The sequence below is a fragment of the Medicago truncatula genome, chromosome 7, assembly GCF_003473485.1.
Source record: "Medicago truncatula cultivar Jemalong A17 chromosome 7, MtrunA17r5.0-ANR, whole genome shotgun sequence".
NCBI classification, from domain to species: domain Eukaryota; kingdom Viridiplantae; phylum Streptophyta; class Magnoliopsida; order Fabales; family Fabaceae; genus Medicago; species Medicago truncatula.
The window spans coordinates 11,149,132-11,209,100 of record NC_053048.1 but is presented as its reverse complement, the minus strand read 5'-3'; the positions used below and the strand labels follow the sequence as shown (position 1 = coordinate 11,209,100).

Genomic DNA, 59,969 nt, shown 5'->3' with positions numbered 1-59,969 from the left:
GATTTAGAAAAATCTCTCATGGACATGAATTCAGAACCATTATCAACTCTAATTGCTTTAACAGTTGCTTGAAATTGGGTATTGGCAAAATTAATGAAGGATTTCAAAATGTTTTGTGAATCTTATTTGTATTGCATTTGAAACAACCATGTGCATCTTGTAAAATCATCAACAATAGTTAAAAAAAATCGAGCCCCTGAATGTGTGGGAACTTTATGAGGACCCCAAATATCACAATGTAATAAATCAAATGGAGCATGAGTTGATATAGAAATTATAGGAAAAGGAAGTCTAGTCTGTTTGGCCATGGGGAAAACATTACAATTATTTTCAAAAGAAATGTTATTTGTAGGCAATAAAGGAGAAAGTAATTTGAGACGAGATTGGGATGGGTGTCGAAGGCGCATATGCCATATGTTTAAGGGCTGAGAAACTTGATGAGAAACAAGAGTTCTTTGTAATGGAGACATGTAATAGAGACCACCACATTGTTCACCCGAGCCAATCATCTTCCCCGTAGCCAAGTCCTGCAATACACAAAAGTCAGGAAATAAAACCACACAACAATTTAGAGATGTGGTGAGTTTGCTAGCAGACATCATGTTTAACCGGAATGAAGGAATATATTGGAATTGAATGTCATATCCCCAATAGATGTGATTAGAGCAGAAGATCCAGTGGGCAAATTGACAAAAGGAATAGATGAAGACTTTGTTTTAGATAGAATGTTGTGATCAGATGTGATATGATTACTGGCTCCACTGTCCAAAATTCAAGGCTTAGTGAATACATAATTAATAGAGGCATTAGAGAAGAGAGACAGTCCTGCTTCATTTGCATGAGTGTTGTTATTACCAGCAACATTGTTTGAAGAAATTAGTCAGTGCACGAGCAAGTTGTTGAATTTGCTCTGTCGACAATTCAAGTGTAGATTGTGAAGATTATGCTACATTTGCAGTAGGGAAAGATCTAGCTGCAGCGTTTTGAGGTCCATGTTGCCGCTGTTGTGATTAGTTAGCGTTGTTTCTTTGATTCCCTATGTTGTTGGAACCCCATGTTCCGGTTTTAAACCTGCATCGATCGTCTGTGTGCCTTTTCTTATTGTAGAAATTGCAATGAAACTTTAGAGTTTAACAATTGTCAATTGTGTGACCCTCTCTATTGCCTTCAACAATTGCCTTCACAATGCTTGCCTTTAACAAGCTTATTAGAGAAGTTGGTTGGATGGATTTGGATTGCAGAAGCAATGGAGAAATTCTTTGTTGTTTCAGAACACATTTGGTGTTGCGTCTCTTCTTGAATGACTAGAGAGTAGGCTTGTCGTACGTTGGGTAAAGGTGACATCATGAGAATATTGCTGCGAACGGTGCTGTAAGAATCATTAAGGTCCATGAGAAACTGCATCAAGCGATCTTCTTCCCTTTGATCATCATGTGCCTTCATCTGGTTGCACGTAGGAAGAGTGCGGTATGTTTCTAATTCATCACAAAGACCTTTGATTTTTGTAAAATAGGTTGAGGCTAACATGGTGTCTTGGGATAAGCAGGTCAATAACTTTTGAATCTGATATATTGCTGGAATATTTTTCTGTGAAAACTAATCTTTAAAATCTTCCCAAACCTGACAAGCAGTCTTGGCATGAATGACTCCCTTGGCCAAATCTGGTTCTACAAAATGTGTGAGCCATGATAAAATCATGTTGTTGCACTGATTCCATAGAGCGTATTCTGATGGTTGATCTTCTTTTGATGGTGCTTTGAAGGATCCATTGATAAAACCCTTTTTTTTTTTTTTTGCTGTGAGAGCATGGACCATTGATCTGCTCCACGATCAGTAATTGGTTCCATTCAATTTTGTTGGGACAAGCAAGTGACAAGGATGATCTGAAGGGTGAAGGTAATATGGATTTGAAGAATCCATATCAGAATTGTTGTTTTTATTTGGTTTGTCATTGTTGTTGTTGTTTGATTCTTTCTGATGTGAACTTTCTGTTGGTTTCAGTTCCCCGATCGTGCTCTGATACCATCTTAAGATAGCAGCATGAACATGAAATATTGAATATGAAAATGACAAGACAATTTAGAATATAATTTTGTTTGTTATGTATTATTCCATAGACCTGTAGGTCATATATATATCAAACTTACATAGGTGCACTAAGCTAATTCTAAGGCATGACAGCAATGATACTCAATCAGTGGGATCTGATTTATTATACATTGAAAGGAAAATAAATATAGCATCAAACTATCACGAAAGGTAAATATATACACATTAATTCTGCAATTATGCAGAAGATATTTCCTACAATCATTACTTCCTTCGTTGATTTCCTCTTCATTTGAAGATACGGATACTTCTTCCACTAATGCCATAAGTTAAAAAAAATAAAAAAAAATAAATAAAAAATAAAAACTTATATTGATCAACTAAAAATAGATCGTGACATAGGAAGACATAATAAATTATACAAATCTAGGCTAATCATATCAGTTTCAAAATCTCAATTGATTTAATTATAAAGGTAGTTTGATCATTTGATATGAATGATGAACCAATTTATAGGAGTGAACTTACTTGATTTTTTCCTGATCCGTTCCGTTCCTATCACACTTCAGGGGAGCTCCGCTTTTTTCCGATTGCAGCTTTACTACGGATTGAAAGAAAGGAATAACAGCTGACACAAGGAGTGGCTCTGTGTTAGGGATTAGAGGGTAAAAATCATAATTTAGCGGCAAGTGGGGCAACTTTATTTCTTTTGTTTAATTTTCTGTTTTTTATTTGATAAAAAAACATTTCTACGATCCGGAAGTCTTAGCTCAACTGACAAAATATCAAAATTGTTAGGTCAGAACCATGATCGGAGTTCGAAATCCGGTACCTTCACTTATGTATGTGAGTTTATAATGGCTTTGCCATTTCGTCTATTTATAAAAATAAAAAAAAATAAAAAACATTTCCACGTCACTTTTCGTGAATTGATCAGGATGGTTTTGTCGCTGCATATAGCAACACTCAAATAAGAATCCAAATCGACACAAGTAGGTCAAACAAGCCAAATACATATGAACTATTTTTGTTTTCTCCATGATCAAATATGATTGGCTCTATACCACTTGTTATAACAAAACTTGATTTTAAAATCTAGAATTAATCATGTTAACCATCAGGTATAACATATTAATACGCGGAAGCATATCTCAATTCAAAATCGATTATTATTGATGTGGTATGACCTTTGAGATCAAAAAACACTTTCACTTAAAAACCGTTGTTATTTTCCTTGTCATCATGTAATGATGGGATATCAACAAGAATGGCGGCATGATGTGTGACTTAGCGTCAACTATTAATATTTCTATTTTAATCCATCATAAAAATAAAACTACCCATTATTCTCTACATATTAAAGACCCAAACCTTATTAGATACTCATTAGCTCACTTTAACAAAATCTTATTAATTAAATCATTTTAACTCGCCTAAGTAACAGTCCTGAATACATAATTATTCACAAATCACACATAAGATCAATGTTGGATTAATGATCCAACACTTAAAACAAACTTCGGAATTCAAGTAAACTTGATTAAAAGATTAGTTCAAGTACGACAAAGGATATATATAATTCATCTTGTTGTAACACAATAGTAGAAATTGGAAGTTGGAAGAATAAACACAAAGTCCTACTACATTAGATGGAACTAGTGTTGTGTGAATTGAAAAAAGTGAAAATTCCATATTGGATAGAACACATATTAATTGTATTTATATATGAGGGGATTCATTCCCAATGGGTGCCCTTGAGATACCCACATTTGTGAATGGAGCGAGAGCACTCACACACACATGCATAATTAATACTGGGTTTCTTTCATTAAATCCAAAATCCAAATTTTTGGATTTGGTAAACTTAGGGTTTATGAAATTTGAGAATTTTGAAATGTGTTTAGAAGAAAATGGAAGTGAAAAAATTTAAGGAATTTGAAGGTATATTTGGATGGACAATTTTTTGATTTAAGGAAGAAGATGAAGATGATGATGATGAGGATGAAGATGTTCATATGGTTTCTGAATTTATTTATTTTTATTAAAAAATATTTTATAAGTTATTAATAAAATAATATTTTCATTTTTTTTAATAGAAAAATGAACAAAAGGATTTACCTGTGAACATTTTAATAGATACAGGACCTAAATGAGACAAAAAAAAAAAAAAAAAAAGATAAAAGACCAATATCTTACAAATAAATAAGATAGAGAACTTTTAGTGTAATTTTGCCAAGATATTTTAAACCAAAGGTAGTGCAAAGCACACTACCAAACTTCATTCAAATAAATATATTTGTATTATTTCAACTCATGAACCATGAGAAAAATTACAATTTGGATGTACTATTTGCATCCATTATTTCAATACTTTTCCAAGGATACCACTTCCCCCATTTAGATCCACCAGTTCTATTCATTTTCCACTGAAGATCATCGCAGCCATCTCGTTTTTGACTGTAAATATCAATATAATGACGATATGGACTTCCCTGCCATGTAAAGCTGCAGAAAAATAAGGTGTTTATCCAAAATACATATGATGGCCGGAATGTAAATTCATACTGTTGTGAATATGAAATTGAGTGAAATCCAAGATCATCATCTTTTGATTTGCAATGTAATGTGAATTCTGTGGGAACTGACCCTGGGTCTGGGTATATATCATTGATAATTGTCACATGTAAAGGATAATTATCACAATTGATAAATGGTTTTGGCTCTATATTGCTAGCTGCAAATGCAAGTATTAAAACTAGAAGAATAAAAAACTTAAAGGTAATTGGATATGAATCTGCCATAACTAGATGTTAAATAAGTAGAAAGCTTAAATCAAACTTAATTTATAGACTCTAAGTAGCATATAAAGCCTATCTCTTTTGAATTTTTAAAATGCAAATATTTACTTTTATTTATGATGTTTTGACCTACAATAAATTGAGCTTGACCTGACCAAAAAAAAAAAATTACCTTGAATTTGGGAAGATATTCGGTTTTTTTTATATTTTTTTTTTTTAAGATATTCGTTTCTCAACTTTGTTGAAACTATAGAGATCTATTTAGTAGGTTATTTATGTTTTTCTTAAGATGAAGAAATAAATACAGGTTTACTAATATTAAATGGTTATTCCAATTTGAATCCTAATTAACGATTTTTTATTATTATTAAGTAATTATAATTTAGATAACTATATTGTGAAGATGGAATTATACATATCTAGGGTTTAAATAAAAGAAGACTTAATTAAATTAGTTATTGTAATAAGTACATTAAAGCATAATTATAGGGGCATTTTTTCAACATAAATGTGAAACATTTTATGTCATTCGTTTACAATCGACTAAAATAATGTGCGGAAAAATAGACTCTACGTCATTTTCACAAATATGTTGAAAACTATGAAATATAAACACTCTTCAGATTAGGTGTATTCCGGTGTTGGTCATGTATCGTGTCAGATACCGACACGACACCGACACATAATTATATTGAATTATATATTTTTTTCAAATTATTATCGGTGTCGGCGTGTCTGTGTTCGTGTCCGTATCCATGCTTCATAGGTTGAAAAATCTTTCTTTCTAAAGCTTGTCCGGTCAAGCAATCCCTAACCCTAATTTTAACCTAGCTTTTTCCCTCCCATTTCAACGCAATAAATTCGTAGATTTGACATCCTCATCCATTTGCCACGCAATAATTGTCATTCATTTCAAATTCAATTGTTTGAATTTCTAATTTAAATGTCCTTAAAAGCATTTCGAATTCTCACATTTGACCTTCTCACTCATTTGTCATTCATTAAATGCAATTTTGCCATTCATATCAAATCCGAAAATTCTCTCCTCATTTAAATGCAATTCTTTAACCTTCTTCTTTAAGATCAATCTTCTAAATGCTCCTTTACCACACAATAAATTCTAACATTTGACCTTCTCACCTCTTTGTCACACAATGAATTTCATTCATATCAAATACGAAAATTTCTCCTCATTTAAATGCAATTGTTTGACCTTCTTCTTTAAGATCAATCTTTTAAATGCTCATTTACCACACAATAAATTCTAACATTTGACTTTCCCACCCGTTTGACACGCAATGAATGTCATTCATATCAAATACGAAAATTTCTCCTCATTTAAATGCAATTGTTTGACCTTCTTCTTTAAGATCAATCTTTTTTAAATGCTCCTTTACCACACAATAAATTCTAACATTTGATCTTCTCACCTCTTTGTCACGCAATGAATATCATTCATATGCTCACTTAATTATGATTTTAATGTTTGATTCATTTTTAAATTGTTGATTAATGATTAATGATCAATAGTAATTCATCTAGTAATGTTTGCAACATCTTGGACTTACAGGTATTATTTTATCGTTGTCTTTAACATGCGAACAAAGTTGATGATATTATGTGATAATCTTAAGTGTTACACTTTGTGGGGTATTACACTTAAAACAAGGTAGGATAAAATTAGATTAAGCGTAGTGTTGTTAATCTGATGAATTGATGATACTATGAGAACTGAACTTTTGATGTCACTGTACAAACAGTGGAGTGTTACTCGCTATATTTTTGATGATATAGTACTAACTTTACCAAAAAAATCATTTTCATGACTTCACCATAGAATTTTGCATTACTATTCGTCGCTTTTCTTCGTTGGTTGGACCCGTGCATCGCACAGGTCGATGTTCTAGTGATATTAAATCTCACTTAAACAAAATTTCATTCATCCATTACCCTACTCTCTCTCCCCATAGAAACGAAGCATCTGTTTCTATGCTTGTAGTTTAATGAGTGGGAAATGGAAAATGGTAGGAATAGAAAAGACTTCAAAACAAGGAGAAAAGAAAGAAAGAAATCAAGGATCAAATGTTTGATTTAACACATAATGAGAGAATTGAACCAAAATCAGATCTCTTTTCCTCTTTTTGATCTCCTCTCAACTAGTTATGCAATTTGAATGGTAAATGTGTGATAAAGACAATTTCATTCTCTTTTTTACCTTGCTTTAAGAAAAATCCATTGTTGGTAACCAATTATCAATGAAGTTATTTGTATATCTCCCTATTATTACTTCATTTACTGAACTTTATCTCACAATATGTTCAATGTCCTCACTATCCTTGACCAACAAAATAAACTATTCCTAACCCGAAGAAAAAATGACTAGCATATCGTTTTGAACTTTTAAAGCTGATATTGGATAATAATTATTATTATTACATGTCGAAAGAATTTCATTATTTATAAAGAATTTAAAACAATCTTCATAATTCAAATAAACTTCACTAAAAGATTAGTTCAAGTACACCAATGGAGATACGTAACACAGTCTGTTGGAATACTATAGTCTAAATTGAAAGTTGAAAGAATAAACATCAAGTTTCACATTAGATAGAAGAGTAGTGATATTTTGACAATCATTTTGGTAGAATCTTTGAGACAACTTTGTTCTTCTCTCTTTTCATTGGTCAAAAACAATAGAGAGAGAAAAAGGTAGAGAGAGAATAAGAACATAATGTGAGTATGATAGAGAAAGTTGTACAAAAGTTATACTAAAATGGTTGTACAAATATCATTTCTCTAGTTAGAATTAGTGTTCTGAGCACCGAAAGAAGTAGAGGCCCCACATTGTATGTATAGACATATTAATTGTGTGTATTTTTTTTTTTTTTTTATAAGGCAAGAAGCTGGGAACACATTAAGGAGTCCAGAAACATCCCAACTAGGTTGGCATCCAACTGAAACTCTCATCTTCTACCGTCTACTCCATATATATTATTAAAAAAGGGGAAAAATATGTACATGAGGAAGGACTAGGCCAAAACTCTCAGAAAAATAAATGGCAGAAAAATAAAACAGAAATCCTAGGGAAATCGATAGTTAGGCAAGCTGATTCTATCCTTAAAGAAGTCTAAAGACAAATCAGATGGCAAGGAGTCAAACCACACTAAGCCCACTAAACCATGACCGTGAGAGGCTAGCAAATCTGCACAACAATTGTCTTCGCGATAAATATGAGAACAAACAACAGTAATACCAAGTTGAAAGCAATTGTGCCATCGGTGCCGAAGACGATAACGAATCATGTATGCATTCTTGATGTCTAGCACTGCGCTAGTGGAATCACTTTCTATAGCAAAAATCAGACTTGTAACCTCCGTCTCAAAGACTGATACGTCACCCAAATTACAAGCAAAACATCCAAAAAAGTGCCACGATGATCTCAAAAGATGCCCCTACAAGCCGCAAGGGCATTCCGGCTTGAACCATCTAAATTAAGCTTAACCCATTGAGCCGCAGGAGGTTTCCAAGCAACTGGGACAATTTTCCATAATCGCTGATAAGAGGGGGGAACATGGAAATTGTCAAGCAAAGAGTTGACTAAAGAAATACAATTACCTTTCGAGAAAGAGTTACTCATGGAAACTGCAGCATTAATAATATTCTTAGCCGTATTGTGCCGTATCTAATAACATTTTTTGCCATCCAAATAGTTTGCACAGTGTGAACAATAGCCGCCACAAACACATCACGGACCTGAGAGCTGCAGTGAGTAGGAATGCAATTCAAAACCGCGGCAACAGAGTTCAACTGAAAGGAATAGTTCAACGAGGACCCAAGCCAACTCCAAAGTCCAACAGCAAAGGTACAAGAAAGAAACCGATGGGAAGAAGTCTCATCAGTGTTGGTACAAAGCACGCAGACAGAGACCAGAGTGCACCTTGTAACGCCCTATTTTAATATTTATTTATTTTATTGAGTTTAGAGTCTATTTTTATGACTTAGGTGATTTATATGATTTTTGTGAGGTGTTGTTGATTTATTAAGTGGCTTATTTTATTATTTAATAGAATAAGATTTGAAAATAAAATAAAGATTAAGTTGTGGGGGCTGTTTTGGAAATTAGAAGAGTTTAGTGGAATAAGTGGAAATATATGTTATTTGTTGTAGAAATATATGTTATTTGGTGAAGAAATATTATGTTATTTGTTGTAGAAATATATGTTATTTGTTGAAGAAAATATATATGTTATCTGGTGTAGAAATATATTTGTTATTTGGTGTAGAAATATATATGTTGTAGAAATATATTTGTTAGAGAGATATATTTGTTATTTCTTATATATATATATATATATATATATATATATATATATATATATATATATATATATATTAGAATAGAATATTGAGACTTGGAGGGCAGATTTGAAAATAAGAGAAAATAAGTAGGTTAAGGATTTATATAAAAGGGGAGAGTTAGAATTAGAAAACAAGGATTACCTGAAACCTGTTTTTGGAGAAAAAGGGAGAAAACCAAGAGAAGAGAGAAGTCAGAGAAGAGAAGAATATTGTGAGAAGAGGAGCAATCTTATAGAGTCCGATCATCTAATTTAAGGTAAGGGTGAGACTAACTTTCTCTAATTCTAAGTTGTATAATTCTGAAATTGAGTTTAGCATGTTGTAGGTTGTAGTTATGGGAATTTGGGAATTAGGTTTTGATGTAGTAATTGGTTGTTAATAGAGTAGAAAATTCGTTGAATTTGTGGAGAAGTGATGTTCAGATCATGGGTTATTTTTAGTGCAATGTTTTATATGGTTTTGAGTGCCTTAACATGTATAGAAATGGTTAGACAAGTTTTTGGATCAAATTTGGGCATAGGTAAGTTAAAATTGGGATTTTGGGGTGAAAAGTGGGTTTTTCCCGAGTTGCTCTCTGACAGCACGTCCTGTTTCATGTTCTTGCGTATTTTTCACATGTTTCTGTTTTGATTTGGCTTTTGGTGTAAACATGAAAGTTGTAGATAATTGAGTTAGCTTTCCAGTGGCTTTGATTTGACGTGAAAATGATTTTTGGTTCTTGAGATATGATGAAAATACTCCATGGAGGTCTTAGTGAAATCTTATGAAAATTCAGCATAACCGTTTCTAAGTTAATCCAAAACTTAAGGAATAATTGCAAACCTCAAAACTAGAAGTACTATGATTTCAACTAGGGTGTTTAAGAGTATTTAACTTATGTTGTGATGGATCTAATTTGGTTTGACGTGAATATCTTTGTTGGATAATTTGAAGTACATATATTATGTGAATGTTGTCGTTGAATAATTTGAGTTACATATATTTATGTGGAAAATGTATGATATGGAAAATAATGTTGTTATACCATTCAAGTTGTTATTATTAATGATGCTATGTTGTGAAAGATGTTGATATGAAGTTGTAATAGTTATATTGGATGATCATTGTTGTTGTTGACTTGCTGCATATTATTTAATGGTGCTGCCTTGCTGTCGTGATTAGGATGCTAATGTTGGTCTAAGTTGTTTAAGTTGTAAGATGTTGATCCAAATTATTGGAGTCATATGAGATGTCTAAGTTGTTTAAGTTGTAAGACGTTGAGTCCATGCATACTCTTTTAAGTTGAGGGTTTGATGCCCTGTAATGTATATTTATACATATTATGTTGAGGGTTTGATGCCTTGTAAGTTGAGGGCTTGATGCCCTGTGAGCCTATTTACGCTCAATACATTAAGGGCTTGATGCCCTGTGAGCCTATTTACGCTCAATACGTTGGGGGCTTGATGCCCTGGTTGGTACCACATGCATGATTAAGAAGTTGAAGTTGCATTTGTCGAGTTTAAGTTGTTAAAGTCGCATTGTTGTTTTCGTTAAGTTGTAGTTTATCAATGAGTTGTTAATGAAGAACTATGTGAAGTATTAATATTTATTAATCGTTGTTGTTTATGTTGTTATATGATGATGTTTATGATATGATGTCATAAGATGATGTTTATGATGTGATGATTATGCTGTTACATGATAATGTTATGATGTGATGATTATGTTGTTATATGATGAATGTCTATGAGGTGATGAATATGATATTAATGATGACTAGAAGTTGATCGATGATTTAATGAAGTATTATATGAAGAGTTAATGTTATTAATTGATGAAGCTTAAGTTGTTAAATGCATTTGATGAATTATATGCTTATTATTATTGAATGTGAAATCTCACCCCTTCTGCTTGGAAATGTTGCCTTTACAATTGGGTAACTTGCAGGAAATCAAGAATATATAGCTGTTGAAGTGAGATGACTCTCTCACGTGTCGTCGTCTTAGGGTCGCTCTGATACATAACGGGATGAGGATTTGCTTGTTTTCCATGTGTTACGTATTTATCATGATTTTATGTTGAAGTTTTGTTTAAACTGGATTTTAATTAACTTGTTTAAGTTGAGGCCGTTGTGCCAACATGATGTTGAACTTAGTTGTTTTCCGCTGCAATGAGATTTAATTTGATGACATATGATGATTGAAATAAATAGTAATTTTACTATATTCATATTTGAAACAACTGTAGCATCCTGTTTAGTTGTTTTACTCTGATTTATGCAAAAAAAAAAATAAGTTGAGAAAACGGGGTGTTACACACCCACGCGCTTTAAGATGTTCGTCTGTGGATAATCTATCATGCATCGAACGCCAAAAACCAAGGGAGTGCGAGGGAGGAAGGCAATGCCTCCAAATAAGGGAGGCCTAATCAAGCAGCAGAGAAGGAAGAAGCAAAAATCGGAAAGCTTGATTGGCCGAGAGAGCACCATCTGGAGTGTGACGCCAAACTAGCTTGTCAAGCAAAGGCATAACCGTGACGGTGATATTAAAAATGCTGGATACAACCACCGAGTTAGCTAACAGAAGGGGAGGTAACCGCCACTAACCATCAACAATAAAAGAGGAGAGTCTTGTCGATAAAGTGTTAAAGGAGGCCGGATTGATGTTGAAAATAGAAGCAAGAGGGGATCCCAACAAATTGTCCAACCACAAATTAATATGTTCCCCATTGCCTATCAACCAAATTGAATTCTCCAAAATCGTATTCATATGCAACTTGACCCCAGACTAGACTGAGGATTTAAAATAACGACTGCGGGGAACCCCATCACAAAAAATATGTGCCTAAATAGTGCACCATACTAGGATTCTTGATTGAAAAGTTTCCAACTCATATGCAATAACAAGGAGTCATTAATAACTCTAGTAGGTTTGAGATCAAAACCTACAGAGTCCCAAATGAAGACAAACCACATCCCATTTCACCGTAAAATTTTCCGAGTATATATATCCCCACTCCAAATTTTTTTTTTGATCCAACCATCAAGAGAGACTTAAGTAAATTTTGAGGTCAACGATAAATGTGAAAAGAGTAAGCAAACATACCATGGATAATAGATTTTACCAACTGAACCCGACCCATAATAGTGTTAGCCTGCAATTTCGACAGACTCATTTAATATGGTCAACATTTAGTTGAATTTTATCTTTGCATGAATCGAAGGCCGCCTCATTCCAAATTGAGGGTTTCAAAGAGAGACAGGACTAGCATGAAGAAGTCACAGTTCCACAAGAGAAGGCCAAAGGCGCGATGCCGTTGAAGTCAAGCAAAGGCAATCAAAGCGGGAAGATTCAAAAACAAGCCAAAGACGGTTTCCTCAAGTGGGAACGTGGGGACAAACGGTTGTCCAAGATGGAGGAAGTGCTGATCATGGGATTAGGCTTTTGCCAGTTATTTTCTTTATTTATAAATAAGTGTTTCCTAGTCGGAAAACGCGTCGCAAATCATTTATAGAAATTCTACAACACTCAAACTACCGACGCATAGGGAAACGAGTTATACATAATGTATGTAAATTGATTTGTCGGACCACTTTACTTTTATGAAATTCATTTTACCTTTCATTTAAGTTTATGCGTTTAAACTTTTACCTTTATGCAAATCTTTTCAAATCTGTCGAAAATATAGACTAACAAATTGCCCCCCAAAAATGTCTTTTTCGTTTGTATCTTCAAATAGAAGTAGAAAAAGACGTTTTTGAACTTCGCCGAACGTATCTTTCCGTCGAAACAGATGACATCACTATCATGAGCATATAAAAGCAGTTGAAAAACCTTTTTATGATGTCATCAAATCCCACTTAGTGGGCAACGTCCTGATTTTTGGAACTAACACTTTATTCATTTTTTAATAATTGTCAATTTGAGGTATTGACACTTGTTGACTACTTCGGACTAATATAAACCTTTTCAATTCAGCTTATACTTGTTCACTTTTTTCTTCTTCTTCTTCTTCTTCTCTCTCATGAAATTTCATCGTGTTTGCCAATTAACCCCGACGTTCCTTATAATCTCAACTATTTAGAAACTAGGGTTTTTAGAGCAGCTCCCAGAGTTGAGAATGTCGAAGGTTATATAAGCTGGCTCAATAAAATTGAGAAAAAGAAAGGAGATTTTTGGAAAGAAATAAGGATCTTTGATTTGATTCAATTATCAAGGTATGACCCTATGTAAAAAAAACCCATGTTATTAGCTGCGCTTCATTTTTGGAACACTTAAACCAACAACTTGCATCTAAAATGTGGCATGCTTATGACTACATTGTTAGATGTTGCAGCCATTACATGCTTAAAACCTACTGGTGAGATTTTCGACCCTGGCACTTGTGAGTCAGACTTCTTTTTTGATTTCGACACAGATAGGGCCACTTTTGGTAATTATATTGAAGACCAACACTTTCAGGACGAAGAAGAAGTCTCTGATGAAGAGCATATAGCTTTTCTAACCTTCTGGCTATCTTTATATGTCCTTTGCACTAGATCCATCCAAGTGGTCAAACAATATAGAACGTCAGCCTACCAATTGCATGAAGGGAAATCAGTTTGTCTAAGAAAACTAATCTTGGGTTGTCTATACGAAAGCCTCATTTAAAGTATAGCTGACATGAGAAACCAAGTCAAAAGTTTGATTATCCCTGGTCGAAACTAAACGCCTCTCTTCCCGAGGAATTCGAGGAAGCATATAACAAAAGACACACTGAGGGGACTGCTCTTGCATTGTTCCGATATAACGAAAATGAAACAAGCCAAGTTCTTTTGTCAGAAGCTTTCAAAGTTTTCATGGGTTGTGATGTTTTCACACCTTCTTTAGCTCCTTTTTCGAAAAGGACATGTGGCCCGAAATGGTTTGTTAGAGAATTTCCTTCTGAAGATATCAAAGACCAAGAAGAGATTAATGCCTATTTAAATCCCATCCCAATTTCTAGTAGGTCAAGCACTAATACCACTTCATATTCTTATGGTGTATTTGGCTATCAGCCAAATTTAGTGGCGAGGCAATTTGGTTTGATCCGAACTCGTTCTAGTTCATTTTTCAAAACTAAAGAGGACATTAGGAGGCAAAAAAAAAAAGAGTAGCAATGGCAAACTTATCTTCATGAGTTTGAGGGAATAGTACCTTCAAACCTCTCCATTTTTTAACTCTCCTATGAATGCACTAGGTCATTCTTTAACTGGTGGCGAGGATATTTCAATGATAGGAGACAAGAAGTGGGCTTAGACACTTTGCTTCCAGAGCTAATATCTGCTTTTGAATCTCTTCAAAAGAAAACGACCTAGAGAAAGGTACGCATATCTGCAAAGGTATTTTATTGCAAAGCTTACTTGTTATTCTTGATCATTTTAGCCGCCTCTTTGTGGTCAGGGCAACATACTGTATTTGGGCAAGAAGAGACGTTGAAAACTGATGCCACTTCGAAGAAAGGAGAATCTCGAGAACTAAGAAGGAGAAATGTAATAAACTTTTAATCTCCTTTTACTCCACTTTTCTTTTTGAATTATCATTCACTGACCATGTGATTTTTGACAGGATCGAAAAAAGAGAGGAATTGATACTCCTGAACACTCTTCGAAGAAGATGTGACAAAGTGGAATAAAGTAAGTCCCTTTCGAAGTCAAAATTGATTTAATCTTTTCCCCTCTTTAGTCCGACACCACAATCAAAGTCATCGAAGTTGCTGAGAAAAAGATTGATTCTAGCATCTGAATTGAGAGGGAAAGGAAGATGAAACATGGTTATGAAAAACGCAAAGTTCCCAGCGAACAAGCTTCTCTTGATCATTCTCAGAGAAACTCAAGTGTCAACAAAACTGCAACTGATAAAGAAACAATGTTGAAAATTAGCAAAAAGCGTCGAGAGCACATGAAGATCAAGTCTGCAAGCGCACATTCCCATATAGGGGATGATGTGTCAAAGGTAAATCCCTTACGACTATTCCTTTTTCTTGTGTCATCTCACCATTCCTTTTATCAGCTTCTGTCCTAATTTTCAGGGTACTGAAGACAGTAATGCTGACTTTGGGAAACAACCGACACCTTCATCAACTTTCAGACCATCAATGACAACTATCTCTGAGGATCAAATAGCAGTCCACCCTCGTCTTGAAAAAGATAATGTCAATCATGAAGAAGATGATGCAGAAAAAGACGAAGTCTCGTCTCCGTTCGAAGGTGAGAAAGGTCAGGTGCCTCATTAATCTTGTTATGAAAACAATTCAGAACATAATGAAATCGATGGGAATATTCGCAAGTAGATTGTTGATGAGTCTGAAAATGAGTTTCAACATGATTCACCTAGAACTAACACTTTTGCCCTAGTAACAAAATCTATCAGTGCAACGATGAGCAAAGGCACAAAGAGAGCGAGATCCAATTGGAGCCCTAAACTTTGTCATGAAACTTGACATTTTCCCTTCCAAGACTAATACAGAATCCTTAGTTGGTAATGTGAATGAGCATCCTGATAGTTCTAAGGCTAGTTTGCTTTCTGAACTTTGAACTCAAGTCTTAGAAGTTGACTTATTCCAAAAAATTGAGCAAAATGAAGCACGGATACGGACACGGACATCGGATACGACACGGACACTGACACACCGACACAGCTAATAATTTGAAAAAATCACATAATTTAGTATAATTACAAGTGTCGGTGTCAGACACGTATCGTGTCCGTGCTTCGTAGACTTGCAAATTCTCCCCTTGAGGACAAATACATCGACTTCGCTGTTGAATTGGAGTCTACTTTGGATCAAACAAGCCAGATACATATAAACTATTTTTTTTCTTTCTCCATGATCAAATATGATTCGCTTTATACCACGTGTTAGAACCAAACTTCATTTTCAAACCTAGAATTAATCATGTTAATCATCAGAATATCAATATTCATAAGAGTAGTTGAATTCATAATGGATATTGTTGATATGGTATGGCCTTCCAGATCAACATACACTCTCACTTAGAAACGTTTGTTATTCTCCTTGTCTCCTTGTTATGATGGGATGTCAACAAGAACAGCGGTTTGGTATGTGAAATGGGGGCCGTGACCTCTTTATTTATACCACCGGACTAACGGTAACTATTAATATTTCTATTTTAGCCTATCATAAAAATAAAATTATCCATTAGTCTCTATAAATTAAAGACCTACATCCAATTAGATACTCATTCACTCACTTTAACAAAATCTTATTAGATCACTTTAATTGGGCCTAAATTAAGTGACAATCCACAATACATAATTATTTACACATAAGGTCAATGTTGGATTAATGATCCAACACTTAAAACAAACTTCGGAATTCAAATAAACTTGATTAAATGATTAGTTCAAGTACACCAAAGGAGATACATAATTCAGCTTGTTGTAACACAATAGTAGAAATTGAAAGTTGGAAAAATAAATACAAAGTCCCACATTAGATAGAACTAGTGTTGTGTGAATTGAAAATAGTGGAAGTTTCACATTGGATATAACATTCATATTAATGGTGTTTATATATGAGGGGATTCATTCCCAATGGGTGCTTTTGGGGTATCCACTTTCGCTAACTTACTCCTTCATGTTTTTAGGTGGAAGAAAGCTAACAACCCCTATATATATTACGCGCAACGACGTCAAACAGATATGTTTCTTATATTAACCTAAAATTTAAATTAATTAATTAATTTTAACATTATATGTTGTGACAAGTGTGGAAGTTGGAACTTGAAAGACCAAACACAAAGTCTCACATTAGATGAATCACACACATTACTAGTGTTTATATAATAGAGGGTTGTACCTAGAATAGATTAAGCACTATAAGGATATATATATATATATATATATATATATATATATATATATATATAAAAGAAAAGTTATAGATTTAATTTGTATTATTTCAAGTCATGAACCATGAGAAAGTTACAACTTCGATGTACTATTTACATCCATTATTTCAATACTTTTCCAAGGATACCACTGGCCCCATTTAGATCCACCAGTTCTATTCATTTTCCACTGGAGGCTATTGCAGCCATCTCGTTTTTGACTGTAAATATCAATATAATGACGATATGGACTTCCTTGCCATGTAAAGCTGCAGAAAAATAATGTGTTTATCCAAAATACATATGATGGCTGGAATGAAAATACATACTGTTGTGAATATGAGATTGAGTGAAATCCAATATCATCATCTTTTGATTTGCAATGTAATGTGAATTCTGTGGGAACTGACTGTGGGTCTGGGTATATATCATTGATAATAGTAATATCTATGGGATAATTAGGACAATTGATAAATGGTTTTGGCTCTATATTGCTAGCTCCAAATGCTAGTGTTAAAACTAGAAGAATAAAAAACTTAAAGGTAATTGGATATGAATCTGCCATAACTAGATGTTAAATACGTAGAAAGCTTAAATCAAACTTAATTTATAGAACTCTAAATAACATAGCCTATATCTTTTGAATTTTTAAAATGCTAATATTTATTTTTATTTATGATGTTTTGACCTACAATAAATTGAGTTTGACCTGACCAAAAAAAATAATTGACCTTGAATTTGGGAAGATATTCGTTTTTTTTTTTTTTAAAGTATAGAGATCTATTTGGTAGGTTATTTATGTTTTTCTTAAGATGAAGAAATAAATACAGGTTGACTAATTTTAAATGGGTTTCCCTTAGTATTTGTCACCAAGAACAATCATATGGTGGTTACCTATGAAGCCCGGATATAAGATACGATACGGCATTGATACGGAAAAATTTCAAAAATTAAGATACGATACTGCTGGGATACATTAATAAAAAAATTATATAATTAAATATACAATATAATTAAAAAACAATTTTCTAATATGCAAATATATTAACAAACACAAGAAACTAGTCATAGTCTGGTAGCACATCAACATAAATATAAGTAATATTGACGATTAAGAGAATGATGATTTGTCAATTACATATATAATATATCCCAAAAAGAGCACCATCAGTGTTACATTATATCGATCCAAAAAAAGAACTATATCCAAAAAAGAACACATCAGTACACAAGAGTTAAGTTATTTTAGTTAACATTAATTGTCTCAATCTTCTCTCCTTCATTCCCATCATCAAGATACAAATCAGCTTCCAAATCCGGTTCATCCAAAGACAACTCTGCTAACTCAATTCCAACACCATCAAGCGATTCAAGCGTATTCTTGCGTATCAGACCACACAGACGTATCCTTCGCGTATCCGGAAAGTATCAGATACTTATTTTTTTTAAATAAAATTTAATAATCTGATACTCTCCCAATACGTATCTGAAAGTATCAGACAGATATCGGTGCAGGATACGCAGGGGATACGGTACGTCATCCATTTTGAAGTACCTGGACTTCACAGATGATTACTAGTGGAAAATCGGGTTTAAAAGATCCCTTATTTAAATTAGTTATTGTAATAAGTGCATTAAGGCATAACTATAGTGGCATTTTTGCAAGATAAAATTAAAATTTTTAGGGTTACTAGAGTTTTACCCCCCCTGTAATATAGGGTACTTTTGGTTTTGCCTCCTGTAAAAAAAAAATTAGATTCTGTTCTTGTAAAATAAAAATTCTTCATGATTGCCCCCTCACACTTATGACTCAGCAGAATCTCTTACGTGGCACTGAGTGGATATTTCTTTTTTTATTTTTCATTATTTTTTCAATGGCCACATGTATAATTCATTTAAACTTCATATTTAATTAAAAAAAATCAAAAAAAAAAAAACCACAAAAAAAAATCTGAAAATGAATTTTTGAAAATTTTAAAAAATCGAAAAAAATAATTTTCAAAATAAAAAGTTCAGATTTTTTTTTCTCGAAAAATAAAAAAATCTGGAACTTAATTTTCAAAATAAAAAAAAATAGAAAATATATTTGAAATTAAAAAAGTTCAGATTTCTTTTCAATATAAAAATTATGGAATAAAAAGTCTAAACAACCTTTTTCAAAATAATTTTTTTTTCCAGAATTTTTCTTTTTAAATTTTTTTTTTTCAGAAAAATATATATTATTTTCTAGAATATTAATTTTTTTGAAAAAAAACTGAAATTAAGATTTTGATTTTGATTTAAATTTTGGAACATTATTTCAAGATAATTTTGATTTTGAAAATTAAGTTCCATAATTTTTATTAAAAATTCCTAATTCCGAAAACATTTGAGATAATTTTAAGATTTTGATTTTGATTTAAATTCTGGAACAATATTTCAAGATAATTTTGATTTTGAAAATTAAGTTCCATATTTTTTTTAAATATTCCTGATGCCGAAAATAATTTGATTTTTTTTATTTTCGAAATTTTTTTCATAAAAATTCAGAAATAAAACTGTCGAAAAAAATCTGAATTCATTTCTAAATTTAAATTTTTTGAAAAAAAAAACTGAGATTAAGATTTTGATTTAAATTATGGAACAATATTTCAAGATTTTATAAAAAAAATCTGAATTTTTTCTAAATTTGAAATTTTCAATAAAAATCTGAAATTAAGATTTTAAAAATTTAAATAAAATAGAACTTTTTTTCAGATTATAAATTGGAATTTAAAAACATATATATCCAGATTTTTAAAAATTAAATATTTTTCAGAATTTTTTTTTAGAAAAAATTAAAATACTTTTTCATTTCTAAAAGAATCTGAATGTTTTTTAATTTTCAAAAAAATAATTTGTTTTTTTTTCAAATTTTGAATATTAATTTTCAGATTTTTTTTTTAAAAATATTTTCGTTTTTTTTAATTTTTTTAAATATAAATGACGTGTAAACTATTTTTTACGCGTCGCAAGCAAAAAGAAAATGAAAAATAAAAGTAAAAAGCGACGTAAGTGCCACCTCAGAGATTCTGCTGAGTCAATGGGCTTAGGGGGCAATCGTGAAGAATCTTCATTTTACAAGGACGGAATCTGATTTTTTTTTTTTTTACAAGGGGCAAAACCAAAAGTGCCTTATATTACAGGGGGGTAAAGACCTATTAACCCTTTTTTATATTAACAACATAATTCTTTATCATTCTCTTACTTTAAATCATCCATCAATTCTTTAATGCATGAGTGAATTGTTGGAACCATAAATCTGTAAAATACTATTAGGAGATACGTTTGGTGTGATTGTGCAACACACGTCAAGGAACTCATAGTATCCTGAAGGGGATTCGTCGGTCATTCATATTGCATCCAATATACAGTTATTGGTGGGGGCGAATCACACATAAAGGTTAGTGTGGCAACCCCATGCGCTTTGAGTTTTACATGCATAATCATTAAACATTTCATGTTTCAAGTGCAGCAACCTCTTCCCAACAAACAAGATATATAACATTATAGTTTCCAATATTAACAGATACTATAAGGATGCAAATTTGTAATTAGTTCCTTTACCAAAACAACAGTATTAAGTTAATACTCATTGCAAATATTTAATGTATACAACTCCCAATATATTCTTATTCATATTTATTATAATTTTGTGTTGTTTCTATATTGCAGATTTGGTCATGGATGAATCACAGTTGTGGGGCTATGCACTTGCCGAAATTGAACATTTGTTGCAATGCCATGGTAAATCTGTGAAGGATGATTATCCAATGATGCCTCAGCCAAATGTGTCTTTAGTCCATAAATCCTACAATAGGCTGATGTATGATGAGCTGAGATGTGACAAACATGTATTGGAAAATGAGTACTACAGATTGATGGAGACCATGAGTCAAGAGCAAAAATATGTGTACGACACCATCATGTCCAGGCTTGATGCAAACCTACCAGGTTTATTCTTTGTTTATGGATATGATGAAACATGGAAGACCTTTATATGGAGAGCTTTATCATCTGCAATTCACTCAAGAGGTGATATTGTGTTGACAATTGCTTTGAGTGGTATTGTTGCATTGCTCAGACCTAGTGGAAGAACAGCCCACTCGAGGTTTGCAATTCCATTTATCGTTGGCGAGTGTTCAAATTGCACCATACAACCCAAAACTAATTTAGCTGAACTGATTTATAAGGCAAAGCTTATCATATGGGACGAAGCTCCTATGATGCACCATCACTGTTTCGAGGCCCTTAATTGAACACTCAGAGACGTTCTCAGACATCGCAACAATGACAGATTAGATATCCCTTTTGGTGGAAAAGTTGTTGTCTTAGGAGGTGATTTTCGACAGGTCAACCCAAACCACAAATATGAGGCTCTTTCACAGATGTTCAAGCAACGATTTTCAAGAAAGAAAGGATTTTAGTGAGTGGGTCCTGGGAATTGGTGATGGCAGCATTGGTGAAGAAAATGATGAGGATATTAAAGTGCCAATTCCTGAAGATCTACTTATACACTGTTTAGGTGATCCTATTGCAATCATCGTTGAATGCATTTATCCATCTCTTTTAATGAATATGCATGATACATTGTTGTTCCAGGATATAGCTATATTAACCCCTAAAAATGTTACCGTTGAAGAGATTAATGAATATGTTTTTATGTCTTATTCCTGGAGAAGAAATAACATATTTAAGCTGCGATTCTCCATTAGCTAACCCATCCATGGTGAATAGGCCGGATGATGCGCACACACCATAATTTCTTAACACTATTGTTGCATCCTGTAACGCCCTATTTAATTATTTGATTATTTTATTGGGTTTAGAGTCTATTTATATGATTTATGTGATTTAAATGATTATGTAGTGTGTTGTTGTTTTATTAAGTGGCATATTTTATTATTTAATAGAATAAGATTTGAAAATAAAATAATATTAAGTTGTGGGGGTTGTTTTGCAATTTAGAAGAGTTTAGTGGAATAAGTGGAAATAAGATAAAGAGGGTTGAGGAAATAAATAGGAGAAACAAAAGGTCAGAATAGTTTTCACGTGAAACAAGTTTTTGGAGAAAAAGGGAGAAACCAAGAGAAGAGAAGAACCAAAGAGGAGAAGCTTTCGATCGATTAAACTAAGGTAAGGGTGGGACTAACCTTCAATGATTCTAAGTGTTTGATTCTGAAAATTGAATTTAACAGGTTGTAGGTTGTAATTTTGGGAATTTGGGAAATTAGGGTTATAAGTTGTAATTGGTTGATTAGATGATAGAAACCTGTTGAATTAATGAAGAAACAGTGTTCAGACCTTAGATTACTCATAGTACAATGATTAGAACCAGTTTTGGGGTTGGGTTGATGAAAATTGGGATTTTCGCTTGAAAAGTCGGTGTCTAAACGTTTTTGCAAATAAGGGATTATGTGAGGTTTGGAAATCGATTTTTTTGGGTGGTTGAAACTTGAATTTTTCTATATATTATGATAGGGCTAAGTGTCAGGAACATATAGGTGAAAACGGCATCGAAAACAGATTAACGGTTTGATTTTTATGCGCGAAAACGTGAAGGTTGAAAATCTGATGTTGTCTGTCAAACTATGATCGTGCCACGATTCGGGACCAACCTGCCACGATTTTGATCAGTATTTTAGTTCGTCTGACTCTGGAAAAATCGTGCCACGATGGGAGACCAACGTGCCATGATGCTCACATCCAAGAAACCTTAAAAATGCAATTTTCTTCGCTCCAATTGCTTCCAAACTTCTTCCTAAGTGTAGGGACTTTATCCTAACCATCTAGAGATGTTTTTAGGAAAGAAATAACTTTGTATAAAGGGTCTAATGAGTTCGTGAGTTGGTCTTTGGGGTAGGAATGAAAGTTGTTTATAAAGGTATAGTCTTCCAGTGAATCTAAACTAATATGACTAATGTTGTTGGTTAATTTGAGCTACATATATTATGTGGAAAATGTATGATATAGAAAATATTGTTGTTTATATCATTCAAGTTGTTATTATTAATGTTGCTATATTGCAAGTTCTTTATGTTGTTGTCTATGCTGTTGTTGATTATTAATATCATTAAGTTGCAAGTGTTGGTCTAAGTTGCAAAGTTGTAAGTTGTTGTTCCAAGATATTTGAGTCATATAAGTTTTTGAAGTTGTCTAAGTTGTAAGTTGCTGAGTCCATGAATACTCATTTAAGTTGAGGGCTTGATGCCCTGTGAGCCTATTTGCTCTACTACGTTGAGGGCTTGATGCCCTGTGAGCCTATTTGCTCTTTAAGTTGAGGGCTTAATGCTCTATATGTTGAGGGCTTGATGCCCTGGTTGGTACCGCATGCATGATTAAGAAGTTGTAGTTGCATTGTCGAGTTGAAGTCGTTGATGTTGCATTGTCGTTGTCGTTAAGTTGTCATTTTTCAACGAGTTGTTAATGAAGTACTATATGAATAATTATTATTATTATTAATTGATGATGTCAATGTTGTTAAATGCATTTGATGAATTATATGCTTATTATTATTGAATGTGAAATCTCACCCCTTCTGTTTGAATGTTGCCTCTACGTGGGTAACATGCAGATTAATCAAGGATAGCTGTTGAAGTGAGTTGACTCTCTCACGTGTCGTCTTAGGGGCGCTCTGATACATAACGGAATGGGAATCTTTACTTGTTTTCCACGTGTTACGTAATTGTTATGGTTTATGTTGAAGATTTGCCTAAACTAGATTTTAATAAGTTGTTTAGGTTGAGGCCGTTGTGCCATTACAATGTTGAATTTAAATGTTTTCCACTGCAATGAGATTTAATTTGATGACATTAGATGATTGAAATAAATAGTAATTTTATTATATATATATATATATATATATATATATATATATATATATATATATATTTGAAAGAAGTGTAGCATCTTGTTTAGTTGTTTACTCTGATTTTATGCAAAAAATTTCAAGTTGAGAAAACTGGGTGTTACACATCCGGTCTACCTAATCGCAAAATTAAGTTAAAAGTTGGAGTCGCTGTTATGTTATTGAGAAATCTAGACCAATATGCAAGCCTATGCAATGGTACGAGGTTGATAATTACAAAGATGGGTATATATGTTCTTGAAGGAAAGGTGATAACAGGTAGCAACATTGGAGATAAGGTCTATATACCAAGGCTATCACTTACACCCTAAGATACAATGATTTCGTTTAAATTTCAACGTAGGCAGTTTCCTCTATCAGTATGTTTTGCAATGACAATCAACAAGAGTCAAGGACAATCACTCAAACAAATTGGTGTGTACCTTCCTCAACCCGTATTCTCTCATGGTACATCAAGGAGTGGTCTGAAGATTTTAATGACTGATGAGAATGGTGTTAGCATGGATAGCACTTCGAATGTTGTTTACAAGGAAATTTTTCGCAATGTACCAACATGAACTCATTTTTTATTGTGATTTTATTATTACCATTGTATTTGAACCAATGTTGTCAAAACCGAACCGGCCGGTTCGACCGGTTCAACTGGGAACTGGGCCAAGCACCGGTCCGAACATGCTTGTAGAACCGTTAGCCAATAGAACCGGTGAAAACCGTAAAAACTGGTGTAACTCAGGGAAACCGGTAAATTGGTCCCGGTTCTACCTGACCGGCCGGTTTATCTTACTTAGCTTAAACCACCAAAATTGCAATTTTTTTCTTCTAGTTTGCAGCATTAAAAATTTAAAACTCGTCCTCAAAGGCACAAATTAATTTTCTATTCAATGGCTATAACTCATGTTTATTTTATGTATGTATATTAACGGAAAATGCATTAATTTACGATGATGAATTGCTAATCATTTAGAACGGTTACTATTGTTTTGTACACCCTTCTGTCACTATTATAAGTAAAAATCTACATTTTAGATTCATTCATTTAATGATGCACATGGTCTTTTTTATAGACCACATACATCATTAAATAAATGAACCTAAAATTGACAGGAGGGTGTACATCCATTGTTCATTTCCTACTGTTGACTAATTTTTTTTTTGACAAAATAAAAATATTCATTCATTCAAATTAAAAGAGTACATCGATATAATGCAAATTCGCTAAAAATAAAAAGGATGAATCTATGAACAGGCTCACAACATTCATGTTAATAGCATAAAATGGCAAAGTACAAATGCCTACACATATGACTATATTTAAATCTCCGGAATAACCATGTTTTCGGATCTACAACGTGAATGACGCCAAAGTCATTGATTAGATCTGCACTGAATCGAAGCTGATCTGACAATCTGAAGCGATCAAATACCTGAGAGAAACAAGAAAAACAAACAACGTTGCACAAAGACGACGAACAACCAACGTCTCACGAAGACGACGAAATCACAAAATAAAACAAAATAGATGTGAAAATTACTTATTTCATTAAAAGCGAAATAGAAAAACGAGTAAGAGTAAGAGGGGTGAAAAAGTCACCCTTCTTTGGTGGATGAAGAAGAAAAAATTAGGATTTTGTGACGACTCACAAGAGAGAAAGGAAAGAGAGAGAGAGAGAGAGAGCTACTTTCTTCTGTTGACTAGAAATTTGATTTTCTATAAAACTGATAAAAAAAATGATTTGCTATTAATTGAGACTAAAATTTATTTCGTCAATGATGTCATATACGACTAAATTGATTTGATCATTTATTTCAATATTCCAATAATTATTAGACTCTTTTGAATGAGAAATTTGTACTTACACCTCATAAAAAATGTATTAAATGAAGTACTTATAAAAAATAGTATTAAATGTGTCATTTATTTAGTATCCGGTTCAAACGATTCCATAGCGGTGAAACCGGCTGGAACGGTAGACCAGGACTCGGAGGTCACACCGGTTTGACGTTCGGTCCAATTTTAAAAATATTGATTTGAACCAAAAGCACATTATTTTCTATATATTTGAATGTTTTATTTTCCAATCAATATGACCCGTGCGGCAGCACGGGTGGAAGGTCTAGTTTCTTCAATGGCATAAAGGCAACTGTTATATTTTCCAAAACAAACCATCTTTACATTTCACTCAATGGTTTTCCAAAACAAACCATCTTTACATTTCACTCAATGGGATCCAGGAGGATGATCTCTTTTTCATTGGAGGAGTTAACATGCATGGGAAGCTCTTTATCACAATGAGAATTTGGGGTCGAGTTCTTCAGAGGTGGAGGAGACTGATGTAGGAGGGTTTCCTTAGTATTTTATTATTTCAGCCCAATTTTATTATTTGTTTGTTTTGTTTTCTGTTTGGATTTTTAGCCCATTAGGGTTTTGTTATTTTCTTATTTAAGCTTAACAGTTGTAGCTTAAGAGGCAATTATTATTCATTCAATAATATTTTAGAGAGTTTTCCCAATTTCTGGTGGATTCCTGAACCCTATTTTCACTAGTTTGTCGCTTGCGAACTTGTTTCTTTTCAATCTAGGTTTAGCGCTTGCTAGCCTACACTTCCGACTGCATCACAATCCTTCGAATCATATCAATTTATCAAAATTAAAAATAAAATTACATTTAGGGTGTGTTTGTTTCAAGTTATATATGTTGATTCCTGGAAATAAAATGATATAAATATATATAGCCTATGTTTGTTACAAGTTTACTAAATTTTATTCCCGGGTATAAAATATTCTTGGGAATAGAAAAATTTTCCCAAAGAAAAGGGTGGGAATAAAGTTCCCATGCATATGAGAATAAATTCATATGAAGTCGCCTATTATAATCCCTATTTTTATGGTTCTTACTTCTTAGGAATATTATAAAGTTAACCTAACATATTTTCTTAAATATCTTGGAATAAAATTTCCATATTTTCTAAAAGTTATATAGATTGATATTTAGAAATTTCATATTTTGTCTATGTTGCGGAGTTAGAAATAATTTTGTGGGTGGGTCAATTAATGTGTGTAAATTTATATATTTTTTTATTAGTTAATTCGAGTGATCAATAACTTTTTGTTTATGAAATATAATTTAAACCGGTTTTTAAGGATATTTTAACATAAATATTATATAATTTTTATATATTACACGTATATTTTTAATTTAAAATGGAATGTACTTTATTCATACAAAAAAGTTGGTAAAATATATACTATTAGATATATTAGGAGTTCCCTAAGAAAAGAAGAAGATATATTATGATCATAAGCAACATTATACAAATGGTCCCGTGGTATTTGTATTATTTATAATCCAAGAAATATGAGAAAGTTACATATTAGATGTATTATTTGCACCCATTATTTGAACACTATTCCAAGGAAAAAACTTCCCCCATAAATATCCACCAGTTTTATTTATTTTCCACTCGCAATTGTGACAAATATCTCGTTTTTGCTTATAAACTTCAATATAATGACGATTAGGATTTCCTGACCATGTAAAGCTGCAGAAGAATAATGTACTTTACCAAAATACATATGATGGCGTGAATGAAAATGTGTATTTTTCTCCAATTGTGAGTGTGTGAAATCCAAGATCGTCATCTTTGGATTTACAATGTAATCCAAGATTTGTTGGAGTTGATTGTGACGTTATATCATTGATAATTGTAACATTTAAAGCGTGAGTACAAATCATAAGTTTTGGCTTTACATCTCTAGTGCCAAATACAAGAATTAAAACTAGAAGAATAGAAAATTTTAAGGTAATAGAATTGGAATTTGCCATATACCTTTTTTGAGAGGTAGAAGAATACCAAGAATGCTTCTATCAATCTTCATTTATAAATAGCATAGCTTATCTCTTTTCAATTTTCAAAATGCACAAATTTATTTTTATTTATTACGTTCTAACCAACAATTAAATTTCCTTCAAAAAAAAAAACAACAATTAAATTGACCACTCTCAAAAAATAAAATTAATTAAATTGACCTATAAATTATGGAGATATTTTTTGGTCAACTTAGCTAAAGAATTATGAAAATATATTGGGTGGTTTATTTATGGTTTGCTTAAATACGCAAATAAATACAGGTTGACTAACTACTTAGGTACCGTTTGGCCAGGCTTTTTTTCGGTCTAAAAGCTACTTTAAAACAAAGTTAAAATAAAACTCTTTAAGAAAAAGGCCAAAGCTGTTTGGTTTCTTTATTTTTTTTTAGTTCTAAAGTTATTTTTGAGTTAAAAGCTGTTTGGCAAAATATTGTACAAAACTTTGAATTTATTATTTTTTGGTGGTGTCTGGGGTTCGAACCCGGGACCTTGCATATATTTATGCATTGTCTATAAATAAAAAAACTTTGAATTCATTATGAATTAACATAATAAATAAAAAAATGTCTAAAATATTTTTTAGAGGGAAAAAATGTTTAAAATATAAAAGATATATTTTTACCAATACTATATTTACTCAATGACATTTATTTTGTGTAACATGAATACAAATTTGTACAGTATCTTTTTCAATTATACTCTATAACAAATTTTGTTATAAGAATGCCATATTTTTAGTGTTGGTCAAAAAGATAAGAATTTATATTATATAATATTATATTTGTTACATTGGTGGTGTCATTGAAAAAGATATGTTTAGTTTTTTTAATAAGAAAAAGATATGCATAGTTTCTTACAATACAAATGTGTAAATTATAAATAAGTATAATTTTTTTAGGCAACTACACTTGTACTTTTAATTAAAATCAAAATTTTATAAAAATAATTATACGCATTACACAACACTAACAAAAATTATACGTATTAGCATAACAAAAAAAAAAACAGAAAGAAGAACATAAAGTATTACTCTAAACGCTAACGTGTGTGTATTTCCGTGGTTGAAGAAAGGGAATAAAAATATTCGGTGTCATTCATTGACAGCGTGAATACAAATATTTGCGAGGTTGTGATGATCAAAAGATATTGAAATTAATATATAAGTGATAAAAAGATAATAAAATTCCTTAAAAAAATAGATAATAAACTTAAATGGAACCTCATTAAAAAATTAAATGGACCGGTTAAAAAAAAAAATAATAATAAAATGGAAGAAAAAAGCATATTGAAAAAATAAAACAAAAGGTTGCCGGCGGGAGTTGAAGAGAGGTGCTTGTGAAATAAATTGGGGAGAAATTGTTTTTTGAAGTAGCATTCAACAACTTTTGGTTAAAGCTCATTCCATTCAATTTTATGCATTCTAAAAAAAGTACTTTTTTTCGAAGGTACTTTATTGATATTGTGTTTGGCCTAACTTCTCCTTAAAAACTTAGAAAAGCTGAAAAAAAGCCGCGCCAAACGGTACTTTATTCCTTTGGCTGGCTTTTTTCAACTTTAAAAGCTACACACTTAAAACAAAAATTAAGAGCTTTATAAATAAAGTTAAAGTTGATTGGTAAACTATTATTTTTATTATTATTATATGAAAGAACTAATATTAATTTTAACCAGCTTAAAATATATTAAATATCTTTCAAAAAAATAAAAGTTGCTTGATAAAATATTTTTCAAAAACCTATATTTTCGATTAAAAATGTAAATATAGTTTTTAAAAAATCATACATAATAACATAGTAAGTGTACTTTCTTCAAAAAAAATAGTATTGTTACCAAAAAAAAAAAAAAAGTAAGTGTACTAAATCATATGAGTTAAAATCAAATAATAAATAGTTGAAGCAAACGTTATTTTAAAAAAAAAAAAACAATATTTATTCATTTTCTAAAACATGAATTCAATTTAGTAGAGTACATGATACAACATAAATTTAAATTTGTTAAGAGAAACGCATACACGAAAAAACTCACAACGATATTAATATTTATAACAACAAAGTATATAATCCTCCAAATATGACAAAAAATAAAATAAAAATTAATTACTATATTATTATTATTATCATCATTATTTAAATTCAAAAATAAAAGAAATAAATTTTTATTGTGTGTAAATATCATATTTAACTGTTTATACTGCTTACGATTACAAGATTTATATACCTAATATTGTAAGCATTATGTTAATACTATAATCATTAAATAAAAATAGAAAAAAACCACGTAGTGTATAAATGATTAATAGAAAAAATTATTGGTCGATATAGATCAGTTGGCAGAGACAATGCATTGATATATTAGCGTGTGTAGTTGTTGTTATGTGTGTAAATATATTAATTGTAGAATATATAACTCAATGTTTTTCAAATAATTTTTTGACTTCTAATAAACAAGTTGTATTATCATTAAGAAATTATAATTTAGATAAATCTATGTGTATAGGAAATTTTAAATATTTTTTTAAGGGGTGAAATTTTAAATATAAAAATTAGTATAAAATAATTAGTATAATATTTATATAAATAAATAAATCAAGGATCATTCAAGGTGATTTAAGATGTGGTATTTCCATGCAATCTTGATTTAATACTTAATGAGAGCATTAAAGAGAAATGAAGAGAATTATTTATTTGTTAGGCTTGACCAAATCATCTCTCTACCTAATGCAATGTGAATGACAAATATACAATAAAGACAGTTTAATCCTCTCTTTTGCCTTCCATTGTTGCTAACCAATTTCAAATCAAGTAATTTGTTTATCTCTCTAATTACCTCACTCAATTAAATTTCTTTTATGATATTCAATTATCTCGATCTACAATCGTGAAGAATGGGGTAAGCACTTAGGGGTGTTGCGGTGCGGTTTGTATCGATTTTAAGGTAAAAAGTTTTGATTTCATGATAAAATTATACTCGGTTTGGTTTAGACAACTCCTTTAAAAATCTTAACTAATCTGATTTAATATAATGGGTTTAATTACATTCAGTTTTTTAGATGTCCAAATAACAATTTTATAAAAAAAAAAAAAAAAAATCATATTAATTTTTTTTGATGAATCGGGAGAGAGGAAAAACATCAAGAGGAAACACCGATATCTCAACTAAGTTGGCACCCCAGGAAAATTCCATCCTATGCCGCCAAACTCAAATTTTATTACAAAAAAGGGAAAAAAATATATACAGAGAGGGGAACTAGGCCAAAACTAGGCATGGCAATGGGGCGGGGTGGGGACGGGTTTTACCTTCCCCATCCCCATACCCTATTCTCATATACTTACCTGTTACTCTACCCATATTCAACGGGGATGAGAAATCGAACATCATCCCTGTCCCCGACGGGTTCTAGGATCTCATCCCCGTACCCCTAGTGAATTATTTTTTAATAAAAAAAAAAAAAGTATTTTTTTTCCAACGCCAATTGAAATTTTGTAAAGCATTATGTTCCCTTTAACATTTCCTTAACATAATCATTTGGTTGCTCCTTTAAAAATCAAAGGCAATTTTTATAACATAGGGATTATTAAACCAAATAACATAACATGATATAGGGTTGTGTTTCTATTTATATAAAAAGGGGTAAAAAAAAAATTACATTTGGAACGGGTATGGGTATGGGTTCGGGGTGGGTATATATAACCCTGTTACCCGTCCCATACCCGTGTCTTGAAATCGGGGAAAACCCAAACTCATACCAGACCAAGTCAAACGGGGGTGGGTTTGGGCGGGTACCCATAGGGACAGGTATTGTTGCCATGTCTAGCCAAAACCCTGAAAAATAAACAAAAAACAACAAAATAAAAGCTTCCACAGATTAGGGAAATTTGTAGTTTGGAAGACCACATCTATTCCGAAAGAAAAGAAAGCCTAAATCAGATGGTAAAGTGGATATCCAAACCACTCTCTGGACTACATGTCCCATATTTGCCAACCTGTCAGCACAAACGTTACCCTCTTCCTAAATATGGGAAGAAATCACCTGCACACCAAGCCGACAAGCATTATGCCAACGATTACGAATCAGAACCAAAGAAGGAGTTTTGAAGACAGCTAGAGCACTAGAAGAATCACTCTCCAACCCAATATTATTCCAACCATTTTGGGCAGCAAACTCCAAAGCAAAGATAAATCCTTGAATTTCCGACGAAAAAACTGTGTCAAGACCCAAAATAGCATGGTTACCAACAACTAAGCCATCCGTATTAACCTTCATCTAAGGAGGAGAAGGGCCCTTCCAAAACACAGTAATAATATCCTTGAAACATCAATGGTGCGGAGCAACAGAGAAAGCATCCGTAAGAGGGATATTCGAGTGTAAACAATGGCCAACAGAAAAGTTTCCACTCATTGATACAACACCTTCTAATCGGACCTTAGCAACATGAATAGACACTACATCGGAGGAGAACCGAAGAGAATTATGTGATAGCCAAATGATATGTAAAGTGTAAACCACTGCCGCCGCATAGATGTCTGCAGCCTGAGAGAAGCACTGAGTGGGAACACACTCCATAAAGGAAACAACGGAAACAAGATCCAACACACAAATTAGCTTGCCCCAATACAAGACTAAAGCTCCACCACAAAGGGACAACAGAGGAATAAATGCACAAAAGATTCATCAGATTTCATACAAAAATTGCAAACAGAAAAAATAACGCAACCTCTAGCATGAAGGTTTTCATTAGTGGGCATCTTTCCATGAACCAAGCGCCAAAAAATGAAAGCATGAGATGGTGGGATGCAAGACCGCCATATGAAATCTGGCCAATGAAGCGCTGGGGAAGCATGTGTCAAAAATAGTTTTATCTGTTTCGCAGTTAACTTACCATACGCAGTGTGCTGCCAAGCCAAAAAATCGGAGAGAGGGGAGGTCGACAGCACCACCCTAGGCAAAAAGGAGGTCACGTGAGGCAGCATAGGTATGTTTCTGAGTGATCCCCCTTCGTCAAATATTTGAATAATCAGAGATATATTACCAATTAATCCATCCGTCTTTAAACACCCGTCATTAACTAAGACTGACCATGACGCACGGAAACCAAGTATAGACTCGACAATGCATGACTCATATGGTTCATGTTACATGATCACTTCATCACATAGCATAACAACACACCAACACACCAAGACATCGTCAAATCAATACATTCATACACCAACAAATAATTTCATCACCATATCAACATTTATTGACATCAATAATTCAACATCATCATAGCAATCATCATCATATATCATCATCATATCAATGTCATTATAAACAATACATCAATATTTCATTATTTGGTTTCATAATTATATAATTCTCATCATCATGTCAAAGCACATCAATATGTATCCACATTATTTCATAATCACATTTACCATCATTGGATATTCATAACATATCATGCTACATCATCAAGCATACTTCAATAATCATCTAATAAGTTCACAATCATTGCATAATTAAATTTAGAGTTAAATCACATTTCCAATAATAGTCATTCTAGTTGCTAAGTACTTCCAACATAAGCTAGTTTAATTACTCTTTTACATCTAAATTATACTCCTATTAATCAAGTTTATGGATTTGAGACCTAAACACACACCTTGGGTACACTTTAAAAGCATAAAAATGAGGGTTGGTATCACGGGAAAAAACACATCGTTGTGCACTTTGAGCGTACATTAATTTCACCTTAACCAACTTAATTCTACTCATTTTCATCATTAATTAACATAATTCTCAATTACTCTAAAAGATCACTTCAAACTCATTTTTAACATGTTAATTAGAGCTGTCAAAACGGGCGGCCCGGCCCGTTTAGGCCCGGCCCGGCCGGGCCAAGGGCTTTTAAGGGCCGGGCTAAAAAGCCCGGTTTGAATATGGGCTGCAAAAAATGAGCCCGAGCCCGGCCCTATACGGGCTCCCGGGCTAACGGGCCAGCCCTGGCCCGTATTTTTTTCTTCCCTTTTCCATTCTTTTAAGTACGAAACATACATAAATATGCCGGGCTAACGGGCCAGCCCGGGCCCGTATCAGTTTTTTTTTTTTTTCCTTCCCTTTCTTTAAGGATTGAACATAATAACTTAAATATACACAAATAGGTTAATAGTGAACAAAAGATAAATTAAGATTGATCCAAGATAATAACAATTATCCATAGTAACATTAAAAAAAAAAAAAAAAGTTGTATTTTTTGCGGGCTTCCGGGCAGCCCGGAGCCCGGACGGGCTAGCCCTAATGGGCCAAGGGCTTTTACGGGCCGGGCTAAAAAGCCCTCTTCAAATTTCGAGCTCCAATTATTCGGCCCAAGCCCTACATTTTATTCGGGCTTTCGGGCCGGCCCATTTTGACAGCTCTAATGTTAATTCACACTCAAACATAATAGCAACAACAATACTTCTTAAAAATCTACAACAACATTTCACTAATTTAATTATAATAACACCAACACAACAAATTAGTATCATGTTTTCTTTCAAAAAACATAATCTAACCCTCATACCTCTTAACTTCCAAAGGTAGCTTCCTATAAACTTGAATCTCCATCTTCCCTTTGATTATTGAGCTTTCCTCCTTTCTCTCTCGAGATCCCCTTTTCATTCTCTCTTGCCTCTTGCCTGCCTCTTTCTCTAAACTTAACAAATGATTTTCTAACCCTAAATCATAAAGATTACCATTTATTTATATCCACTTGTTTTGGGATTGGTTCACTCATAGTTTTAAAACTCGGCTCGGCCGTCGACTCGGCAGGGGTACTGGGTCAATGAGTTAATGGTCGAACCACTAAGTCACTGGTTGAACTGCATGACTGAATCGGATTAAACCGGATAACTCGGTCATATGACCCGGTGTTAATATTAAATTTTTATAGGTATTTAACCAGATTAGATCGGATCGAACCGATGACTCGGCCATTTAAAAACTAAAAAAAACTAACATGTAATATATATATTAGTTATTTTTTTAAAAGATATACCTATATTTTGTTGCGAGGAAATAGATTTTTTTTCATATCTATTAATATTAATATAATATCTAAATTTAAAAAAAATTATATGCATATTATTTTTTAGGGGGTATTTATTATTATTATTATTGTGAAAATAGAGACATTTAAAGATATGTGATATTTTTGAAGAAAAAAACAACGATGTGTTTTTTGTTTTTAAAAAAATGAAGATACAGCATGCCTACATATATAATATATTTTATTATTTTAAACAAACAAATAGATGGTGTAGTGGTTAATTTCCTAGTTGTCCACTCTCATGTTTGCAGTTCGAATCCAAGCATATAATTTTTTCAAATTTTTATTTATCTACAAAAATCAAAAGTCATTGTATTCTTTCATTAAATTGCGCTCATTTCCTTAGGCGTTAATTACATTTAATGTATATTAAATCTAATAAATGACTAATTATGAAAAAAACGGAAGAAAAAAATTAAACCGGATTGGACCAAAAATCCGGCCGAGTCACCGGTTTTTAGCGAGTCTTACCGGTTTGCACTGGTTTAATTACATGGCCGATCCGATAAAAGGCTCGAACTGGCACACCCTCCGGTTCGACCGACCGGTCCGGTCCGGGTTTCAAAACTATGGGTTCACTTAACTCTTATTGGGCTTAGTCTCTATTCTTTCTCATAAAGAAAACACTGCACAATTACTTCACTTAAACCTCTCGTTCAGTCATAAAACTCTACATACCGTTATCTTAGGGTGGTTCACTTCACAGGAGACAAATATTACGCAATAGTAAAATTAAATAGGATTCAAAAAATAACTGAATAAAGAACATATATTAAATAATCGAACCAACAAAATAGAGGGTCATATTAGAACCCTAGCCTAAAAAGGTTTAGTTACTCATGGTACCTAAAGACAAATTACAAAAGAAATAAAACATACCCTAGCGACTTAGAGTGACGAGAGAGAATTTTTGTTTTAATCTCCTAGTGATTGCCTTCCTCTTGAACCACTTCGTTCTAGATGAAAAATAGTGAATGAGGAGTTTGGTATTTATAGGTAAATTTCCAACTAGATTTGGCTAAAAAAACTAGGCTTTTCCCACTAAAAAAGTAGCAAAAATAAATTTTGACCCGCTCCTAGCATGCTCAAGGAGCATGGCTGGGGTGCATAGCCAAAAAGTTGTGCTCAAGGCACACGACACATGCTCAAGGCGCATGAGTGTGCAGTTTTACGCGTAGTCTTTCTGTTTCTTTATCTTTTTGGGCATCCAGATAAGATGTTTTGGAACTTGGGAACATAATTCATCCTTTTGTAATGTCTTTTGAGGTCTCTTGAATCTTAATTTGTTAACTTAAGCAAAACATTTTCAAGTCTTCAAATGTTTTGCTTTGCCGATTTGCAAAGATTTCTTCTTAAATTACATCAAAACACCCTAGAATTTATATCTTTTGGGAAAAACTAGAATTACATGACTTTATATAGAAAGCATTACGAATGTTATGAAAACAAAAAGTAATTGTTCTAATACTCCTCTATTCTAAATGAAAATTAACTGAAAATGACTGAAAAAACATGGTAAGAATATTGTAAGATAACTTATCATCATGTGTTCGGGGTCAGATTTAGGTATGAATTCAGGGTGGATACCTATATCCCTATTACCCGTCCCGTACCCGTATTTTGAAATCGGGGAAAAACCCAACCCATACTCAAACTCATTCAAGGCGGGGAAAACCTGTCTAATTGGGTGGGTTCGGGCGGCTTGACTGTTTGTGTCCACACAATTCATATGCACTAATATGGAAGGGTTTTGCTTTTGAATGTAAGGATGACATCGTGTTGCTTGGTATGTTGTATAATATGTTAAGTCTCTGGACTATTTAGTTGTCCTTTGTTTCTTTGTTTTTAGGCTTAATTACTATTTTCGTCTCTTATGTATTTTTTTAGTATCGCTTTGATCCCATAAGTAATAAAAAGTCTGTTTGAGTCCTTTAAATTCATCTTCGTTACATATTTTAGTCTCTTCCGTCAGTTTTAATAAAATAACGTTAACTTTTATTCATCTTCTTCCCTATTCTTTCCTCCTCTTCATGACATTCATCATCAACAACAGACAAAAACAAACCCAGTAAAAATAAAATTCTTCCTTTTCATCATCATCTTCAGCCAAATCCATAAACCTCATCAATCACATAATTCAATCAATAACCAATTTTTTCTCTTAAAAAAACACCACTTTCATTTATCAAACAACCCAAATTTTGAAATCCCAGTGTAACAGCCCGATTTTTATCTAGATTTATTTCAATTACTTTTATTATGTGATTGTGTGTGATTAATTGTGATTGTGTGTATTTTATTGTCATCGGGTGCATTTAAATGGATTACCATATTAGAAGGGTATTTTGGTCATTTGGCGGGTAAGGGTAAAATTGTAATTTTGTTGAGAATTATTTTATTAATTAATGAGAACCCTTATTTTACTAAGTTACTAGTGTAGTGATTAGTTTTTACCGTTAGTGACCGTTGGTTATATTTACCGTTGTTAGTAATTACCGTTGAGTGTATAGAAACTTTTGAATTGTGTTAGAATGGGTTAGGCCCATTAGATTTTGAGTTGAGCCCATTAAGGGGGATAACGCTAGGGTTGTCATAGAATTGTTATTCATTCTTCACAAAACATTTTCCTAGAGAGAATGAGAGGTAGAGAGAGAAAGAGGTGAAGAGAAGATCAAGAGTGTTAGAAGGGGAGCTTGAGGAATCAAGTGAGGTGACATAGGAGCTTAATTGAAGCAAGGGTTAGGGATAATCAACTTCAAAGGTATGGGGGTTAGTGATTATCATAATCATGTATAATTTTGCATATTCTCATGTTGTATGAAAATGGGTTGATGAACAAATCATGCTAAATTCGTGCTCTTGCTGTGATGTTATGTTTGTATGCATGAATTGATGTTAGTTGTATGATTGTTGGTGAAATTACATGTTCATATATGCAAAAATGATAAGTTATGAATATTGTGCTCAATTGGTGAATTTCTCCTAAGTTGTTGTAATTTGAGTTGTGATTCTTGTTCAAATGATGTTATGAATGTTATTTGATATTATGATTGATGAATAATTGCTTGGGTTTGCATATTCATGGATTGATGATGAGAATTTGAATTGTGTTGGTGTTTTGGTGAAAATGAAGAGTTAGCTCAAATGTCAAGTGTTTTCAAGTTTGATTGTGTCTTTGTGAGTCTTTTTAGTCATATTGACCTATAAACTTGTTATGAAAACACATTTTGGTATTGGGGGATCAAATTGGAGGATTTTGAGTGAAAGGGGTTTCAAACCCGTAACTTTTTCTGCAAACCTGTGAAGGTTCGCTTAGAGGTTCGCTTAAGCGACCTGTTAAGCGAGCACTCATAGTATTTTCTGGGTTCAGTTCGCTTAAGCGAACTGTGAGCGAGCGGTAAGCGAAGATTTCTGGTTGCTACTGGAACTCGTTCGCTTAAGCGAACATGTCGTCGCTTAAGCGAACTGGTGAGCGACCAGCCAGCGACCAGAAAGCGAACAAAGTGAGTTGCTACTGTAACTTGTTCGCTTAAGCGAACCAGGGGGTCGCTTAAGCGAACAACTCCAGTTTCAGTTTTCTTAAATGATGTCTTAAACATGTTTAACCACTGTTAACCCTCCAAAACCTACTGGAACAATGATTGCTTGCATATACTTGGGATTTTTGGAAATGAGTCTTAACTTGTGAAATTTTGGGAATTCCAAACTTTGTCGGAAAAACAAATTTTGTAATCTAATAAGCTTGCAAGTGAACCTACAGCTCATATAGACTTAGGTTATGCTTGCAAGAGTGGTCAATACCTTAATCAAAGTAAAAATGATATTTTGGGTGAGAAATGAAAGGTTGTGAAAATGGGATTATTTTATGAACTTAAGTTGTGCTTGGGTTAATGTGATGGTCCGAAGACGACTTAACTTCATGTATGCATTATTGGTTAAAATTGGTTAATGGTATTCAACTTGTCCATGTTGTTTCGTTTCAAGTGAGTATGGTGAAATGTTCATATGATTAAGTGAGATTGTGCGAATGATATTATTGATTGTTGATAATCAAGTTGTTGGTGTGATGATGAATACTATGATTTAATTGTGTGTGGGCATGTTCCTTGGTAATGCAATGTTGTGGAGATAATCAATATAATTGGGTGTTGTCCTATATATTGAGTTGAGATTGAGAATTGTTGTCGCATTATCGAGTCCTTACACATGTCCATGCATCATAGTCGTTGTTGCTGTAAAAGGGATGACTCTTTTACTTCGAGATTATTGTAAGGCAGGTGTGAGCCCTTACATTCGATGTGCAAGTGGCATCGAAAGGTGACGACCTTGTTGAGATTTGGTACCACATGCATTTATGTGTCAATAAGTGCATATCATAGCATGAGTCCTATGTGAAATATGTGATTGGTGATTAAATGAGATGAATGAATGTTGATAATGATTGTTCAATGATTGATGTTGTGAATGAATATTTATGATTGAATAATTATTCATGTGATTGATGTATGTTGATATGAGCTATCAAGTTGTGATGTAAGTATTTATGCATGACTAATATTATTCAAATACATGATATTATTTGATTTTATTATCATCTGGATTATGATAATGTAATGCTTACCCCCAGTGGTTTTAACCGCCTACTTGCCTGTATGGGTGAGTAGACGTTGTGCAGGAGTAGTGCTCGGTGAGTCTTTGCGTGGGATATCGGGAGCTTTCTCCGATATCGAGTCGTGTCGGCTCTGATCTAGGCTTGTCGTGTCGGTCTAGATTAGGTTGTTTATATTTTTCCTTGGATTATTGTTTTGTCGATGACTACCCGTATGTTTGAGTTTTGAGATTTATTTTTGGGATATGGTTTATTTGCTCATGGCATGTATATATTTGATCACTCTGATTTATATTCCGCTGTAACTGTTGAGGTTTACATACATGTCTATCGTTTTTTTGAATTTTGAATAAGACGTAATCTCTATTTCTTGAATAAATCTATTATTCGCATGTTTAATTGCTTAAATAAGAAATAGGAGTGTTACACCCAGCAACCAAATCAACCAAAATCTCAAGCCCAAAATCATAATCATAATCATCACCATCATTTTTCCATCACCGTCTTAAACATTCATACTGCACTGAAAGATGATGGTTGACACAATGGTTTACAAACCAGGAATTGGATCTGGGTTATCGAGTGAGGCTTTTGGTTTTTTTTTTTTGCGTGAATAAGGGGAGGGAGAAGGTGGTTTTTGTTGGGGAGTGGTGCTTGGGTTGGTGTTTTGGAGGATTCAGATCTTTGAGTAGGGGTGAATTGAATTGAATTAGAATGTGTGAGTGATTGTTTGTATGTAAATGAGAAAGGTAGAAGGAGGACCACATTGCTTTCTCCTCTTCTTCAGTTTTGTGTTAATAAAAATTTATGAAGATTTTTTTTCTTATAATTCTTTTTTCTTGTGCTGGGTTTATTTATGAAGGTTGATGAAGATGTGAAGAAGAGGAAGGGAGAAGATGAAGAAAGGAGAAAAAAATTAGATAGTGATAGTACACTATTACATACAATAGACCTCAAAGAATCAATTGTTTATTTTTTTGACTAATATACTAAACGATTAAAATTAAAAAAACCAACGAGGTTTACGGTAGACCACCTATGATGTTGGTCCACCTGAGATATTTGGGGTTAATCCCTTAATGGAAAAGACTAAAACGTGTAACGAAATGAATTTGAAAGACTTAAACAAACTTTTTATCAATTATAGGAGCAAAACGATACCAAAAAAATAGTTAAGGGACGAAAAGAGAAATTAAGCCCAATTTAAAAAATATTTATTATCTATAAATGTTGTTAAACATCTTTGCAAACCTAGGTACATAACTATTGCCATGTGTCCAACCATAGAGTGTGCCACGTACGCAGCTGAAGTTCTTCATATACCTTTTGAGACAAAAACGGAGACACTAGTAAAAGAGAATCTCATTCCCACGCAGAAGGAGTGCATGTGCTCCATAATAAAACAATAAAGCAAAGGAATGGTGGTGAGGTCAGTAAGTAGAAGCAAATTCAAAATTTGTCTTTGATGGAATATATATAATTAAGTACCACACCACCACATTCTGTGCATTGTGAAATGGTCCCAGCAGCTACACTCATTCACAAAGATACAAATGCTAGTAGTAGTTATTCATAATTTTTCACTGTCTTTTAAAAGAAGGTTTAATTGTATTTTTGAATCCTTATCTTTTTAAAAGTTACGGTTATGATCCCCTAACTAATTTAAATACAAAACAGCCCTCTATGTTTTGATTTTTTGGCAGTTTTGAACCCCCAGTCCATTAGTGAGGTGCCACGTGGCCCCCTAAATAATACACGTGGCACCTCACTAATGGATTGGGGGTCCAAAACTGCCAAAGAATCAAAACATAAGGGGCTGTTTTGTATTTAAATTAGTTAGGAGCCATAACCGCAACTTTTGAAAAGATAGAGGTCTAAAAGTGCAATTAAATCTTTAAAAAACATATCTAATGTTTTCATATCATTCTCAAAAAGGACATAATATAAGTTAAGATGTGAGAAATTTAATACTAGCGTAAGGAAGAAACAACAATTTGCATATAAATATTATATAGTAAAATAATTCACATATAAACATAGACATGTTGCATTAATTAATCATGGTGTTTCCTCGGTGCCCGTTTTGATGGTTTGATTTCTAACATTTTTTCAAGTTGAGACATAAACAAAGAACTTGAGTAGATAAAAATGAACCATATATAGGACTCGTGATAAAGTGAATAGGTTAAAAAAACATGTTTTAATACACACATATAGCTAGAAAATAATTATGTGGTCAGAAAGATTTGGGAACAACATTTGGACATATATACATACTAATGTAAAACTCTTATATTATGTAAAACTCTAGATCTTCTGTACGTCTAGAATGAATTACTTCAAGTCCAAATAAAAATTACCAATTGATATAATTTGAAGGATCAAATTACTCGAAAAAAAATTAAATTTAAACTTAAATTATAAATGTATCTCCAATAGAGAGCAAATAAGAAATCAAAAGTTGGTTTTCGTAGATGATCCATGCAGTCTCACATCACCATTAAACAATCCATCAATATTTTTGTTCAATAGTAAAAATTTAAGCAAATTTTAGGGAATCAACATTTGAATAATTTTTTCTCATAAAAAACATTTTAAACTTTGGGCTTAAATAAACTTTTAATACCCCTATTTTCATCTTTATGAGTTTTTGGTACCTTTATTCTAAAATTCAACTTTTAAGTCCTTCCATTTTAATCTTTTCAAACTGTTGATCCCCCACTACAAAAAAAGATTTTTAGTAGTTGTAAATTATCATAGGTAAACATTTTTTATCGTTAAAAAAATGCTAACAAATACTCTAAAAACACTTGATAAAAAAAAAAGTATAAAATGAAAATTTTACCGTGAGATTTATGTATTAACACATTGTTTATATTTTAAATCCTTAACAACTAACCTAACTTTAAGGTACTTGTTAGCAATATTCTTATAGTTAACAACCTCTAAGTTACATCTATTAATGATGCTCTAACTAAGGTTAAAAGCATGTTCAATCATTTATAATTAACGTTTTATTCACTCCACCATAAGCAATGGAGACAAAATCTCTGACTCATTCCGTCAGGTAAAGGTTAATAAACCAAACCTACTACCCCTTGATTACATAATCCAATAATCACTTAATTTAGACTAATTACAAAATCATATGATTATGATTGTGACCGCTTTCGAAATTCAAAAAGGAACATGTGAATGCAATGGCATTCCTACAATTATACCATGCATAAGAATCATATGACACGAGGGGAGGGGGTGTAAATACAAACAAACAATAAGAATATATTAAGGTTGAACACGAGACATCACAAGTCCCAAAAACAACCATGCTGTTGTACATTGTTTTCCTTATCCCTGTCTTCAAACAGATAAAATGATAGGAGACTTATAGCTCCGATCTTGATCTTGATTATATACAAAAGAAAATAAGTTCACAATATATCTTGTTCATTTGGTAAAATCCTAAGTTACATCTTATTCACTTTATAACATAGTGCAACTTTGGTAATGACAGACGCATAAGTTTTTAGTGTATGCAGTATATAATTTTATTTGAAGTATAAATGTATATTTTGAAGGTGAGAAAACACATGAAGGGGATTAAATTGTGTTGGTCTTTTTGACGATTTCTTTTTCTAAGTGTTTAAAATAAATTTGGACAGAATCTGATGTTGCAGATTCTTACTCTAAGTCTGAATGCAACGGAAATATAGAATACGCAGATAAAAGATAAAAAGTCAAAGAGAGAGAAAAAAAATAAAACAATTTATATTGGTTTCTCTTACAACGCAAGAGTAGTCCAGAACAAATGAACAAACTCACTCTTTAGGATTTCTAAGATATAAACTTGAAAAAAAAAAATCACTACTGTTTTGCATTATTTGATTTGACAAAGTTTTGGCACAAAAAAATAGCAGAGTCTTGTTGCTTTTTCTTCAGATCTTCAGCATCTTTTATAGGTAGTGATTTGAGAGACGTTGGAGAAGAATGTCAGCGCAAATAGAGTCATTGAGAAGGTTTGATCATGAATGTTGGCCCTTTGCCTGATATGGATAATCCCGTTGGAAAGTACTTTGAATTTCCTTTGCTGAAAATAAAATTATATGTTCCTCTTCTCGTTCTTGATGTCCTTTGTGTGGTTGTACACGTAGACAGTAGAAGACAGAAGAATTGTTCTACCAGATGTTATGATAGAGACAGTTCGCAGAATAAAACAAAGCTTACGTGGACTCCGAGTACCTTAGATCCAACAGCCAGTCAGATTTGTGTCTGATGTCCTTCACTGAATCTGCGGAGATCACTTCCTAGATTCTGTGAGACTTTCTTCTACTAAGGACGTTGACTTATATTAACCTTCCAATAGATCTTCCATCATAGTCTTCTACGTTTCCCAATCCCTTTTTGATGCTCTTCATATATCTTTTTTCATGATAAGTAAATCCTGCACACTAGAACATATGTTATTATACTAATTGTTCTTCAATACTTTGTTATCATCAAAATTCAAGAGAACTTGTCTGAACCATTCTTGTTCTAACATATCCCAATATACAATTTACTAATTTTTGATGTCATTACAACTATAAAAGTATCCATTTTAATATAAATAATTGAACAATCATTTAAATTTCCGTCTCTCATATGATTTCACATTCAATTCTTAATAATATTCAAAACACAAAAAATACAAGAAAAAAAAACTTTTTTTTTTAGGTTAGGAAAAAAAAAACTTTTAGTGCATTAGATATACCGGATATTTGTTTTTATAGTGTGTGCTATAATCAAATTTTATCTTTATACTTGTGTTTTAATTTTATTTTTTTGACAAATACTTGTGTTTTAATTTGTTCTTTTAACTGTATCAATTTTAAAATATTATTATTTTAATCAAAGTGGGGGTCTTGGCCTACACTCACACACCAATGTAGGGCCGTCCTTGCTTGGAAGTAACTTTTTATCCACAAATCCTCTTAAAAAACTTTTTTTTATCCCTAATTATTAATTTTAGAGTGAAAACTTAATTTCTTCTATCACAATTTTCTCCATGTATAATTTAATCATCAGCAAAAAATAATACTCAAACTAGTAATTAATATTTAGTCATCAGCAGTAAAGAATACTCAAATTGATTCATAGGTTATAATGAATCAAAAATTAATTCACTCTCTTTATATAAATGGGCTGTTAACTTGCACCCATCTAAAAATACTAAGGTGCAAGTTAACAAGCTGCATCTACTAGTTATTTACCAAAAATTCACTACTATCCTTTTAAAATATGTTTTAAGTAAAGGACAAATTTGTAAATTTGCATTTATTTTATTTCTTAAGCAAACAAAATATTGCTATGTTTTTATTTTATTTTAAGGATGTTTTGTTTGTACAAGTAATCCAAAGTCACTAAAAAATAGGAGAATATATATTTCCTTAAGCTAGTTACGAAAGTGCTCTTCTATTTAAAATTAATTAGAATATAATCAAAAGGGTATTTTAGTAAAGAACTAGTAGGTGCAGCTTGTTAACTTGCACCTTAGTGTTTTTAGGTGGATGCAAGTTAACAACCCCCTTATATAAAAATGTCAATGACTAATACTTCTATTATATTTATCTGTAATGTTGAGTTGGTGGACCCACACAAAGGGACAAAGGTCTCTGCTATATTCTTTTACACGACTCCAACCCCAAATCTTGCTTCAAGCATTCAAACTATTGCCCACTTAATCCTATGCTTGCAGTTGAACCAAGACATTATTTTTCATCCCCTAGAGAACCTAGATACTATTTTTTTTTTGGATATTTGGTAAATTGATTAGGCTAGAGGTCCATTATCAACATGTCTTATGGTTGTTGTTCCCCACACGACCATCCTATCCTGTCTTCTCTTCTCATCTACTCGTTCTGTCATTCTCCCATTAATAGCAAGGAGTAAGGGTTGGCCAATTCAAATTCTGCATTAAATGCCCATTTATATTATGTTCATCTCAAAATATACAATACATACGTCATCTAATGAATGAATCTAAAAATTAAACTTTTACTTATATTAGTGACCGGAACGTGTATCAATTTATTGAATAAAGCCCAATAATTAAAGAATTTGTTAATAGTACTCCCTCCATTTCATAATATTTGTCCATTTTAGAGAATAATTTTGTTTCACAATACTTGTCACTTTCAAGTTTCAATGCAACATTAATTATTGTCTTGTCAATAATACCCTTGCATATTTATTGTAGAGAGAGAGAAAAATAAAATGAAATAATAAATGATTAAGGGTATTATAGAAAACACACACATATTTTCATCAAAAATAACAAAATTTATTTGGTTTCTTGGTTAGTGCAATTTCTCCAAAATGGACATGTATTTTGAAACGGAGGGAGTATAAAATTTGTTAATGATTTAAAATTTTAAAAATTATTTATTAGAAGTGTGAAATAACTTTTTTTTTTTGTTGTTAATCTTTCAATTTTCAAGGGAAATAGATACTGATAACATGAAATTCGATTGTGAAGTAAGTATAATTTGACCAAAAATTATTTTATTAGGAATCGAATTAGGATTCTACAAACTTGGCACCAATTATTTGGTTAATTCTTTTTTTGGCGTTAACCCTCCGATTTCCAAGGGAAAGGGCCCAATAATCGTAATCTGGAGTTCGGTCGTAGGGTAATGATACCGCACCAAGAATCGTTCCAACCAGTAATCGAATTCGGACTCTCCAAACGATTCATCGTTCGTGAAATTCATTTACCACTTAAACTCAATTGTTTGGTAGAGAATTAACTTATCAATCTACTATAACATCATTTATTATAGGGAAATGCTAATCATTGTCCCTGGGTCATTGGATAAAGAAACAAAAATGAAAATGTTGTGTTGGAAAATGATAAAAAGTACTCAAGTCAACTTGTAAAAAGTTTATAAATTATTGTTTTCAATGTAAAGATACTAATTTTGGTTGTCTTAACCATTGCCCTCCCTCAGCGCAATGGTTAACAACACCCTTTATTATATTGTCAACAAACGATATTTTTGTATGACTACTTGACACATTTAATGTGTGTGAATGTAGGTATATTTTAAAAAAGTTTTTTTTTAACCAGTGTCTTAAAGGCAGGTTAAGAATGTCAAAAATAAAAAAAATTCATTAAAACAACAACTTTTTAACTTTTATAAAGTTAAACATTCTACTTTTCACTAATTTTCAATACATAATTTATATATTAATCTTCTTAGGGTTAATAGGTCTTTACCCTCTGTAATATAGGTCATTTCTGATTTTCCTCTGTAATTTTTTTTTATTTACTCCAATAAAAAAATTGTTTTGATTTACCCCCTAATAGGCCAAACAAAAACAAAATTTTTCTTTAAGACATTACTTTACATTTATTTACACACAGACCATAAAATAATATAGATATATTTTTTATTTATATTTGACATAGATTGAGTTCCTGCTGTTGCTATCTGTGGTACTGTTATTAATTAATGTTCACTGGCGCTGTTTTTCCAACTACCTCCATTCTCATCCTTCACGTCTACTTATTGTTCAGTGTTGAAACAGTAATTTTACCTGTACCACCATAAATATTGTTTCTTATGTGAACTTTCTAGTGGTGGGTCATTTTTGTTTTTTCCTTTTCTTATCTTTGCTCAATGGTTCATGTCATGTATAACAACCCATCATGCATCTTTGAAGTTCAAGAACCATATGTTCCATAAAAAAATTCTTCTAAGAATTTCCTTTTCAAGATTATATTTAGTTCTATTCTTCCGAGTTGAGTTCAGAGTCTGAATGAGTTCAGAGTCTGAGTTAGTTCAGAGTTGTGATCGAAAAATTTGAAAAATTCTTTTGAGTCTAATTTTTACATTTAGTCCAATGAGATATTTTTATCTCAATCTTGTGGTTCTTTCATTGTTTTTCTCTATCCATAGTACTCATGAGCTACAATTTGCTCAAACTCAAGTCTTGTTACAGTTAAGGAAGTACCTAGAATACCCAACTTCTTTGCAAATTTTTGAAAATTACAATTTAGACCTTTGTAGCCTTCCTTCATCTGAGCATTTGAGCATTAAATGTGAGGGCAATTCAGTAACTGAGCTCAAAATCATGGGGGACAATCATCATAAACATGTAAAGGTTGAAAGTTTCAATGGATTTGCAGTTCCTAATCATACTCTATCCAAAAGTTTCTCTATTGATTCTTTTGTTACAACATTGACAAGGTTAACAAGTTTAAGGGTGCTTAGTTTGGTTTCTTTAGGAATATGGGGTCCACTTTCTGATAAAATTCATAGGCTATCTTTGCTTGAAGTTTTGGATTTGAGTTCAAATTTCTTATTTGGTTCTATTCCACCAAAGATAGCTACATTGGTGAATCTTCAAATATTAACACTTGATGAAAATTACTTTAACACTACAATGCCTAATTTCTTTGAACCTTTGGTTAATCTAAGTATTTTGAGTTTGAAAAACAATAACTTAAAGGGTTCATTTCCTTCTTCACTATGCAAAATCAAAACTCTTGGTGTTATTTCTTTGTCACATAATGAATTATCTGGTGAATTGCCTAATCTCGCCGCACTTTTTGGTTTACATGTTTTGGATTTAAGAGAAAATGGTTTTGATTCTGAGATACCATTGATGCCGAAATCGGTTGTCACGGTATTACTAAGTAAAAACTCATTCTCAGGTGAGATTCCTGTTAAATTTGGTGAGTTGAATCAGCTTCAACATCTTGATCTTTCGTCGAATCGTCTTAGCGGGGTTCCTCCGTCTTCTTTGTTCTCTTTGACAAATATTAGTTATTTGAATTTAGCGAAAAATGTGCTAAGTGGTTCAATTCCACAGAAACTAAAATGTGGAAGCAAACTCGGGTTTGTGGATATTTCTAGTAACATGTTAAGTGGTTTACTTCCTACTTGTTTGGAAAGTACTTCTGATAGAAGAGTTGTTAGATTTGGTGGAAACTGTTTATCTGTTAATTCTCAAGCTCATCAAAAACATGGTTCTTATTGTAAAGAGTCTAGTTCCGGAAAGACGAAATTTTGGAGATGGAAAATTGATGCTGCAATTGCCATCATTGTCGTAGTTTTTCTCGTGCTGTTGGCTTTCGGAGTTTTGTTTTACAGAAACTGTCATTCTCATTCAAGAGAGATTTATAGGCATGAGATGTTGCCGAAGATTGTTCAAGATAACAACTCAACAACGGGAGTTTCCTCCGAACTCCTTGCTAGTGCAAGTAAGTACAGAAGGTTAAGGCAATAATGTTTTAAATGTGGTCCACAGCCGTAATTTCGTCCGCAATATAAAAGATTTTGAGGTCTCTGCAACGGCATTGCAACCTCAATATCGACCGGAGGCCGCATTGTAAAGGTTTCCAGCGTAATAGCAACCGCGGTCTAAAACCATGCTCTGCTGTCATGATTCAACAATTAGCTTATAGATTATTGAATTTTGAGTCTGTAGATATTAATTACTCTTCTAAAATTGTAATGTGTTATTTTTCTATTGATTTCAGGATATATTTCTCAAACAATGAAGCTAGGGACACAAGCCACTCCAACTTGTAGACAATTTTCAATTGAAGAGTTGAAGGAAAGTACAAGAAACTTTGATTTGTCAACTTACATCGGTGAAGGATCTGCAGGAAAGGTATCTTTCAAATAGATATTTGATAGTTTTTCTTTACAAGTTATACTTTTTCATGATAAATGGTGTTTGCTTTCGATTTTTTCAGGCCTGAGATCAAATGATTTCTATCCATATACACGAAATATTTGTTACATTAATTTAACTTTAAATATGTTTTTCGTCTTATTTCGGTCTCTTACTTATAAATATTGTCAATTTCAATCCGAATGAGGGACCAAAAAGTTAAACTAGATTTTGGTTTTAGAAAAAGAAATTTAAGTCTATTGTTTATGTATACTTTCTATAATCTTGAGCCTTTTGCTTTATTTCAGCTGTACAAAGGTAAACTAGAGAACGGATCTTATGTGATGATAAGAACATTGATTCTGAGAAAGAAGTTCTCAACACAAAATCTCAAAGCTAGGTTGGACTTACTCTCGAAGCTTCACCATCCAAATCTGGTTAGTCTTTTGGGTCATTGTATCGATGGTGGTGGAAAAGATGTTACTAGTACCAACAAACTTCATCTTGTTTACGAGTATGTGCAAAATGGCGATTATCGTACCCATTTGTCAGGTTAGTATCACAGTATAATTTTATGTATATGGCGGATGCATAAATTTCATCATAATTGATTCTATTTCACATGGTTTTTAGAATATAATGTATATAGAGAAGAGACCCAACTTACGATGAGAATTTTCGTAAATTGTTCTAAGGACATCAAAAGCACCCATGCCTCATGAAACTTACTTATTTATAATGTCACCGAGAGATTATTATGCTTACAATATATTCGCGTTGTAACGTTGCGATCTAAACTCGGCTCTTGAAAAGCTTTTTTTCAAATTTTTCCATGAATCCGCTGATACTTCCGTATACATGATGTTTTATTTATATAGACGGAATATCTGGATTCAGAATCCAAGTATGCAAAAGATATCTCACACATGCCTCAGGGGTATCCTATTCGTTCAGCATTGACGTGCTTCTGTCAAGAAAACAAAGCCTATTCTTCATGAGGAGCGATATCACCAATGCAATGCTGCCGTAGGTTTTTCTATTCGATGAATGTAATACGGATTTTGCAAAGGATCAGTCAGGGACGGAATTGGAAAACCGCCTCCCTTGGAAGCGTTTGGTTGACTGCTCACCATCGTATAGGATAGCACAGCGATAACAAAGCTCGCAACTAGAGTTCAGATACTATACTATGAAATTAACTTTGAGAGAGAGAGAAACCGAAATGGGGTAAAAATTGATTATGAATACCTCACAGAACTAGTTAGAATGAGTCTCTTCCTATATATACTCCTTCAAAGGAAGTTATAGAAGCTAACAAAGTAACTAACTTACAACGACCAATAACTAACTAAATACAGTTGAATACTAGTTGTTTAGCAAGGTAATTTGACAGTTTTTTTAGTTAAGCTTTACTTGGATAAGTTTTTTTTTTGTTATTAATGTAATTATGATATTTTGTATAATGTTCAAACACCTCTAAAATACTAATCTTGCTTTATTTAAACATGCAGAATTTTCACCGGATAAGGCTCTAAAATGGTCTGATAGATTAGCAATTTTAATCGGAGTTGCCAAGGCGGTGCATTTTTTACATACTGGAATTATACCAGGTTGTTTTAGAAACAAATTAAAGACAAACAATGTTTTACTTGACGAACATCGCTTTCCCAAACTAAGTGACTATGGTATGTCTATGATCGCCGAAGAGATCGAAAACATTCAGGTATTGTTGTTTCATATTTTATTCATCTATATAACTATTTTACCTTGGTCCATTATGCTTGATCCCTTGAATATTGACCTCTGTTGCTTTCTATGTTTTGTACAGGCAAATGGACTGAATCCAAAATCTTGGTATGTCTGCTAATTGGTTGCTAGTTTTATGTTTTACTCGGTTAACATTTCGATGTTGGTTCTGTAATGTCATATTTATCAATATCACAAAAATATTTTCGAATGTATCTTGTGTTAGTCGGTTTGGTCCTCCAAACCAAAGTATCTTTCGTTAATTAGTTTGATCCTCAAAGATGTTGTCTATTTTCGTTTAGATGAATACCGACAAAATTTTGTACTTTTTTTTCTCTTGCAGCCAAAGGGAAGAATTAGAGGATGATGTTTACAATTTTGGATTCATATTATTTGAATCACTTGCTGGACCCATAGCAAGTGAGAAAGGAGAAGCATTTTTTCTTAATGAAAAGGTAAAAGTTTTTGAAAATCTTTACCACATTTTTACTTTTGATCAATGAGTAATAGTAACAAACATACAATATGTCTCACATGCATATATGTTAAATTAACAAAACTGACCCTTAATCAAATCAAGCTTAATAGTGTTTTACCCCCTGTAATATAGGTTATTTTCGATTTTTCTCCTGCAAACTTTTTTCTTTAGATTCCGTCCTTGTAATTTGAAGATTTTTTTGGTTTTGCCCCCTTGTAAAATCTTTATGGCATCAAATTACAAAATCTATGGTACTTTCGTCCCTTGTAATTTGAGTAAATTTATGTTTAGCCCCTGTAATTTGAGCAAATTTCGGTTTACCCCCTATCATATCATCGATTTTGTACTGTCAAAGTTCATGAAAGTCGAAAACCAAAAATCTTCTAAATACAAGAGAGTAAAACCGAAAATGACCTATTCTATAGGCGGTAAAACACTGTTAACCCATCAAACTAATTCAACTACTCATCCTAAGAGTAGTTGATTAACTATACATGAAACATTTAACCAAAGATACACTTATATATAACCAATGGATTTGTGAACCGCAGGCATCGTTTGATAGTCATGATGGTAGAAAAAGAATTGTAGATCCAGTAGTGTTGACAACTTGCTGTCAAGAGTCTTTAACAATTGCAATATCCATTACAACCAAATGCATATCACCACAATCCTCATCTCGTCCTTCTTTTGAAGATGTTCTCTGGAATTTACAATATGCAGCTCAAGTCCAAGCCTCAGCAGATGCAGATTCTATTATATCCTAGCTCCCTTTATTGCAATTATAAATGTATGTATAGTTGTTGTATGTAAATTTTCCCTCATTTTCATGTTTATTATGGAGTTTGATAGAAAAGATCTAGCTAGGATTCGGATATAATTGAAGTTGAGAAAAACACAAGAACTGAGTTGAATTGTGTTGGTTTTTTTAAACTTTTTTTAAATGATTTTATAGTTCATAGTCTAAATGCAACAGATAAAATAAACACAGAGAAAGAGATAGAGAGAGAAGGCAGACACAAACAATTATACTTGTTTCGCATATAATCAGGAGTAGTCAAGTCCCTTGCACTTCCAATTGATTTTCACTATAATCACAACTGATTACAATTTGCTCAAGGACATAACCAAGAGACTTCCAATGTTCAAGTACACAACTTCCAAATGCTCAATCACAATTGAAATAGTCTTCTAAGATCCCGACTGGTGCATATGAAATAGGATAAAAAGTTCGATAAAGATAGGATACGATAGTGACATGATACACTTTTATTGTATCAGGTGTTTGGTGATATGATAAGAAATGTGATAGAATTTATGTGTTTGGTGCACCCTTGTAATTGATAGGATAAGAAATATATCATATTTAAATGACATAATTATCCTTATAAAACAAATATATTCTTTTTAAGATCTTTTTTTATATTCGTCCGCTTATTATCACCGCCGTCCACCATTGCCGCTGTTTCTACAATTTCTATCTTCTGTATGAAAAATACTTAATTGGGCACAAGGGTTTGAACACATTGTTTGAACACACACACATGATTGAAAAAATATAGAGAGAGAAAATAATTAAATAATATTTCCTTTTTAAATAATTAAATGAAATATAATTTTATGTGTGAGTGTTTAACTGATGTGTCTAAATGTTTGTGCCCAAGCAAGTCTTTCTCCTTTTGTATACTGCTTTTCCGTTACTCTTCAATACGGTGTTCACATTAGTTTTTTTCTTGTTCTTTCTTTTCTTCTTTTAAATTGATTGTTCCATTGTTAGAGAATCACATGTTTATGAATCAGTTTTCTTTCACAATATTTAAATAAAAGATGAAGGAGAAAGGACAATTAGTCATGATATATTTTTCATGAGGGATCAAGAATGAACTTGCAGCTTATCCTTGTGCACCACTATACTCTAAAACCGTTGGATGAAATTTTTTCCTATTTCTTTTATGAGCGGTCCTAATAAAATCATCAGATTCATCATGGCATATCAAGTGATAATACATCTTATACTGAGAATGATAAGAACACTTGTTAACTCTTAGATTAATTCAGATGGTTGAGATTAAAAACCCTAATTTAAATAACACGTCTTAGCACGAATTTTCTCATCTTCTTCAATCACCTTCATCTGCAAATTTTGTTTGGAAAGACCTTACTGTATAATGGTCGTCAACTTCTCATTTCAATCTATCGACTTGTTTTGTTTCTTAGGCAGTTTTTATAATTTAGAATAAAATGAAAAAGCAAAAATATGTAACAAAACAAAAACAAAGAAATATGAGAAAGTTGGTATTTATTTATTTATGCTCAAAGAAATATGAGAAAGTTACATCTTGGATATACTATTTATTTCAACACTATTCCAAGGATAAAACTGCCCCCATAAATATCCACCAGTTTTAATCATTTTCCACTCGCGGTTTTCACATCCATCTCGTCTTTGCTTATAAACTTCAATATAATGACGATCGGGATTTCCTGGCCACGTAAAGCTGCAAAAGAATAATGTGCTTTTCCAAAATACATATGATGGCTTGAATGAAAACGTGTATTTTTCTCCAATTGTGAGTGTGTGAAATCCAAGATCGTCATCTTTAGATTTGCAATGTAATGTAAGATTTGTGGGAGTTGATTGTGTCGCTAGATCATTGATAATTGTAACTTCTACATCATGAAAACATATCATAACTTTTGGCTCTACATATGTAGCCTCAAATATTAAAACTAGAAGAATAGAAAATATTAAGGTAACTTGTTTTGAATTTGCCATAACGATGCTGAACACCTTTGTTGAGAGGTGGATGTCGAATACTAAAAAGCCTTATATTAATCTTAATTTATAGAACTCTAAATACTAAATAGCATATCCTATCAGCTATTTAATTTTTCAAATGCACAAATTTATTTTTATTTATGATGTTATCACCAACAATTAAATTGACATGTAAGTTGTGCAGATATTTTCCTTAAAAAAAAGTTGTGCAGATATTTGTTTTTAGGGAAAGTGCAGATATTTGTTTGTAAACTCTGCTAAATAATTATGAAAATATATTGACTAGTTTATTTATGTTTTGCTTAAGATATCCATAATATTTATAATAAAGAATTTTTTTCTTATAAAGAAATCATAGATCAATTAAGGTGAAATGAAAACAAGAAAAATGAGACAATCCGATATTTCCATCCAATTTTGATTTAAGATATTTTCATGAGTACTGCTATTCAGTACGGATATTAAGTACGAAATCTCACGGACGCGTGTCAAAGTTTATCATCCACGCGTTAAATTAGAATCTTAAAAATAAAATAAAACAAGACTAACTTCAAACCTCTTCTTCTTCCCTTTATTTTTAGAAAAATGCTATTTTGTACGGATGTATTGGGCAAGAATTTTCACGGACGCGTGTAATCATCATATTTGCACGTGCTACAGTTCTGTCCAAAAAAAAAAAACTAATGATGCTATGGACAACTTGTGTTGTTTTGTGTGTGAACCAGTTTATTATTTATTTTCTTCTACATCTTTCTTCTGATTATTCAACATCAGAATTACATAACCCATCCAGCAACACCATCAATCTCACTGAAGATTATTTTTTTTGAAACTGGCATTTTTGTTCTGTTACTTATATCAACCATGGTTGGACTTGGTGAGATTCACCTTTCTCTCACTAGAAATTGTCACTTCTCTCCAACTTCCCGACCGCCGGAAGCACCGATTATGTGATCAATTTGGGTTTCAATAAATTTTCTCAGTTCTGCAACAAATATAGATAGCAGAGACATGAGTTTGGTTTATGGGTTTGTGTTTTCTCCTCCAATAAAGCTGGCTTGGCTTCATGGTTGGACTTGGTGAGATCAACCATGTGTTTCTTGTTGGTGTTGCCGTGTTTGTGATCTGGTCAAGAAGGAGAAGAATGACCTCATTTGTAGTGTTTCTTGGCTTCATGGTATAACAATATTAGGTGGAAAGAATCATGTACCTAAAGAGAAGGACAAAAGGGGTTTTAATATGGAAGCGGTGGGTTAAAAATAAGAGTACTGCTATTCAGTACGGATATTAAGTACGAAATCTCACGGACGCGTGTCAAAGTTTATCATCCACGCGTTAAATTAGAATCTTAAAAATAAAATAAAACAAGACTAACTTCAAACCTCTTCTTCTTCCCTTTATTTTTAGAAAAATGCTATTTTGTACGGATGTATTGGGCAAGAATTTTCACGGACGCGTGTAATCATCATATTTGCACGTGCTACAGTTCTGTTCAAAAAAAAAAACTAATGATGCTATGGACAACTTGTGTTGTTTTGTGTGTGAACCAGTTTATTATTTATTTTCTTCTACATCTTTCTTCTGATTATTCAACATCAGAATTACATAACCCATCCAGCAACACCATCAATCTCACTGAAGATTATTTTTTTTGAAACTGGCATTTTTGTTCTGTTACTTATATCAACCATGGTTGGACTTGGTGAGATTCACCTTTCTCTCACTAGAAATTGTCACTTCTCTCCAACTTCCCGACCGCCGGAAGCACCGATTATGTGATCAATTTGGGTTTCAATAAATTTTCTCAGTTCTGCAACAAATATAGATAGCAGAGACATGAGTTTGGTTTATGGGTTTGTGTTTTCTCCTCCAATAAAGCTGGCTTGGCTTCATGGTTGGACTTGGTGAGATCAACCATGTGTTTCTTGTTGGTGTTGCCGTGTTTGTGATCTGGTCAAGAAGGAGAAGAATGACCTCATTTGTAGTGTTTCTTGGCTTCATGGTATAACAATATTAGGTGGAAAGAATCATGTACCTAAAGAGAAGGACAAAAGGGGTTTTAATATGGAAGCGGTGGGTTAAAAATAAGAGTACTGCTATTCAGTACGGATATTAAGTACGAAATCTCACGGACGCGTGTTAAAGTTTATCATCCACGCGTTAAATTAGAATCTTAAAAATAAAATAAAACAAGACTAACTTCAAACCTCTTCTTCTTCCCTTTATTTTTAACCCACCGCTTCCATATTAAAACCCCTTTTGTCCTTCTCTTTAGGTACATGATTCTTTCCACCTAATATTGTTATACCATGAAGCCAAGAAACACTACAAATGAGGTCATTCTTCTCCTTCTTGACCAGATCACAAACACGGCAACACCAACAAGAAACACATGGTTGATCTCACCAAGTCCAACCATGAAGCCAAGCCAGCTTTATTGGAGGAGAAAACACAAACCCATAAACCAAACTCATGTCTCTGCTATCTATATTTGTTGCAGAACTGAGAAAATTTATTGAAACCCAAATTGATCACATAATCGGTGCTTCCGGCGGTCGGGAAGTTGGAGAGAAGTGACAATTTCTAGTGAGAGAAAGGTGAATCTCACCAAGTCCAACCATGGTTGATATAAGTAACAGAACAAAAATGCCAGTTTCAAAAAAAATAATCTTCAGTGAGATTGATGGTGTTGCTGGATGGGTTATGTAATTCTGATGTTGAATAATCAGAAGAAAGATGTAGAAGAAAATAAATAATAAACTGGTTCACACACAAAACAACACAAGTTGTCCATAGCATCATTAGTTTTTTTTTTTGGACAGAACTGTAGCACGTGCAAATATGATGATTACACGCGTCCGTGAAAATTCTTGCCCAATACATCCGTACAAAATAGCATTTTTCTATTTTCATACAATCTTGATTTGATGCTTAATGAAAGCAGTAAAGAGAAATGAAGACAATCCTGCTTGGCCAAATTAGCTTTGTACCTAAGGCAATGTGAATGACATATGCAATAATGACTAGGGCTGGACATCGGTCGGTTTCGATCGAAAATCGGTCTGAAAACCTGAAACCGAACAAGTCCACGGTTGCAATCCCAAGTCCCATTTCCGACTGATTTATGTATCGGTTTAGTCGGTTTCAGTTTAATCGGATAAGGCGGAAGATCGGGTGGGTACTGTCTGAAGGTGAGAAAAACACAAGAAGAGGGGGTTGAATTTTGTTTTCTTTTTCTCAATATAAAATCTTCTTCTGATATCACTTCAGAAGCTGTTTAAGAGTGCTTCTGATGTGATAATACTTCAGATGCAATTAAATTGCTTCTGATGTAAAGTTCAGAATTGGATACGCAGCGGAGTAAAAACAGAGTAGAGAGAAGAAAGAGAGACACAAGCAATTATATTGGTTCCTTCCACAAACCGGAAGTAGTCCAGTCCCCCTTGCACTTCCAAGGCGATTTCCGCTAAGTTTAATCACACAGATTACAACTGCTCAATACTACACCTAGTATGAGACTTCACAAATGCTCAAGCACGCAGGCAAGAGACTTCCTTTGCTCAAGCACTAAAGCAAGAGACTTCCTTTGCTCAAGCACTAAAGCAAGAGACTTCTATTCAAACAGAATTACCCAGAAAATTGTTTGAGTTTGAACACTTGATATACAATCAGTGGTGTTCACAATGCAATGCAATTGAAAGACTCTATAGACTTAAGAATTTCTAAGATATATCAAATGAACACAGAAATTCAAAGTGCTTTGTATGAAACAAATTTGGCAGAGTTTGGGCGCTTTTAACTTGATGTCTTGTCTCTTTTGATCTTCAAGTCTTCACTCCTTTATATAGAGGTGTGTAGAGAGACGTTGAGATCTTTAAGCACGTCAAAAGAGTCGTTGAGAAACCTTGATCAAATACCAATGATCTTTTGCCTGATTTGGATGTTGTCCTATGAAGGATCACGTTCAAATCCATTCCTATCTTAAAGGAACATTTATGCAGGCAGAGCTGTTATCTTGTCTTGTAGTGTAGACACAAGCAGAGTCATGGAGGTAGTGGTTGTACACTTGTACTTTGTCAACTTTCAATGAAGGACAAGCACCCAATGCTTTTCAAACGAACGTTGGTACCTTCCTTTTAGTCTTTCGTTTTCTTTGACGAGGTTGAATCCAATAGACAGCTGTTTGAAACTTCAGATTGAATCTCCTGATCAACTTCAGTTTATGGTGTTTATATAGCTTCTGAACAATTGGCTTCTGAAGGTCTTGCTTCTGATGACGTCATCAAATGCATTTTGGCTTTAGACGCACTTTCAACTTCAGAGGCAGATTTCTTCATATGCTTCTAGGTTTCTCTTCTTGTTGATTCCTTTGCTCTCTTTTGTTCTTCCAAGACCTATTAAATTGATCAACTTTGTCTATGGTCCTGTACACTTGAACAAATATTAGCAATATTCAATTGACAAATTTTAATACCTTGTTATCATCAAAACTCATTAAGGTTTATTGTAAAATACATTTTGTTCCAACACTGTCGGTTTACACTAAACTGAAAACACAAATTCAAGTATTTGCCTATAGTTTTTCTAGTTTGGGCCTGAGTTCAGTTCTTATTCACCTATATTTGAGGACTAATCATATCCTAAAATAAGAGTAAAGTTCAACATAAAATTCATGTAATTCACCAAACATTTATTTAAGGTCATTCCTTAATAATTATAGAACACCGCTTTGGGGTCGAGACCATTAACACTATTGTAATATGCTTGCATCAATTCAAAGCACATTACAAACTAGCACACCACAGCCAACATGTATTTAAACTAAGTCACAAGTATTAAGTGTATTATAGTACAGTCATCCAAATGTATGATTAAAACAATTAGTCATCTTCAATGTTGAATATGAAAACTACAGTATGTTGAATTGCTGATGCTCAACATGGTGTAACTCTGCAGCAAGGTCTGAAAAAAGAAAGAAAGAAAAAAAAGTAAAGCTTTTTATTAAGCATCAAAATAAATTTGAAAAAAAATAAATAGAACAAACGTAAAAAAACCAACCTGCTTTTTGCACAATCAGAATAGAGTTCACTGATAATGTAAACAAGCATTGGATGATAGCTGATGCACCTCTTCTACGTGGCCAATCAATGTGCTTTGATGATACCTCTTCTATTTTGTTATACATAGTTTAATATATCTAAGCAATAATTAAATTCATTTTTCTCTTGTGTTTTAAATTTCGAGGACGAAATTCTTTTAAGGGGGTAGAGTTGTAACGCCCTCTTTAATTATTTAATTATTTTATAGAGTTTAGAGTCCACTTTGATGATTTATGTGATTTTATATGATTATGTGATGTGTTGATATTTTATTTAAAGACTTATTTTATTATTTACTAGAAAAAGATTTGAAAATAAAATAAATATTGAGATGTGGGGCTGTTTTGGAATTTAGAAGAATTTTGTGGATTAAGTGGAAATAAGATAAAATAGATGGGAAGAGATAAATATGATAAACTAGGTTTAGAATTATTTTCACGTACAATCAATTTTAGAGAAAAAGGGAGAACAAGAGGAGAGAAGAACCAAGATAGAGCTGCTGATCGATTTTCTTAAGGTAAGGGTGGGACTAACCTTCAATAATTCTGAGTATGTGATTCTGAAGATGAATTTAACATGGTTGTAGGTTGAGGTTTTAGAATTTGAGAGATTAGAATTAAAAGATGAAATTGAAAACTGAGAATTAAGGAAAACTAGTTTAGGTGAATAACAAAGGAATGTGATGTGTACATATGCTCGTGTAAGATGTTGTTTAACGA

General features: G+C 32.7%; 2 protein-coding genes across 2 annotated transcripts; both read left to right on the top strand.

Annotated features, from left to right (window-relative positions):
* Positions 1-14,776: 14,776 nt before the first annotated feature.
* Positions 14,777-15,482, top strand: LOC120577128 (uncharacterized). The gene is made up of 2 exons (XM_039828162.1): positions 14,777-15,157; positions 15,234-15,482. The coding sequence occupies exons 1-2, from the start codon at positions 14,966-14,968 to the stop codon at positions 15,435-15,437; spliced, it is 396 nt and encodes a 131-aa protein (XP_039684096.1). The 5' UTR covers positions 14,777-14,965; the 3' UTR covers positions 15,438-15,482.
* A 31,498-nt stretch (positions 15,483-46,980) lies between these two features.
* Positions 46,981-52,340, top strand: LOC11441343 (probable inactive leucine-rich repeat receptor-like protein kinase At3g03770). The gene is made up of 7 exons (XM_003622166.4): positions 46,981-48,732; positions 49,012-49,145; positions 49,457-49,700; positions 50,660-50,871; positions 50,977-51,002; positions 51,238-51,349; positions 51,924-52,340. Exons 1-7 carry the CDS (start codon positions 47,370-47,372, stop codon positions 52,137-52,139), a joined length of 2,307 nt encoding a protein of 768 aa, XP_003622214.1. The 5' UTR covers positions 46,981-47,369; the 3' UTR covers positions 52,140-52,340.
* The last annotated feature ends 7,629 nt before the right edge of the window (positions 52,341-59,969 follow it).

Bases quoted from the DNA above. Each gene is read 5' to 3' on its own strand.
- LOC120577128 (XM_039828162.1), top strand. From the start codon at position 14,966: ATGAAACATGGTTATGAAAAACGCAAAGTTCCCAGCGAACAAGCTTCT. The intron at 15,158-15,233 runs GTAAATCCCTTA...CCTAATTTTCAG, and splicing joins TAGGGGATGATGTGTCAAAG to GGTACTGAAGACAGTAATGC.
- LOC11441343 (XM_003622166.4), top strand. From the start codon at position 47,370: ATGAGATATTTTTATCTCAATCTTGTGGTTCTTTCATTGTTTTTCTCT. The intron at 50,872-50,976 runs GTATTGTTGTTT...TGTTTTGTACAG, and splicing joins AAGAGATCGAAAACATTCAG to GCAAATGGACTGAATCCAAA. The intron at 51,003-51,237 runs GTATGTCTGCTA...TTTCTCTTGCAG, and splicing joins GGACTGAATCCAAAATCTTG to CCAAAGGGAAGAATTAGAGG.